General features: G+C 41.4%; 1 protein-coding gene across 2 annotated transcripts; it reads right to left on the bottom strand.

Annotated features, from left to right (window-relative positions):
• Window positions 1–2071: 2071 nt before the first annotated feature.
• Window positions 2072–44135, bottom strand: DSP (desmoplakin). Of its 2 annotated transcripts, none has more exons than XM_054721497.1 (24): window positions 43674–44135; window positions 32167–32269; window positions 29186–29334; window positions 28305–28479; window positions 25049–25177; window positions 23864–23914; window positions 22828–22989; window positions 22227–22331; window positions 21143–21238; window positions 20686–20811; window positions 20000–20152; window positions 18729–18883; window positions 17585–17711; window positions 16620–16821; window positions 16129–16355; window positions 15054–15220; window positions 14468–14606; window positions 13708–13901; window positions 12273–12435; window positions 11710–11793; window positions 11170–11277; window positions 10083–10181; window positions 8792–9289; window positions 2072–5990 (listed from the first exon to the last, which is right to left on the bottom strand). In XM_054721497.1, the coding sequence occupies exons 1-24, from the start codon at window positions 43877–43879 to the stop codon at window positions 2757–2759; spliced, it is 6852 nt and encodes a 2283-aa protein (XP_054577472.1). In that variant the 5' UTR covers window positions 43880–44135; the 3' UTR covers window positions 2072–2756. The 2 variants fall into 2 exon arrangements, with proteins under 2 accessions (XP_054577472.1, XP_054577471.1); XM_054721496.1 differs by having other exon boundaries at window positions 6995–9289; window positions 43674–43958.
• Between the last annotated feature and the right edge of the window lie 10829 nt (window positions 44136–54964).

The following is a 54964-nucleotide window of genomic DNA, read 5'->3' on the forward strand; positions in this document are numbered from 1 at the left end:
CCTTGAGAACTCCCTTACATTGACTAATTCAAGTTTACTTTTTACATTTCCTTCCTACAGAATCAGTTTCTGTAGATGGTTTTAACTCATAGAATCTACTCCTTCTTATATTATTTATTTTATTCAAGCCTGATGCCAAATCTTTGGTTCCCTTGGCATTTGTATGTGCCAGATAAAGAAACAAACATGAAGGAAATTTTTGTGAACAGCTGTTTCCGAAGACAAATAGCACCATTTTCTCACCTACATAAAAATGGTGATGAGTATAAAAAGGCAGTACCAGAAAATACAGAAACAATCCAATAGCTGCAAGCAGATATGGGGTAAGGGATGAGTTCTAGAAGTAGCTTAGTCACTCTGCCCACAGCATCTTTACTTTTTATTCACATTTAGAGTTAGCCCAGCAGCCTATAACAGACTATTTGAATGTGAGATGATTTTCACTGAAAATTTATATATTTCCCTTTTCATTGGGTGCACTGTGTATCTAAAGCAAATGAAAACTTAGTGCAGGTCAAGACTATCCTCTCTCCCAGGACACAGGTCCTATTTCATTTTAGAGCAGCTCGAAGTGGCTACACTGTTTCGGAATTGTTTTACATTGATGCTTCTTAGTCTATTTAATCATCATTTTCCTAGAGCAGTCTCCTGCCCTATTCTAGTTTAGGCCTCTGTAATGGGCTGAATTGTGTCATTCCCCCATCCCCCCCCAAAAAAAATGCTGTCTAATCCCTAACCCCCAATATGACTATATTTGGAGATAGGGCCTTTAAAAGAGGTAATTATGGTTAAATGGGGGGAAAAAAGGTTAAATGAGATTATAGAGTGGGGCCCTAATGTGATAAGACTAGTATCCTTAAAAGATTAGGAAGAGACACCAAAGCTCCCTCCATACCCATCACTGCCTACAAGCCCAAAAGAATTGTCACCGGAAACCAATCCTGTGTTGCAATTTAATCTTGGAATTTTACCTTCCAGAACTATGAGAAAATAAATTTAAGCCACCCCATCTGGGGTATCTTATTATGGCAGCCCAAGATAACACAGCCTTATAAGCTCTAGCATAAGGAATCTCTACTTCCCCCAACATTTATCGTATTTTTTTTTTCTTTTCATATTATAAGGGCTTTTTTTTTTTTTTTTTTTTTTTTTTTTACCATAGATTCCTACCATGGGATCTACAGTTTCTGGCACAATGTGTGGCACACAGAAGAACTCAGTATTTGGTGAATGAAACTAATTACAAATCTTCCAGATTGGGAGGGGGGCAAGGGCAAGAAAAGAGGTAAGACATGAGTGCTGTTTTCACCCTAAGTACCAAAAGCCCCAATAATTTAAGTATTATCTTAAGTATGATCAATTAGCATTTAACTTGCTTTCCTATTTTATCTCTGCACTATAAAATGTTTGATTGTATTTATACTAGTGATATATGCAAAGTATTCCACTGAGTTCTGTGTGCCTTCTGTCCCCAACCAGGCTGCAAAGGCCTGAAATCAGGGGTCTTCTAAAATCTACTGAATCCTCATAGTACCTAGAATACCAGTCACAAAATAGATATTTGGTAAAGCCATGTTAATGACAAATGTCTGAATTTCAAACTTCTCTTGGATCGAAAGAATAAACTTCTCATTGTCCTTCAACAGAGAGCCAAGAACTTTTCAGAAACTATTGTCATAGAATGAAGGACAATTCTTTTATGGGACAAAATGAAATACCCAAATGAGAATCTTGGCCACCTCATGTTTTTTAAATGTTATGATGACTTTTGCCCATGCTACTTGGTATTCATTGTCCAGAATAAAATAGAACTGGGTATTGACCTCTGGCCTGGCTTCTACAAAGGCTTATTTCCGAGGACTCTACCTGGTACACAGCAGGCACTTGAGAAACGCTGAAAAAAACTAACTTCAAAGACCAAATTCTAACACAAATTCAGAATGAAAATAGTTTATAAGTTGTCTTTCTTAATATCTATTTTGAAATCAGATGGTTTTAGATGTATTTTACAATAATCAAAAAGCTGTTGCTAAATGCCCTATAAACATGCTATTAAATCAAAACACAAAAATTTGAAAGTCCAAAAGTTTATTGCCAGAACAGCAAACTTCATAGACATCTTTTTAAAGTACATTGAAAATGACAAGCAAAATAAACAGAAAACTTTGACCAAAGAAAAGCAAAGATTGCTGCTATCATGCACATACAGTCAAATTAATACCAAACCAAACAGATACATAAGAGTATATGGGTCATACAATACACATTCTAAAACTAAAAGGAGACTCATTCCAAAATGCTTAGTTTTGGGTGGGTTTTTCTTGGGGAGGGGTACTGTCTACTAATACAGAAAATGGAAATATTTAGATGAGAAACAAAATGACTAAAATATTAATAATCAATTTAATTTTCATCTCCAACAGAAATCTGTATCATAGGCCAAAAGATATTCAAGAAGAATGGATCAAAAATCTAAACAAAGAAGAAAAGAAACAAATTCTAAATTCAATTTGTGCTATCCTTACAACTGATTACCACTTCATATACACTACATTCAGTGTATTACATTAGTTAAGGTGAGCTGAGAAGATAAAAAGCCAGAACAGCCTTACTACTTGATTTTAACCCTGGCAATGTTTTCTTAAGCACAGAAAATTCCATCACTATATTGCAAGCATTAGATTTTCTTTATTATTTAATAAAGTGAGAATTCATATAAATGAAGTCGAGGTACAGCAACCATTCCTAACTAACTACTAGTGCCCAATAGAGCTGCTGCTAAAGGAGTAGGAGGAGTAAGTGTAGGAAGAATTCCCTGTTGCATCAAAGCTTCCTCTCCTGGACCCACTGCGGGAACCAGAGCGGGAGCCTGAGCGAGATCCAGAGCGGGAGCCGGAGCGGGAGCCTGGAGCAGAAGACATGTTATAAGGGCTAGGCAAGCCCTTGGATGAAACAGAGGCAGCCTCCAGAAGGCGTAGGCCAGTGACATCTTCTACCATGGAGCGATTCATGGCATCCTTATAGGATATTTTTAATTTGGTTTTGGGGCAGGTCAGGATTTTGGCATAGCTGCTGATATCTTGCAGCCTCTGAGCTGCTCGGCCGTCGATAAACCCCTTTCTGATGGCTTCCTCGATGCTTATTCTCCCATGCACTTCGGGGTCAACTAGGCCCCCTGTGAGGTACTGGAACTCCATGAAGCGCTGGCCAGCCTCGTAGGGAAGCCATTTTTCTTTCACTGCCTCTGCTGCTGACATCTTCTTTCCCTTCACACCTTCAAAGCCAATGAAGGCTTTCTGAGCAGGCTTCAGCCTGGTAGCCATCTCTTGATCAACCAGGCCCTGGGAGATCGCATCCTGAAGTGACAGCTTCTGACCGGAGGTTGGATGGATAATGCCGCCTGTGCAGGCCTGAGCCTCCAGAAGCCTCTGACCAGTGATGCTATCCACAATGCCCCGCTCTATGCCTTCTGCAATGGAGATCTTCTCCAGGTTCTCTGTGTCAAAGATAGCTGCAATGGGGCTTGATTCCTCCAGGGGGTCAGAGAGAGAGCTGCTCTTGATAGTCAAGTTCCTGACACTGGATATGGTGGAAATCTTACTGACTGACTCATGTCGGGAGTTGCTAAAAACATCATCGACACCACCACCTATGCCACTGCTGTTGCCAACACCATTTTTCAAGGAGATCATATCAGCAAACTGAGTGAGGCTGAGGCTGCCGGATCGGTACTGATCAAAGAACTTCCTGTCAACAAGGCCCTTGTCAATAGCCTCTTGAATATCATACTGACTGCCTGTCTTTCTATCTACCAAGACCACCCTGGTGGAGCCGTCAGATCCAGTGATGGTTATTTCTTCCCACTCACACTCCTGCTCACATAGTTCCTTATAAGTTTCATAATCAATAAGGCCCTTCTTGTAAGCCTCCTGAACAGACATCTCCTTGTTGGTTTCTGGGTCCACGATGACCACTCTACGCTTCCTCAGGGTATTCTTCTGTGATGTCTGCACCTGCTTCTTCTTTTCTTTCAGAGGCAGTAGACAGAGCCCTGTTTCCTCATCCTTGATGCATCTTTCTTTTAGCTGCAGATAGGTAAGATTTTCTTCAGTGTTGGGGTCAAAAAATCCTTTTGTGTCATCAGTTGGATCTGAGAGAATCTCACTGAGCTCCTCATTAAAGTAGCCCCTCTTGTATGCCATGTCAACTGGTAATCGATGGCTCTCCTTCGGGTCGATGATCCCACCAGTTGCAATCTGTGCTTCTAATAATCGAATGCCATGGCCCTTCTCAATGAGTTCCTTGTTCATCGCTTGGAACAAAGAGATAATGTTTCCCGTTTCAGGATCATTATACCCAGTGACAGCTCGTTCTGCAGACAGGAGCTTCTCTTTGAACTCAATACCCACCAGACCTCTTTTATAGGCTTCCTCCACTGTTAATCTCAAGTTGCCAACAGGATCCACTATAAAGCCAGTAGCTGCTTGGGCTTCCAGCAACTCCAGAGCAGTACCAGGTCGGACCAAGCCAATTTTCATGGCCTCATAAATGCCAAGCTTCTGCTTTGTGGTCTCATTGTAAATGCCTGCTATGCAGCTTGAACCCTGAAGGAAGTCCTTAATTCTCTCACCAACTTCATCGTAAGAAATTTGACCTGATTCCAGTTCATTTACAGTGGATAGTCCCAATATACCAGAATCCACTAGCTCAGAAACGGTCACAGGCTGTCTGATTCCTTGGAAGGACATACTTCTCTTCTGTACTGACAGCAAGAGCAGACCAGTGTGGGGTTCAATTCTGCACCGTTCCCTCAGCTGCATGTAACTGACCTTCTTTTGGGTGACTGGATCCACAAAGTTTTTCTGACTATCTCGGGGATCATTCAGGGACCTATACAAATCTCTGTCAATCAGCCCACGGGCCAAGGCTACATCTTTTGGCAAAAAGACACTGTTCACGGGGTCCACTACACCCCCTGAAGCAATCTGGGCCTCCAGCAGGCGCATTCCGGTTTCTCTATCAATCAAATTTTTCTTTATGGCTTCTGAAAGGGATACTGTCTTGCCTGAAAATGGGTCATCAAAACCAGTGATAGCTTTTTCTGCTGTATATATCTGTTGTCGGTCATCGAAATCAACGAGGTCTCGAGCTATTGCATTGTCAACAGTCAGCTTCTCATTCCTATGGGGATCAATTATACCACCTGTAGCAGCCTGGGCCTCCAGAAGCATGACTGTGGACTCTGGGGTGATTAGATTCTTTCTCTTGGCCTCTACCAAAGAGTACTTTTCCTTAGGGGAAACAGAAGCTCCAGCAATAGCTCCTGCGCCCCGAAGGAAAGGCTGGATTTCAGAAGCAACTTCTTCCACTGACTTTTTCCCCTTCAGCAGTTTGTCCAAGGTTGTTTTGTCAATCAGCTGGCACTCGTAGAGCTGCATCGCCGTCACCTTCTTCCTCAGTCCATCAAACACCAGCTTGGAGGAGTCGACAGTCCATTCATACTCAGTCTGGGTCTCCCGATGGGATCCATACGGGCGCTGTTTGAGTTTATCGATTTCCCTCTGAAGTCGGCAACGTTCTGTTTCCAGCTGTGACTGTGTGTCCCTGGTGGAATCCTCCAACTTTCGCCTGCACCTCTCTTCAATCCTCTTGATCTCAGCCTGGAGTCTTTCGATCTCACTCCTAAGGCTGTTCTTCTCTCTCTCACTCTTTTCTCTTTCTGACTCTATCTTTCTAATAGCCTCTTCTTTGCGGGAATACTGAGTTTTCCACTGGTTCAGGTCGTTCTGGATTTGCTGTTTCTCACACTCCAGGCGCTGTTTCACCCTGCTTTCTGCCTCCAGAGTTGCTTTGGCGCGGTTCAGCTCATCCTCCAGCCTCTGCAGCCTGATCTTGTCTTGCTCCAGAACTTTGATTTTCACCAGCAGGCTCTCTCTTTCCTGCACCACCTGAGTGCACTGACTCTTTGATTCATGAATCCTATTAGATGCCTATAATTTAAAAAGAAAGAAATGGGAAAAACATGTTTGAATCATATCACATGAATACCATAATTTAACCTCTTTTCCTACAATTTTCAAAACAAACAAAAAAAACCCCAAGCAAACAAACAAAAAAAAACTTGCTTATTTTCCCTTTCTTTGTTTCCCTGGGTAAACTGTTATTTTGTTATCTTATAAATTCATGAAAAAAATTCTGAAGATTTATGTTGCCACTTTGTGAAATGGCTTCATACTTACTTTTTTTCCCCTATAAAAGGAACTAAAAGTTGTAGACCTGTCTTGTTCTTAACAGCAATTAAGGTTCAAAAAAAAAATAGCAGTTGTGTTCCAGATAATTAATTACAGCTGCTATACCTACATCTCACCTGTTAACATGTTTTAAAGAGCAATAAAAATCTTTGCAAATATACACATAACCCACACCCAGCCCCACACAAATATTGTCTATAGAAGTCAAATATATTAGAAGCTAAAGAAGTTGTTTTTAAATTAGGGGTTAAAAAAAAAAAAAAAGCCAAACAGGTGGGGCCATGATCAAGAGAGTAGAATAATGCATGCAGAAAAAGCATGCAAGCAAGAGAGAAAAAGTGATTTTAAAATTGCACAGAAAACACCTATGACATGGCTTTTATTTAGGAAATTTTAAATTAAAAATATAGGTCATAGCTCACTAAGAGCTATCTTCTATAAAATAGAGTGAGACACTCAGGAATTGATCTCAGATGTTATACCTATGCTAAAGTTCTAAAAGCAGAGCCAAACACAGGTTACACACAAACTGGCATTGACACAGTGACAGAACAAAAGTGCAAAAAGCACTGAAGCTACTTTAAAGCAGTTGCCTGGATGATGACAGACAGTACAGTAATAAAAAGAAAAAGTAGACTTTCTACAAGCATCCATCTCAGTAACAAGAGCACAGTTCAGGTAAGGTGACAATGAAGTGAATTATTTGAGAGACAGTGGAGCTGGGATCAAATATTTGTGAATACCTCTAAAGCCTGCTTTTGGAATTTCTCAATTTCCTGTCTCAAATTTTCCCTCTCTCTCTGTAAATCATTAATCAGCCCCTGCAGTTCCAGGGTCCGGTTGTTGCTGATCTGCAGTTGGCTTCTTAGTTCAGAGATGGTTGCATTTTTATCACTATCGGCTTCACTTCGGCCCCTCCTGAGCTCATCATATTCCAGCTTCAGGTTCCGTAGTTCTTCCTCCAACATCAAGTGCTCCTTGGTCAAGTTCTCTGTGAGAGACTGCAGCCTCTCGATTTCTATTTTGCTTTCATTTAAGCTTCTGCTTTTATCTTCTATCGCCTTCTGGAAATGCTCGTTCCTCGTGTGAGCCTGTTTGACATTTTCTTGTTCCTGGAGCAACTGGCGCCTCAGGGCCTCTACCTCCACGGCGAGCCTCCTCAGCTCTTCCTGGGTCCTCTGTTTCTCCCTCACGTGGCCGTCCAGCACGTCCCTCTGCTGCCGGAGGTCATCCTCACTCCTTTTCTTAACGATGGACACCTGCTCCAGCTGCTGCGTCAGGCTGGTGATTTTTATCGCTTGCTCCTTCAAAGACCTCCTCATGCCTTCCAGTTCCTCCTCTAGCTGCTTCCTCTTGCAGGAGTCTTCTGAGGCCGTCCTCTTCAGCCGCATCAGCTCCTCCTCCACTTTCTGTTTCTGCAACTGCAAGTCTTTCAGAGAATTCTGGAATCTTGTGATGTCCTGGTCCTTCACGGTCCTCTCCTGGGAAATCCTTTCATAGTCGATTCTCAGGCGTGTTAGTTCTTTCTCGTGAACCTTCAATTTGCTTATCGTCTCTGTTGCACTGTCATTTGCTTTCTGCAGGTCATACTGGGCCCTTTGTAACTTAGCATTTTCATCTTTCAGGAATTGTCGTTCATTTGTCTCTGTTTCTATAAGTTGTTTTAATCTCTCTATCTCTTTGTTTTTATCCTGGATTGTCTTGGCAGCGTCATCAAGAGACTGCTTATATCTCAGGCTCTCTTCTGTTCGCATCTGAGTGACCTGCCTCAGCTCAATCTCCAGCTGCTGCTTTCTCTGAGACACCTCCGAGCCCGTGGCCTTTTGCTGCTGGACGTTTTCTTCAACCCTCCTGAGATTCTCTGTGGTCTGGGCTAACGTGTTCTTCAGCCTCTTTACTTCTTCAGATAGGCTCCTGTTTTCTCTGGTGAGGTTATCTATCTGGGCTCGGTAGCCACTGGTGTCCTCTTCCCTCTTCATGGTGAGCTGGTGGATGGTCGTCTTGGTGATGTTGATCTCTGTCTCAAACTGGTTTTTTAAGCTAATGATTTCCTCGTCGTAATTGTTTCTTACCTTAGCCAGTTCATTTTCATATTCCCAGCGGCGCTTGGCCTCATCCTGAAAGTCAGCTTTGAGTCTTTCAATCTCCTTGTTTTTTTCCTGAATGGTTTTTGCAGCCTCCTCCAGGGAGTGCTTGTGTCTTGCATTGTCCTCTGAGCGCTGCTGGATGATCTGCTTAAGCTCTATCTCCAGCTGCTGCTTCTTTTGCATCGTCTCAGAGCCACAGGCTTTTTGCTGAAGGGCATCTTCCTCAGCCCGCCTTCGCTGCTCAGTGGTCTGCAGGATGCTGTCATTCAGCCTGACGATCTCATCCTTCAGATCTCGATTTTCCCTCGTGAGTCTATCAAGCTGGTTTCTAAGATTTTTGGAATCATCCTCCTTTTGCATGCTTATCTCCTGGATGGTGGTCTTCGTAATGTTAATCTCTGTTTCAAACTTGTTCCTTAAATTACTCATCTCCTCATTATAGTGGTTTCTTACCTTTGCCAGCTCATTTTCATATTCTCTCTTCCGGGCACTCTCCTCCTGCAGAAGAATCCTCAACCTTTCTATCTCGAACTCCTTGTCTTTGATGGCTTTTTCAGACTCTATTTTTTGCCAACCAAGGCTCTCCTTTTCACATTGCCTGGCTTTCTGCAGTTGGTCATAGTCACTCTTCTGTTGGTCAAATCTGTCTTCCACAGCCTTTCTTCTTCTCTTTTCATCTTCAATCTCATAAGTAAGTCTGGTGATCTTCTCATTGAGTTCTTTTATTTGGCCGTAGCACTTGTCTAGATTTTGCTTAGCTGCCTTTCCATCCAGCTCAGCTTGTCTCTTTAGTTCCTCTAGGCTCACAAGCTTTGCTTTGAACTGGGAACACTCTGTCTGATATTTCTGCAGGTTCTGATCCAGGAATTTGTTCTTATTGCAGTTTTCAGAGTTGGCATCTCGGGCCAGTCTAAGCTCCTCTTCTAAAACTTCAATCTTGGTATTTTTCAGCTATAAAAATAAAATCAGAAATATGTTGAAACAAAAACACCTCATATCACAAGAAGGAAGCAATACTTTCCCCCTCCCAGACCAGTGTACATTTTTATTTCTCTTTACATACCTGCATACATGCACACATACTGACATATATATGAGCACACACATGGGCACACATATCACACACATAAGCACACTCAAATAGAGGGATATAAGACAAAAACTACTTGACAAAAATTCAAGAAATCTGTATTTTCCTCATAATTTTTCAATTGCTTGTATGATCTTAGCAAATGATACACCTTTGAGTTTCAGCTTCCTCATCTATAAATGAGGTAATTTCTTCCAAAAGCAAAAGCTTATGATTTTATAAATCACGTTTGCTTTATTTCAAGAAATACAGTAAGTTTCTATATAAACTCAATTCAAGTATTAGAAATGAGGAGTAAATTAAACAATCACTCAATATGAAAAATTCAAATGCAGCTATCATCCAGTATGTTCTTAGTCTTGATTTAACACAAAGAAATAAAGCAAATGCCTTGACCAAACGATAAATGAAATTACTGGTTTGGGGAAAGGTAAATAGTTATAATTTTGTAAATATTACCTAAGGCATTTGAGCAGTGTCCTAGAGCACGGGACTAACCCCAGGCTCATGAGCAAACTATATTATAGTAATTGTGTAGAAAAAATAGTTTTACCGGTAAGTATGCCCAAATCCATGTTATAGTGAGACAGTATTAATAAGGTTCTACTCTATTTAACTTTTTGATGCTTCAAGGAAATAAAATAAATAAATTACCTTCAGGTCTTCCAAACTCTTCAGCATCTCACTTAAGAATCTGTAATAGTCTCCAGATCTTGTAATTAGTTCTATGTACCGAGAATGCATGTCTGCAGCCTTGGAGAAACGGAGTGAAAGAAGATAAAAAAGATTATTACATTCCAAAAAAGCGCTATGCAAGTTGACTAATTTGTTTTATAAAACAATGAAATAGCAAAATTATAATTTAAAGAGTGAATTCCCTTCTTTCATGCATGCTAATGCCAAATTCTAGCAGCACATCAGCATGAAAAGGGCTAAAATCATTGTATTCCATCCTTAGCACTACAGGGAGTTTCCCCTAAACCAGGGGTGGGGAACCTTTTTTCTGCCAAGGGCCATTTGGATATTTATAACATCATTCATGGGCCATACAAAATTACCAACTTAAAAATTAGCCTGCAATATTTGGTCAAACATTTAATAACTCAGACCTAATGCCTTGGCAGGCCCAGACCAATGGTTTCAAGGGCCTTATATGGCCCACAGACCAGACATTTCCAACCCGTGGTCGGCAAACTGTGGCTCGCGAGCTACATGCGGCCCTTTGGCCATTGAGTGTGGCTCTTCCACAAAATACCATGGCCTGGGCGAGTCTATTTTGAAGAAGTGGTATTAGAAGAAGTTTAAGTTTAAAAAATTTGGCTCTCAAAAGAAATTTCAATCGTTGTACTGTTGATATTTGGCTCTGATGACTAATGAGTTTGCCGACCACTGCCCTAAACCATCTGATGGGTGAAGTTCTCTGACATTTTTTAGGGGAAAGTTGTCTTTTAAAAATCCACAAGTATTTTCCACTCTTTAAAAGTCTCCCTCATTAAATCCAGAATTTGAGCCTAATTTCTACAAAAATTCTAATAGACAACAGATTCAGATGTCTACTGATCATTTCCTAAAATGCATCACATATTGATCACTCACACTAGAAGGAACATAACCTTCTATTCAGCCTTTTTGAGTGGATATCCTATAACAAAAGCTGAATTTAGGACTTCAGGGAAGACAGGAAAAAGGGAGGAGGCAGAAGGAAGGGCAGGCCCTAAGAGATATGTAATGACATACATACCTCTTGCAGAATCACCCCAGAAGGAGACTGAACCATGGTTCTCTTAATAGGTATGTTCAGTAGAGTTTCCAGTCCTGAGGTGTATGATGCCAGCTGGAGTTCATAATCCTGCAGAATAATAGAGTTTAAGAAATACATACTCTGTGAACTTATAGTCACTGACAGCTACAATTCCACATTTCAAAATATCAAACTGTAATTCTAATGACCAAATTTAAAGGCTATCATATGTAGCTAGTGCCCATGCAGCTAGTATTACATTATTAAACCAAGCATTACATCTCTATATGCTAACTGGAGAATTTTGCACATGCCACCAGTCTAGAGAATGAGGACCCGCCCAGCCCCACAGATATTGTCAATGTGTAATGAATTCATGTTAATGGATAACAAATTTTTATGGTTTGTTTTTAGGAAAGAATATATAAAATCCATAATTGCTATCCTCAAGAAGTTTATAATCTTGAAACTGAATCAGAAAATAATGTAGTTAGTAATATTCTTGATGAAATACCAACATTCTTTGTAAAAGCAGCATACCTTAATTGAATTTGCACAAAGTTCGGCAATTTTTTGTACTTCTTCTGATTTGTCTCGTTTGCCAGAAATTTCATTATGCAGGTTCTATATAAGAAAATAAAATATTATTTACAAATGTTAAAGTGTATATTTTTAAAAAAATTTTATTTCACTTTTTAACCACTGTTACTTGTTTTTTCTCTCTCAGTTTATTAATACATGTACTGGCCTCCTCTTCTCACAGTTAAACCTTAAGAGATGAGCATATGTTCTATTCAGAAAATAGAATAAAGCTCTTCAACTTATCTACTCAAAAGGTTACTTTCAAGTCAGAATTCTTTTCTGGTCCTTTCACCTCAATTTATAAAAATACTTTAGTATAATATTACATTATTTCTCTAGTCATAACTGCATTTCTTTGTAAATATCTCAATTGCTTTCCTCTGGGCAGCCTTTAAACATTCACAAAATAGGCTATAATATTAATCATTTCAAACCTAGGCACTGCTATGAAAACCAGAGGAAAGTACAGCCTAGACCCAGGTAATTTTAAAATAGCTATGGAACGACAAGTTGACTTTTACCTTCTGCTCATTTAAAAATCGCATGACTGTGTTGGAATCTCCAAACTTCATGGATTCTAAGGAATCCTGGCGGCGTTTGGCATCATAGAGCCACTTGCAGAAAGCCTGGTAGTTGTCACGATAATTCCTCAGTTGCTTGATTTGTTTCTCCAGGTCCCATAATCTAGAGAAAGCACAGATAAAATTACTGAAATTGTTAAAGCACTGCAGTTGTCCCTCAAAGTATTCAACAGAGAGTTCTTATATGACCAAGCCATTCCACTTCGTATTTACCCAAGAGAAATGAAAACATACATCCACACAAAAAGTTATACATGAATGTTCATAGCAGCATTTTTCACAATAGTAAAAAACTGGAAACGACCAAAATATCCATTGACGGATGAAAGGTTAAACAAAATATAATATATCCATACATAAAATATTATTCAGCCATAAAAGAAATGTAGTACTAACACATGCTACACCATGTGCAAACCTTGAAAACACGCTAAGTAAAAAAAGCCAACTGCAAATGACCATATATTGTTTGATTCCATTGATATGAAATGTCCAGAACAGGCAAACCTATACAGACAGGAAGTTGGGAGGTAATGATGGCTGATGGGTAGAGGGATTTTTTGTGAGGATGACAAAAATGTTCTAACTTAGATTGTAGTGATGGTTACACAATTCTGAATATACTAAAAACCGCTGAATTGTATACATTAAATGGGTGATCTGTATGACATGTGAAGTACATAACAATAAAGATTTTTTTTAAAGCACTGATAGCTCTGGCCAGGTGACTTAGTTGGTTAGAGTGTCATTCCATACACCATAAGGTTGCAGATTCGATTCCCAGTCAGGGCATATACCCAGGCTGCAAGTTCGATCCCTGGTCAACGTGTGTACAGCAGGCAGCCAATCAATGTTTCTCTCTCACATAGATGTTCCTCTCTCTCTCTCTCATCAATAAAAACATATCCTCAGTGATGATTTAAAAAATAAAAATAAGTAAAATAAATAAAAAGCACTGCTAGCAAAATAAACTACAAGCAAGATTCAGGAGATATTTTTAAAACCTCATGTGCAATAAGACATTTCTTTGGTTAAGATGTAATTTTCATAAACTTTTAGTGAAAACACATCTGCTTCCTTCAATAGTCATAACAAGAGTTTGTTTATGGGGCACAAAAGAGCTTGATCAATGTCTTCTACTATTTCCCCAAGAACCTGGATGGCACCTGGCTTGGGTGGGTTCAAGCTTGGCTATTGTGATGTACTGTCTTTCTATTTCCAACAAAGCTATCTGCAGGCCGTCCATAAACAGAACACCTGTATTGACTAACTTACACACAAAACAAAACCAAAATCATTATTTTATAGTGGTTATTTCAAGTGCCATTATCTTAATAAACAATTGGGAAGAAAGTGCAGAAGGAGGTTGGCATACCTGTAGTCTATCTGTTTATCTATTCTTTGCCAGCGATCTGTCAGCTGTGTGACTTTTTCACTGAACTTGCCCAGATCCAGGTCGTAAAGTGGATATTGCTGTGAAGTCTGGCAGTGGATCTGCTGGGCTTTCTGTAGTTCTGTCTTCATGGTGGCCAACAATGACTTCTTCAAGTTCAAGTCATTTTTAATTTTCTGTCATCAGAGAAAAAAAGAGTATAAATTCATTTCATCTACTTCATGTCTCAATGCAAATCATCAAATAAAATGTTTTTTTTATAAAACTCTATAGAATATTCATATTTTTTAAGTGATGATCAATTCAGGAAAATATATTTACTGATTGTATTTCCCAATATATGTGCCAGTGATTTAGTTCCTTGTGCTACCCCATTAAAAAAAAAGGATTAAATATGTAAATTAATTTGAGAAATGCTAAATATTACACTCCATTCCCTTCCTGAATAATTATAACATGTATTCATGTATTAATGGCTCTGAGAAACCCCAGAGTAAAGAAACCAGTTTAACTACGTTTAGCTAGGCATTCCACCGACTAATCTCAACACAAATTACTTTCTCACATAGTTCCTACTAAGTCACTCTAAAAAGCAGTGTATTAGAGGTAACAGTTAATATGAACATGTGTGGCCAACAAAATTTGGTCCTCAAATCCATGAAAACTTGGTGAAGCTTTATCACTGGAACTGAGTCCCTGTTACTCCCTATCCCTGGGCCCCTGTGGCGTCCTTGCACATTACCTTCAGTCCACAGCGGTAAGCTTCCACTTTGTCCAGATCCAGGCAGACGGTTTCCTCTTCAGTGAGCCTAGCTTCGTAAACCTTCAACATGTCCTCTGTTTGGAGGATGGCCTGGAGCAGTGCTCGCACTGAGCATAAGCTGTAAAGACCAAAAGAGGCAAACAGCATTGCCCGTGATTTCATTAAACTTTGAACCTCTGGCTCCTGCCACTATTAATGAAAGAGGACAATAGTAGAGCAGATAAATTATTTTGCCTAGTTTATAAGCTGCAGGAGCAATACACCCCCTCCCGCTCCCCCATCATGCTTCAGGGCACCATTCTGCCTTAACTAGAGAATTCCAAGCTCCAGCCCTTAGAGTGTACCTGAGTAGTAAGGTAAGTTAGATCTCAGAGCAGTGAAATTGACACCCTTGGCTAGAGGAGCCTCTCTCAAAAGCACAGAAGAATGTTAACTAAGCCTCTAGTGACAACAGAAACCGTGAGGCAAAGGATTCAGCAAGCCAAGCTTATACAGCAAATAAGTGTGACAAAATGAAGCTTGAGCAAAGCAAAATGTCTGAGATAAAAGCATTAGTTGTGATTACCTATTTAAGTAGCCATCTGTAACGCCATTGATATTTTCCAGTTTCTGAAACAGCCCAAATACCTCATTCTGTAAATAGCAATATTTTTCCGAACCTCTGAAGTTAGCTAGCATGTCTTTAAGCTGGTTGAGGACTTCAGCAATAGCTTGAGAATCATTCTGCACACTCTGTCGGAAAAGAAGGAACACTCTCTTGATTTAATTGTGTGATTCCTGTGATCATGTTTGTCCTTAAAAAGTTCACTAAATGTAAAGGATTCAAGAAAGGGGACTGACTTGACCTTTCCCTTCCTTCTTCAGGGCGGCCTTATGAACACTATGCAACGTGACCCCTTACTTACAATTTCCACCTAGGACATGCCAATGCAGTGCCCAGGTGGGGCTGGGCAGAGAAGGCTGAGCTACGAGCTGAAACACCTGGGCTGTGGTCCCAGCTCCACCAGTGGCTTTGAGTTTTTATTCCACCAACAAAATCTCTCAGTGCCAGTTTCCTGTCTGTAAATAAAGATAATTCCACCTGCCGGGCCAGCATGGCTCAGCGGTTGAGCGTTAACCTGTGATCCAGGAGGTCACAGTTCAATTCCCAATCAGGGCACATGCCCAGGTTGCAGGCTCCATCCCCGGTGGGGGTCGTGCAGGAGGCAGCCGATCAATGATTCTCATCATTGATGTTTCTATCTCCCTCTCTCTCTCCCTTCTTCTCTGAAATCAATAAAAACATTAAAAAAAAAAAAGATAATTCCACCTGTCTAGCCCATATCATAGGCTGTTTTAGGCAGAAGCCAAATTAATGTTTGTGAAACGTTTGAAATGAACAAAGTACTACTTGGCACAAAAGAAAAACACTGTAGCTTGATTCAGCAACCCACAACCTAACAGCAAAAGTGGCTAATCCCCAGCCTGGTAAACGTCTACAAATCTGGGAGCATGGGAAAGAAAAAAAGAAATCATGCCAGAAACCCATTTTCTCGAAAATGAATGTTTCCTTACCTATACATATTCAAAACAGGAGTTTTTTTTAAATAGTTTGCAAATAAATATAAATGTACCGGGAATCAGACAAAATACCAAAATACCTTTAGCTCGTTTATTTTCACTGTGATGTGGTGAGAAGAGCCTTGGTCTGCCAGAAGGATGTTTTTAAGCGCCATCCTGCCCTCGCAGTGCTCCATCTGCCTGCGAATCTTCTGGAGCTCTATCAGCATCCACGTTTCCTGCTTGTCGTTTTCTCTGTTGGCTTCAATTACTTTATTATGGTTGGCATCTTGGCAGGAACCAACATGGGTGATTTCAGTTGTGGTTACTGTAAAAATATGTTAGGACCACAAAAATCAGAGAATTCCTAGTTAGGAGGGTGGTAGGCTCAAAAAAAAAAAAAAAAAGTCGATACTGCATACAAATATAGCTACTTCCTTTGATTTGATTGTGAAAATTCAGCGTATAAATGCATTTTGATATATTATTTTTCAAAGAAATGATCCTGAGACTAGTTTTATGCTAACTGCTCTCTTTTCTTTTTAAATCGGCCTGGATGGTCGCCACAAAGAGAAAGATGCTCCAGACCAACCTGTCTGGTGCTGGGGGTGGCCGGGGAGCTGGATGACCAGCGTCTGGTAGTGCTTCTGGGCGTCTGTGAACTGCGACTGCATTTTCCGTTTGTCGTCATCCCCGAACATCTCCGAGCCTTGGCTGTTTCTGATGAACTCTTGGTAATGTAACTCAAGGTCAGATATTGTCTTCATGTAATCTTCCTGCCGCATCGTTTTCAGCTGGAAGTAAGCCAGGCAAAGTGATTTACGGTTGCCCCCATAGCCCGGCCAAGAAAGAGTCGGCTGAAAAAGGCCCTATGCTAAACGGGGCTTGGGACAATGCTCATCATAGGCCCGTTAAGATACAAAAGGTCTCTGAGGGTGTACAGATTGCTCCGAAGAAACACAGCAATGGGCTGTCAATTTCTTTTTTCCTACAGAATTATATTCTTCAAAGGAAATATTATTCAGAAGCCCCAAATGTAAAGCAGATCACAGCAAAGCTGTTTTGACTAAAAAGAGAAAAGGTTAAAGGGAGCCAAAAACGGCCCATTTCTAGCCCCTCTCCTCACTTTGAGAGGACCCCCTCACCTGGAATTCTTAAACCACAATTTGAAAACCACTGATCTCCAGTAACTAATGCTTTGACGTTCTGCCAATAATTCATTCCACCTTTTACTTCTGTGATACCCAGTCAATAATTTATGACCTAACTTTCCATTACATCTAAGGAGCATAGGATCCAGAATACTATAGGACCTTTTCCGCAGGTACTACTGGCCTGTCAGGTAACTTTAATTAGTCTCTAACCCAGCCACATGTGAATCCCTCCCATTCCACATTGGACACGCCAGAACCTCTATGGCAGGCTGAGCTGATTCTCTCAATGAGATATAACAGCATTAGCTGCACCACTAGAAGGTGTGACTAGCAGAAACACACACACTGTGGGGAGCAGCTTGGTGCCTCTTCCCGGCAGCCTGGGGTCGTCCTGGGGACATACCTTGGCAATAGTCATGGCCCTGATTTTCTCGATGTCGATCATGCAGTAGTGCCAGGACACCAGGCTCTTCATGTTGATGTAGAGTTGGTTCCACAGAGCCAAGATGGCTTCGTAGTATTGCTCGATCCTAGGAAGCCAAGAGGGAAACGTGCTGAGCCTGGCTTTCAAACTTTCCCGTGTCCCATCCGGGAAACCTGGCCATGCTTACATGACCACACAAGAAACTAAAGAACTAACAGTAATGGGTGAAGGTAAAATTTTCACAACATTCAACGTTGCAATACATTTGGACTAATTTACTCCCCAAAGTACATGCTCAGTGATCTATCTATATATATAAAAGGTTAATATGCAAAGCGTCCCCTCAGGAGTTCATCCTGGAGACAGGGAGTTCAATCGCTCGCTATGACGTGCGCTGACCACCAGGGGGCAGCGCGGAATGAATGAAGGCCCTGGACGGCAGCCAGAAGGTCCCCATCAGCCCCGATTGCCAGCCAGGCCTAGGGACCCACTCATGCATGAATTTCATGCACCGGGCCTCTAGTATTAGTATGTTTTCAATCATTTTGATCAAAATATACGGTATGATTTTTTTGGTGTGTGTTGTTTGTTTGCAGAACACACTTTTTAGCGTACAGCGGTCTAACACTGGGCAGGACTTCAGGGAATGCTGATGGCTGCCGAGGCTTAGAAATGAGCACACAGGACTCATGCTTCCCTCCCTGTTCTGAGGGAGCTGAAGACTTCCACAACTAACAATTTAGAAGGATCTGCCATGGACTATCTGTAAGGAATGTTCCACCTATTGAGGAACGAATATTGATATTAACAGCACTTTATATGTGTGGCTACACCCAAAATTATTGGTTGTCTAAAAAGGAAGAACTTTGAAACAATGCCTTTTAAGCAAATGACAATTACACACTCTAGCCCTCTTACAGTCAGACATTCTTTCTGATGCCCTCACAGTAACTATAGTATCTTCAATACAGAATTGTAAGACAACGTAAGGGGGCCTTCATGAGGTTCCTTCGGAGGGGGTAGTTACAGTGACAAACGGGGTGTTTAAGTTTCTTGTATAGCATTTGCCCCATTTCTCCCCGCTCCCATCATGTCATGGGTATGAGGAGCTTGAGCAACTCACTTGCCGGCGAGGTCCACAGCCAGAGGATTCGGAGGCGGAATAATCAGGCCGACAGAGGGCACCAGCATGTCCACGCCTCCCGGGCCCGTCACGTACCACTTGCTGCGCTCATTGTTGTCCTTCAGGATGCACTCGTCCCCCTTGTGCACGATTTTCTGTAAGGCAAGCAGCCCAGGCTTTGGCTTATTCATGAGTACACATTTTTATCTTTTTTCTCAAAGACAGAAACAGAAATGAAAATGTGCAAACTGTTTGAGCTTTCTATCTTAGTAGTTTTTCCTCAAATGAAGCTGATCTTTACACAACCAACAATATCGGTGCTTTACATAATACATGTGAGCCTGTAAGGTGTGTATAAAGGGAGTGAGGTGAGGCAATTTGCCCAAGGTAGCCTGGGGAACCCACTAATTAAGCAAAAACTCACCACATGGCTTTTCTTTGTTTGTGACTTTGTGTTTTATATGTTAGATTTTAATGTGTGGGAGTCACTTGTCTTATTCATTTGCTCTTAACATTTTCAAATAAGAAATTCTGGTATCAGGTCCTCAGAAAAATAACTTTCTAAATTGACTCCAGCATCTAAATAGCTTCCTAAGTTAACACTATATAGCTTCTTAAAATGGGTACTATCTTAACTAGTGAAATGTAACAAGCTTGCTATTCATGTACTTCAATCTCCATTTTAACTTCTTCTCATCTCCACATAAGCTCTTAAAACATTTCTGCATGGTAAAATCACTCCATTGTTTTATAACATTTATCTAACCAACTAAACACATTTTATATTTCTTAAGTCCTCCATAAGTTTTGTAAGAAAAATTATGTGGGAATTACATAAATAATTACTGAAAACAAGTCCTCTTTCCATACAAATACTTGTATTCACCACGGCGCCTGCAGACTTGGTATGCTCAATTACTGCATAAAATCTGCAATGACATGCACTCTATATGCAGCAGGACGCTCACATGTGTTATGATAGAAGTTTAAAGATAAGCGTGATCACAGACTAACAAGTTTTGCATATTAGGGGAAAAAAGCATGAAGACTTAGAAGCGTTTAAAAATAAGCCCTGTCCTAATCATTGACACTATCATGTGGTTGTGAACAAATCTGCTGCGCTTGCTCAGCACTTGCTACTTTGTGTACAAAAAGACATTAACTGTGGCGCTTGCTGGAACCTGCACTAAGTTCTGCTCTCTTGATGGACAAAAGTCTATACCTAAAGGAAGGGGATGCTTTTGTATCGCTCTGCAGATGCCAGTACACACCTGGTCTTGTTTGTAGTCACACAGAGCCCTGAGAATAATGGGCTTGCTGCTTCTGTAGTCTGGGTTCCGCGGCTTCAGCTGCACAATCTTCTTGGACTTGTTCACCAAGTTCTGTACCTGACGCTTGTATTCAAGGATTTTCTCTCGTTCTCTCTGCAATTGCAAATAAAATCATACCTTAACATAGATACTGTGAATTTTGGGTAAGATCTTCAAATGGCATTAGTATAGCTACTGTGACATTACAAATGACATATTGCTGTATTTGCATTAGCCGTAAAAAGCCACAAATTCATCTATCTTCAGGGACTATGGGAACCTTTCATAATAAGCAACTCAAGAAGCTACAGAGCTGTGAATTAAGTGGGCAGGAAAGAATATCATTGGGTAAAAGGACACCGATGTTGATAAAACTTGAAGTATGCTTTTCCAAAGGAATTTTCATGTTATCCTCTCCATTTTCATTTTGAGCAATAGTAATTACTTTAGTAAAAGTAATTTTCAACAGTAGCTGAGGATATAAAGAAATTTAGAGAAAAGCCACTGAGAGATGAAGAAAACGCTTGTCTGAGCTTTAGACACGTGTTCTATACAATAATGCAAATCCGCAGTCTGAACTGCGTCGGTGGCATTTTATCTGCCCTGCTAAGACCGCTGAGGGCCTGGGCCTGGGCCTGAGATGGTACCTCCAGCTCCTTGATCTGGTCCAGCAGGCGCTGCAGGGGCATGTTCTTGTCACAGGGGTACTTCTTCCTGATGGAGTCTTGAAGGCCCTTCAGGTAGGCTTCAGTTGACTGGGCCTCTTCAAAAAACTGTTCAGGGTGAGAGTGATCCCGTGTCCATGAAAAGCAATTCAGTAAGCAATATCATCTACTATTTCTATTTCAAGGACTATCTTCCCTAAGAATCTGTTGCTCGGTGGCTAAAGAGAAGTCATAGCAGAAAGTATTTTGACTCATGTGACAATAGGAGACTATTTGAGTGATGGATGACCAGGTTACCAATCTATGTTCCTCTAAATTAGAAACTAATAAGTAGTATTTACGCAATGCTTTGAACATTGTTTTCAGTACTTTTTAAAACATTCAGAAGATAAGGTATTATGACCTACAAGACAATTAAATTATTACTAAGTATAAAAACCTGAAAGTAGGCAGCATTTTCTTTGAGATGAACATCAATGCATTTGGTGATCTGAAGAATCCAGCTCCACTGTGTCTGAAGAGTATCCATATAGGCCTGAAACCAGAAAACATCGCCGTCTCACCACCACTCAGCCATAGAGGGGCATCTATTCTACCATAGACACGTGAGCCTGAATGAAAGCTATGAAATATTTTTTAAATATATTTTTATTGATTTCAGAGAGGAAGGAAGAGGGAGAGAGAGATAGAAACACCCATGATGAGAAAGAATCATGGATCGGCTGCCTCCTGCAAGTCCCCCCACTGGGGATCGAGCCCACAACCCGGGCATGTGCCCTTGACTGGAATCGAACCTGGGACCTTTCAGTTCACAGGCCAACGCTCTATCCACTGAGCCAAACTGGCTAGGGCATGAAATATTTTTTTATCTAATTCCAAATCAAGGAAACTTCTTTCCAAATATTAAAAACAGAATTTTCCAACTGGGAACTCTTGATATGATAGAAGTTAAATTTTAAAACAAGTTTTAACAAATAGATACCATTAGGAGTATCAGACAAAACACTCACCCAAATGGCATTGCTACTGACCAATGAGAACAGCCCCTGGGGACAGCCCGGGAACAGGGTTCCTCCACCACACAAGCCCTTTTCTTAGACCATGGGAGGCCCAGGCACCCATGTGAGGGCCTGAGGGGCCGAAGGCAGTGACTCTTACCAACTAATATGGAAATACTTAAATTTTTTAAACAACCAATATGACTTTACCAGGGCTACCAGCTAATGTCAGCCTTGAGCACAGCCCACAGATGGCAGTCTAGGGCAGAGGTCAGCAACTACAGCCCCAAGGACCACAGCTGGCCCACTTGCCTGCATTTATTCATACAGTTTTATGGTCATGCTCATTCATTTACATATTGTTACGGTTGTTTTCACAGTACAATGGCAGTTAAAGAAGTTCAACAGACACCAAATGGCTGGCTAGTCTAAAATATTATTTGGTCCTTTCCAGAAAAAGATTGTCAAGCCCTGGTCTAGGTTCCCATTTTATCCTAATAAAAACGTAAATCTCATGACACCTACCTCAATTTTGTCTGAAGCTGGATGCTGATTGAGGACAAGCTGGTCACTTTCTTGCTTCAGCTTATTGAGCTCTTTTTCCTTAACTTCCAGTTGACTCATGCGTATCTGTGAATGAACAAAAAACAAATCCTTCAGGCAAGTCACCAACAGCCTTCCAGCATTTCCACCACAGGATGTTAAATACAAATTGCATCTGGGAAATGGACAACACCAAAGAATCTCGTTACGTTTTCCTCAAGAATCCTGGCATTTTTAAGGCTGGAAAGGGCGTTAGACATCACTCAGTATGTGGCTGAGGCCAGCCTGGTGATACGTCTCTCCAAATTCTCACAGGTAAAGTGACAGAGCTACAACGAACACTGAGACTTTCTAATTCTAGGTTTTAATGCACCCTGCTACTACGCTACACCACCCTAGGATACGTGAGAGAACTAATTCTTACACTATCTACTGTCTGCTGGGAAGTTAATGCGTAAGTCACTGAAAGGAATGGTTTTCATGACCGTTTTGACAGGCTGAATGCCAACGGGCTGGTGAAATTATTGCGAGTCCTTTCACCCCTGCCTCCAGGCGAGCACCTACTACTTAGGGACAAGCTTACGGAGAAGGCCTCCTGTTTCTGGGCGATGTTGGTGTTCTTGTCACTCCAGTCATAGAGCAGCTCCTCCTCCTCGCAGTCGTTGATCCACATGATCTCTCGGGACGTGGCCTGGATGATGTTCTGCAGCTGTCGCAGGTGATCCATTCTCTCAAAGGACCCTTTCTGCACGGGATGTTCAAAAGCAGCATTAGGAAACCTACATGCAGTTAACGGTATTCCCTGAAGATTTCACAGATACACCCGTACGGCCCCTTTTTTAAAAAAACAACAACAACACAAGAATCCGTAAAATATTAACCTCTTGCATGCACTGACCCAGCCAAACTTGCGAGGAGCAAGGGAGCAATTTTAGATTCCCTGAAACAGGCGAATCCAGAAGGATCTTCTTTCAGATACTGATGTTTGGGTTCAATAATTAGTTTTAGACTATAACGGGGAAAATGGGATTCTTCAAGAGATAAATCAAGCTTTTTCTGCCCTTTCCCACACCCCCAAAATTTAGGCTGCCATCAGTCACACCCCGGACCTAACAGAAGCGCCACCATTAGCCACCTTATTTAAGAAGTAGCACTGCCAATAAGAAACTATTGAGAAAGTGAAGATAGGGTGACACAGGCAAAAGAATGGAAATATAACTTCTTCTGAGTCAAGTAATTGATTCAGAGTTTATCATAAAATGGTGACAATGGTCTGGTAACCTCTGTCTAAGAAAAGCAAGCCTTATTCTTGCCTACACCTCATTAAAAGACTGCAATTCGCCAGTAGAAAAGCTTTATTGCTTTAACTGCACGCATGACTGATGTGGCACTTAACTCGCAAACCGAACAGCCCTCAGTACTGTCTTCAGAAAAAAATCTTTTAAAATTCAGTTCTAACGGAAACCATCAGTGGAAATATTAGCATATTCATGCCCCTAAGTGTGCTTGAAGCGTCCTGAGATATAACACCTAGCAGCTGCCTTACTCCAAGGCAGTGCTCCGTGTTTATGGAGCTGCACTGAATTGAACATGAAGACTTCAGAAATAAGTCGGCTTACCAGCAGGTTTTCATACTCCTCCTCCAACTGGTAGATGGCAGATTTCTCACGCTAGAAGGCAACAAACAGCAGGTAATGGTTTCATTCCCCTTGTGGGTTTGTAGAGAAAGAACAGTTCCTCCAAACCTCCGTTTTGTCAGATCCTGACTTCACATCGCTCGACAGGCAGACTGTTTTCTCTAGGAAATCTTTCACTCATAGGGACCCCTCCCCAGCTGGTGTGAAGGCGAACCCTCGCTGGTCTGGCAATGCCATCTCCCCAAGTGAAGGCCTGATCACTGTCACTTAAAGACTCACTGTTACATACTTGTAAAAGTTTGAAAATACGATTTAGGACTCCCTAGATCTTAGGGAAAATTGGTCAGATACTCAAGTGGACAAATGTAAGGCAAAAAAGAAAGCAAGAAAAAAAGGAGGATGAGTAACTGTTCTAAGAAAAAACAGTATGTTGCCCTGGCCTGTGTCGCTCAGTTGGTTGAGCATCTTCCCATGCACCTCCCAGTCAGGGCACATGCCCCGGGTTGCAGGCTCGATCCCCTGTAAGGTGCATGCAGGGGGCAGCGAGTGATGTTTCTCTCTCACATCAATGTTTCTCTCTCCCTCCCTCCTCCTTTCCCTTGTCTAGAAAAATATATATTTTTAATTCTTTGAAAAAAAAACATATAAAAGTCTAGGGGGAAAATGAGCGCTTAAAATCAAATGAATATTTTATGTTGTAATTCTCAACCTAGCTTCGAGTCAGTCCTTTTAGCAAAGGAAAGGTATCAGGATGAGACAGTATTTCCCTCAATAGAGATATGTTTTAATTACCACACGGAAAAGAATTCACCAAGGACATAAAACTGTATGCCTGTTGGATTTTCCCGATGTGAAGAGAGGCTCTGCATTCTGCAGAAAAGAACTGCCACCCCCAAAACACTCCTTTACAAACTGCGCACAATGAGTGTGTGTATACCCTCAGCCTTTTGTTTAACGGCCCTCCCCCAGTGCTAACACAATCTCTGGTTAGCACTGTAGAATCTATCAGATTCTACTTCCCCATTTATGACATGGGATTTTAAAAAATTTCCAGTCATTTGGGAAAGTAATCATAGACTGTTTCAGACAAAACTGGCTGGGATCAAGTAACCGCACAATCCCTCACTGTGCTTTTTGGAGATTCTAAAGTGAAACGTTTCAAAGTACCAGGTCGGCTTTAATTTTGTCCAGTTGCCAGCGGTAGTCTCCGATGGCATTGTGGATGCTCCTGTGGCTGGCGATGTGCTGCTCCACTGAGGCCAGGTCCACGCCCCAGGAGACCATGTCCATCTCCGCCTGCCGAGGGAGAGAGAGTGCCCTTCATTTCTGATCCTGTGCATCGGACACACCTTACCTACAGCATCAGGGGGCAGTATACCAGGGCCACACATAGATTCACTCAGATCAAACTGAATATTCAGTGTTGAAACCAAAAAATCTTTTTTTTAAAGGCTTGGATTTCCAAACAGCTAAGAGGGGTTGCTGAATATTTCCCTCAACTTGTCTGACCTCCAGGCTCAAGATGGGCTGAGAGGTGATTCATAAATGAGCTCCTTGAAGCCTAGATGATGTCCTCTGAAGAAAAGTCTACATGTGCATATGCAAGTGGCATGTGTGTGTGTGTGTGTGTGTGTGTGTGCAATACCTATGTGTCACACCTAACATATAGTATGTCATAAAATACTGATAAGTTTCTACAGTTAGTCATTTTAAAATGGGCATCAAACAATCATATACTACTTCCCAAGCTAAAGAGGTAACCTAAATGTACTTTTGTTGTTTTTCTTTAAATTGTTTTTGGTTAATATAATTTGTTTGACTCTTTAAATCCAGCATTCACTATTACCTTTCAGGATACAAAACTACCTATGGCCCATTTCAAAGAGAAGTTACAACAAACACCCAATGCCTGACCTTCAATTAATTGGTAACATTGAGTTAGCTTTTTAAAAATTAAATCTAACTCCCTATTTTGTCTCTACTGCTTCAAATTTAAGAATGTCCCATAATAAGAATCAAACACATTGTTCCACAAATTTCATACGGTGGCCAGTCTATTTTCTCATCTTTCTTTTGCATGAGCTCATGTACAAATCACCTGTGTCATCTCCAAGACATGCCAAGGGCAAACATTCCAGTCTCTTATTACAGCAAGAACATAACACATGTTGTTCTACGCCACATCCGTGTTCTAACATACTTGGCAAGCTTTCAGAAAAGGGAGCCATTTCAGAGTCGGACAACTGAAATTTACCCCGGACTTTGACCCTTCCCTCCCACAGCTATGTGGGGTTGAACAGAAGCAGGTGAGTGCCCTGGGAAGTTAATAAGATGGCCGGGCTCCCGCTCAAGCCCCTCATTACCAACCTTGTGTGTGGTATCTGATTGGCCCATCAGCACAAACACAAATCAGGGAAACAAAACAAAAACCTGGCACAGGAGAGGTGTGACTGCCTACTCATTGTGCTGCTGGGCACACCGTTCCCTTATCAGCTGGGCCCTGTGGCTCAGTCTCCTGGGACAGAGAGGAAGCATGCAAGCTATGCTTTGGGAAAGAGGGGAGAAGAGAAAAGGGACCCAAAAGAATCCCAGAGCAAACCAGCAACAAAGGATAAAACTGCATATTCTTTTGAAAACACGGGGGCCATCTGATCTAAAAAGCATGGCTCATCCACTGTTAGAAAACGCTCCCTACTCCATGACAACTGAGTCCGTGTAATATGCCATTTTCCAAAATTTTTAAATGTTGAGCCTTTGCTACAAAGAAATTCTTACAAAGGTACACCCAACATGAATACAGAAAGTGACAAATTCTGAGTTGTCATTTTACATAACTGTCATAGTAAAAAGAAATTAGGGAATTGGACGTTTCATAATTTGGTTCAAAGGTTGTCTAACCTAACATCGCAGCTCCTTAAGCCCTATTCAACTAAGCCTTCCTTTGACCTCTCCATTCCCCAAGTACTGAAGTGCCACCCTTTACCCAGTCCTATCTGAGCAGGGTTTTATTACAGTTCAAACACAGTATTTAATGCTACTCTTTTCTGCATAAAAATTTGGCATTTGGATGTGTGTATTTTGTTTTCTTCAATAACATTCATTTTCAGGGCCATGGAACACAATTTTTGAAACCACAATTTCTGGCATGGTGCCAATATATATAAAATGCTCAAGAAATGTGTGTTCAGAGATTAGAAGGGAATTTCACAATGTATACAAATGTTTAATCACTATGTTATACATCTGGAACTTATATAATATTGTATGTCAATTATACCTCAACTAAAAAAATTAGAAGGGAATTTGAAGACATGCAATTAAGCTTGTATTTAGGTATCGGGGATTAATAACTTAACTTTTATTCTACCTCCTGTAATGGTGTTATATAGCCCTTATAATAGGTGAGAGAAAAAGTAATGAATGACTATTTAGTCTCCTAAGCCCTCACCACTTAGGAAAATACACATACAAAAAATTTTAGGTTGTCAAGAAATTTTAGAAACACTGCTAAATTGGTCCAAGAACAAGTAATAAAACCAGTGTTTCTTACCACCACAACCACACTGCATAACAAACAATCTCTCCACAACTTATCATTCTGACATATCCACCTTCTCAAGAGAAGGATGCCTCACTAGTGCAGGTTTTCATTATAAAATTCCCATCGACATGATTATGGCACATTTCTACTGCCACCTGTTCATTACAGCGCATAATTACCACATAAAACAACAAAATAGCAATTAACATTGAAAAATACTTTGTAGAAACTCCGGCTCTCGGGAAGGCTCTGCACACTTGTGTTGCCATGACTTCACTTTACTCCCACACAGTGACCTGCGATTGCACAAGACAGCTGACACTTCAAAATATGAGGTGAGCAGCCAGTGAGTCCAAACCAGAATATCCAGTTTTAGCCAGTTTCCAGCTCCTTCGATTTTGTTAACATTTTAAATGAGCCTCCACAGCATTCTTTTGTTTTTTAAGTACCTATCAGTGACACAGATGAGATCAGCTACCATTCAAGGAGATCAGTGTGGTTTGTTAGCACATTAAGTCCCACAGCAGACGATTTTCCGGTTGTGCACAGAAAGAGCTAGATCGTCAAAATGTACTACTTAAATCATCCCTGTTAAATATTACCTGTGTGATAAAGTTTGGCTATAGAGCAATGAGGCTAATTCTCTAAGCCATACAAGGGGAAAAGAACTGACAAGTTTCATATATTTCAAAACAGAAGCCCACTTTCAGATTGTGTATGAGGAACATTCCAGAACGAGCAAGCCGTTGCTGCCAGCTGAGGGCCAGCACACCCTCTGCGCTCCTGCCTGCCGGGGCTCACCCTGCCCCGGTCCGTCCCTCTGGCCTACAGACTCGGAACGTTTGAGAACAGCCCGTGTCCCTCCGAAAGCTGCTTACTTACCCTCTGCTGCCTCATCCACCCCAGACATTCGCTGGTGAGGCGCTTGGTGAATTCATCCCACCCGGAGCCGCTCTGACAGGTGTACCCTCCACCACCCTTGGAGCTGGCCCTTCGGACTCGAGGGACACTGATGGCTTTGTACAGGGCCCGCATTTGCTCCTGGAGCTGCAGGAGTCTGAAAGGAAAGGAAGACAATTATCCCCGCACAGGAAACAGCCCAGGAAAACACCCCTTTTCTGGGTCTCCTTTGTGTCAGTGTAGAGACCACAAACGTTTTATTTGAAGAATATTTTTCTTTACCACTTGATGTGAATCGTGATCACATACAAAAACGTAAGTATGATGATACTCAAAGCCTGAAATATCATGGAACATGCCTTGGCTTTGCCTAACCTGGCCACACCTTCCGCTTTCTCATGAGTTTCACCGTGGGAATTTTGAGAGCAAAATTCCAGGTACCCCGATAGCAAAACCAGGCTGCACATCTCTGCTTCAAACTGCATTTCCAACTCTAAGACTCTCAATTTTGTTTTCATTAAACTGAGCTTGACTTGATATCAGACTCTTAGAAGACAAATGTGCCAAAGGCCTCTGCCGTCCCCTCAAGAGAGGTACAATGAACATCTAACTCAACTCTTCAAAATACACACACTCTTTTAGGCAGGTCTGCTCAATTCTCACGGCAACTTTGTGATTCCATACAAGATGAAGGTAGTGGTTTTAGTCACTTTGGATTAGAGAGACATAAAGATGCAAAATGCCAAATAAGCGAGCCTGTCCTTGTGAATATTGGTGCTCCTTTCAAGAGAAGACCTGGGTCCTGGGACTGAGGGTAACTGGTTGTGTGACATTCTCCCGCATTCGTGCTCTCTGGGGAATACCTTTTCTGATAAGCATCGCAAGGCTGGCCCATCTGCCGCATCTCTCTGATCAAGCTATCAGTAATTTCCATCTGGTCATTGGCCTGAGCAAAACACTCATCCAGCTCTCTGCTCCGAGCCAGCTGTATTCCATCTCCATATTTCAGTTCCTAAAAAAAAGGATGTGAGAGGTTCTTTAGCCAAAACCTGTGGACTAGATTTTAAATTTTCACTGGGCTTTTAAAAGTGTATTTACAGGTTGCTGATCTTTCCCTTTCTTCTGTATCTTAAATGCCTATCTTTCATATTTACACACAACTCTCATCTAATGGGAATATTTCTGAGGTAAGAACACTGTGCCATTACACTGGCTAAGGTCTTTCAGACACAAACTAAACTTTTGCTGCATCTTATGAGAAAATAATTTTTCAGTTCTTAAGAAGAAAGCTCTCTTATCCACTACATTCAGACAATGGATTTCCTGGTTTTGATGATGCATTAATTATGTGAGATGTCACCTTGGAGGAAACTGAGTGATGGATACCCAAGACTTCTTGTGAATCTAGAATTATTTTGCAATAAAAAGGTGTGTTGTTGTTTTTTTAAAAAAAAGGAAGCTTCCTCTGTTCACATAGAAAGGCTGATGCTTCAGTGCCGTATATGAGCTTTACCTAGAATGTTAGAATTGCTGCTTTCATTCAGCTTCAGCCAAATGACCCTTATTTCTCTGAACAGAAATGTTAGTGGACATGGTACATTTCCCTGACATGACTGCACCTCAGTGGATATAAATATGAAAACATGATGCCATGTGAATCTGTGGAAATACATGTAAAATGTATCCATAGCCGTCGCAAACTGTCCAGGACTGGGTGTGAATGTGTTCAAAGTGAAGTCACTAGAGCCCCTGCTTAGCTTTCTGTAAAGGAATCATGTGAACATTTTTTAAAATATATTTTTTATTGTTAATAGTATTACAGATATCTCCCATTCCCCCTTCCCCCCTTTACCGTTCTCCTCCGAGCCTCTACTCACCCCCAGCTCTTCACTACCCTACTGCCCGTGTCCATGGGCTATGCATATAAGTATTTAAGTTCTTTGCTTTATCTCTTCTCGTCCCCACAACCCCACATCAAGGTATATCACTCTGTTCCGTGCTTCAGATCTTATTTTGTTGACCAATTCATTTTGTTCATTAGATTCCAAAAATAAGTGAGATCATATGATATTTGTCTTTCTCAGATTGGCTTATTTCACTTAGGACAGTATTTTCCAGGTCCATCCACGCTGTCCCAAAGGGTAAGAGATCCCTCTTTTCTACAGCTGCATTATATTCCATTTTGTAAATGTTGCACAGCTTTTTTATCCAATCGTCTACTGATGGGCACTTGGGCTATTTCCAAATCTTAGCTATTGTAAATAACACTACTATGAACATAGTTGGTGCATTCATTCTTTTGATTGGTGTTTTTTGGGTTTTTAGGATATATTCCCAGAAGTAGGATCACTGGATTAAACAGAAGTTCCATTTTTAATTTTTTGAGGAAACTCCATACTTCATGTGAACATTTAGAGGTGTGTATTTCAAATCAGATACTTGAAACAGCCAGAACTAGAACCAAGTTGGTTTGCTGAGCCCCAGATACCTTTTTACATGGATTAAAGTAAAGTTGTCTTTATAACTGGACAAAATAAACTAGAACAAGAACCCATGCATTATTTAAAATTAAGAAATTAGAACATTAAAATCGTCTCCAAAGAGATATATAAATTCATTTGATTAAAATCCCTCTTTTTATTTAACAGGGGTCCTGTGGGATGAGCCAGATTCCAGATATAGCCTGTGCATTAATTAACGTTAGCATCAAGGAGACTGAAGAGATACTATAAATTGGGGAAGGAATGGAAAAAGTGGCTATGGCCCCACCATTTTCTAGCCTGTTTTTAGCAAACTCAGAGTTAATGTGAATGCTACCATCTTTTAAAATAAACACTTTAAACAGGAAGAACATCATGGGACCTGTGATTTCTAAGCTTGTTCCAATGGGATCATAACTTTCTCAGTAACATCAAGGAATATCATAAGGCTTTCATAAATGTTACCATTTTTTCCTCAAATTTCAATAGCTTATTTTAATTATATATATACTAGAGGCCCAGTGCATGATTAAATCATGCGCATGTAGGGTCTACACGCTTTGAGCTGGGTGCCTGTCCGCTGGTGCACCAGGCCTTTCAGAAGCCTCCGCCGCAGCGAAGGCTTCTGAAAGGCCTGGTGCCTGAGCGGACAGGCACCCAGCTCCCCCACTTTTGATGGTCCGCGGCGGGAGGTGAGCTCGCTACCCCAGAGGCCCCTTCTGTGCCGCAGCACAGCCATGGCGCAGTCGCTGAGCTCGCGCCGCCACTGGCGATGCGAGCTCAGCGTCCCACGGGCCCAATAGGCTACCCCAAGTCCCGCCCCCCCCCGCGCTTCCTGGCCAATCGTGGGCATAGCGAAGGTACGGTCAATTTGCATATTTGTCTATTATTAGGTAGGATATATTTGTTTGTGTGTGTGTGTGTGTGTGTGTGTGTGTGTGTGTGTGTGTATGTATGTATGTATTTTCTCAAATAGAATTGTTCTTACAATATGGTTATTTTTCCCCAAAAAAACCTTATTAAATTGATGGTGTACATCACAATCCAGTGACATACAGCATTTCTAGGAAAAGAAAGTATTAAAAAATAAATGACAACAGGTTGCTGCAATTCTAACAGGTTGTTGCAATCTGCAGTGTAAACATTTGTTGGAAAAAAAAAAGTGTAAAAACTGGTTTCCATTGTTAAACCAACATTACAAGCAGGTTAAGAAGATATACATCGCTATCTCATCTGTTTTGAAAAGATAATCTCCAAAGTGAAGGAGGGCAGTGAATAAGGACGCACGGGTGAGGGCGAGGAGAGCCTAAGCCAACCGGGAACAAAGCGGGGCGTGGGTGATACCTGAGAAAGAGAAAGCTTACCGGCTGCACAATCAGCTCGGCCCGCATCAAGCAATCGGAGCAGTTCTGCAGCAGCTCCTGGATGGTGTTCTGGTTCTGGTGCCTGGATATCGTTCCGGTCTGACTGATGAGACAAACACAGTGACCGGGCATGAATGACGTTTTTCAATTCTGAAATCATTTCCAACGTTCAGAAAAGTGGCAAAATGAGACGAAACACTCCTGCAGTCCCTCAGCCCAGAGTCCCCATTGTTAACATTTGCTGAGTAACCTTTCCCCCTCTCTGTATGTAAGTGCATTTATACATTTTTCTGAACCATTTGAGAACAGTCCTGTCTCTCTAACCCAAAATATTTCCGCATGAAATTCCTAAGAATAAAGATATTCAACTATATAACCACAGTATAATTCTCAAATCAGAACATTAAAAATGGATTGAATACTAGTTTCTACTCTACAGAACTTTTTCATATTTTTCTAATTAGTTCAATAATGACCTTAACACCAAGTTATTTGTGTGTGTGGTTTTTTTTTCCAGGTCCAAGGTCCAACCCAGAAATACTCCTTCGAGTTGTAAAAACATTTCTGGCAGCTTCTCTATCACACCTCTTGCTTCCCTTCCACCACCACCCCCGTTTCCACCCCCCACCCCCCCCCCACCCCCGCCAATATCCATAAAGCCCAGCCCCCAAGTCCCTGGGGGAAGACCTCAGAGCATAAAGGTGTTACTGGCAAGTCTGGCTACAGGAAATAGTAGGAGACAAGAGAAAAGCTTATTCAACGAAAATACTTTCTGTAATCACAGGGAAAGAAAGCATCAGTAAAGAAATAATGGTGTGAAGAAAGTGATGGAAAGTTAAGCATCTTTAATGCAAAAAAGAAGCCACTTTTCCTTTCAAGATGATCCTAGAATATTTTTCTCTACAATGATGCTCATGTACATGTCAAATGAAGCACTTTTCTGGAAGAGACGTGATAGAAACCTTAAACTAACAGTGGTGCTTAAGAAGAAAGGTTGTAGATGTTCCATATTTTAAAGAAAGACATTACAGGAATTTAATTTGCACCAGATGTAAGTAAAAAGAGCAAGGTATAATAGCACAGTCTTACTTTTAATTTGCCTGGATACATTATGCCGCAGCACAGCCTACTGTAGTTTAGTTTAAGACAGATGTAAAGCATATTAAATTATTGTTTAATGATCGGGAAAAGGCCTCATGAATGGGCTACAAGAAGCCTGTGTCCCTCGTGAGACTTCACAGCCACCCAGGCTTTTGGCCAGGGCCGCCTGTAGATAAAACTGATTGACGCCTGTTTGATGTACGGATTTTCTCTTATGTGCGTCTGTGTCTGTGTCTGGGGTGGGTGTGTCTGTAAAAGTTTTAAAGAAAGAATTTCACTGTTTGAAAAAAAGGGTTTGAAAAATGGCCCAAATGAATTGCAGGCTGTGCTATGCATACATGGGGTAAAATCACAAGAACATGAGGAACTTCTCCCACCAGGCCTCATTCTGTGTCATTTCACATCAGGAAGCACTCACCGACTTTCTCTCTCCGCCACCCAGGTGGTCCCTCCCTGCAAGCAAGGCTCCCCAACAAGCCTGCACTAGCTGAATCTGTGTGGGTGAGGACCCAAGCTTTCCCTGCGAACCACTCCCAGGTGATGACATGGCTCCTCCAGGCAGGCCCAGGCGATGTGCCGCCTGCACTGCCCACCTATCAAAACCAGGTCACCACACCCCCCATGAATGCAGTCAGTCTTTCTTCCACTCAGACTTACACAGGAAATCTGGCACACTTCTCGTCCTGCTGAGGTATAAACAGGGCTGCCTCCGTTGTCTAAACTTGCACAAAATTCCAATTGACTTAGAATCAGAACACTTTCCAAAATATACTTATTATAAAATAGAGGAAAGAAATTCAAGAGACAGAAGGAAAACTTCAGAAATACAGACACCTCAGTTAGAACCTTAGGATGGATAAGGAATTAGGAAGGTCCTGTGTAATTACATTTGTTTTCTTTTATTGAAGGGAGATGAGAGTAACCTTTCTTCTGAAACATTTAGTAACTCTGTTCAGCGATGTGGTTTACAGGGCAATTCCCACAAAGATTGCCAGTCCCTAGGATATAAGGGAAAGGGCTATCCCTTAGCACAATGGAAAGGCCAAGCTTCTTAAATGATTTAATAATATGCACTCCTGTCAACTATCATAAACCCAGCTATTAGGCAGAGGCAGATGGAGGAAACTGAGTGAGGAGTATGTGAGAACTCTCCAGGATCTTTGCAACTCTCCTACAAATCTAAAATCATTCCAAAATAAAAATGTATTTTAAAAAAGAGAGACCAACTCAGCTGTGAATGAATATACCAAAGTGTACATATGTCTTTTTAAAGCCAGTTTATGACTAAATTCATTTGACAACAAAATATAAAGGAAAAAGAAAGGTGAGGCAATTAAATGTTGGCTTAAAATAGTGAACTTTCCACATTTTTCTTTTTTTGGTCCCCTCCTACTTTTAGAAGACATTCCTACTTCTAGAGAGAGCAGTTGACATGTCTACTAAGATAATGTCTGCTTCCCCTCACTTTCATGCATCTGAACTTAAAAAACAAACAAACTTCATATGCTGTTAATAATGCTAAAAAGAATTATTCATGCTTACTGAAGGACTTGGTAAGTTTATCACACATGCCCTTGATATCCACTAAAACCCTATGGGTTTTGCTTGACATTTTAGTAAATATATTAAAAATTACGTAGAAAAGAGGAATGAATGCACAAAAATCTAATCCCTGAAAGGGTCAAAAATGAAAAGCTAAAGTGTTAGACCAATGTAAGGAAGAATCTTTGGTATTGCTATTTGTCTATGGGAAACTATGATCTGATTAACCGAATTTCACCTTACACACAACTCCTGAAGACTGTCTGGTCCTTAAAGCAAGCCCTACCTCTCCCGTCTTCCATCTGTCAGAATCTCACTGCAGTCTGAGTGGCTATGGACACCCTCTGGAAGCTGACCTAGGTGAGAAAGGGGACCTTCTGAAGAGCTGTCATCACAATGAAATGGAGGAAGGGAGACACGGGCCTGAGGTTTAATGACTGGGGGAAGACAACCCACCTTCACATTTCAGTTTGCTGCTTCAGCCCACTGAAGAACCCACACAGAACTGGCTGCACTCAAATCAAGGAGGAAGTGCGGATAGAGAGAATGTTGACCTATGGGGTCAGTCGGGTGTCAGACATTCAACACTGTGCAGAGCTGGATTCTTCAGCATGACAGCCTGGAGAGCTTGCTTCAGGGGACATGTGCGTTTTGTTAAGTTGTGTGTCTTTCAAAAATTTTTCATCCTATTTTTATTGACCTCATTACATTTTAGATCTTTTTTTTTTTAATCTCAGAAATTTTCTAGACCTCAGTTTTTCATCTGTTAGGCTACACAGTATCTACGAATTCTCTAGCTCATGCTTTCTCTAACTCTATTTTATAAAACTCATTCCTTCTTTGAAAATAATCCAAAAGTCTATGTTCTGTCTAATGGTAGTAAGTTTCCACTTCAATTCATATACTGAGCGTACTTTGGGAAAATGCAAAATTCTATCAAATGTGAAAAAAAATAGTCTTTAAATAAATGAACTTATTGAACAAGGGTGTAAGGATTTAAAAATCTCTTGCTTTGAAGAAATTTTCAATGTTGGTACATATAGGTGTTAGGGGTGCAGAGATTTTTAATCCATGTTAGGATTGAACTAACATGCTCGAAGTTCAATATTTAAATCCCATTTCAGTGGCATGAAGATGAAAGATGGCATGAAAAGAAAAGAAGAGAAAAAAGAGAAAAGGAAAGAAAGAAGAGGGAAGAGAAGAGAAGAGAAGAGAAGAGAAGAGAAGAGAAGAGAAGAGAAGAGAAGAGAAGAGAAGAGAGAAGAAAAAATAAAAATTCATTTGGGTCAAATCAATAAAAAAATTGACTTCTTAAACTAAAATTAATAGCTGTCCTTAAAAAAATAACATTTGCTCTTAAAAGTTTTTAACTTTCTGAAATTCTGTTTTATCTTCAAACTCACAAAGACAAATGACTCATGTTTCTTAAGTTCCTTCTAAAACTTGTTTAAACAAGTAGTGGTTCCAACAGATTGCCTTAAAGATCCCTTGTCAGTGGCTAAAAGAAAAACACGTTCTGGATTTTAATCCAAGGATAGAGCACATGAACATGTGAACAATACTATAGAGCTTTGTGTGTTTTATTTTACCACCTCTAAGTAACACTCTTTTCTTTAAAAATGACTCCAAAATTAGCTATCTGAAGGCATTAGTTTAACACTTGTTACCAAGAATAGTATAAAAGAACAAGGACAATTATTTTGAAGAGAGGCATGCAGCATTACAAAGTAAAAATATTTTTAAATAATAATAAATATTTTGTTTTATAAAAGTAATTTTATAACAATCTATTCTGTTTAGTAGACCCTTGGCCCATACCACCTAACTCTGTATTTCTTTTGTATATATACTTTCTCAACCATTGGATTCCTTCTTTCCCTTCCTTCATCTCTATCTTTGTACCCCTCTTCTTCCCTCTATCATCTCTACCTCTATCTCCAGTCTTTCTTTTGTCCATTCATCAATGTAGGGTCCTGTACAAATGCCAGAAATGGTATCATGTCTTTTTGCATTTGGGTTCATGAAATAATGGCCTCAGAAAAGCTCAATAACTGTTGGAAATATAATGCACTAATATTGATCTTAAACCCAATTTGCTCAGCTCTTTATACTTTTCAAACCATTTTCACATATACTATTTTGAGTTTTTTAAAGAATCTTAAGTAAAAAAAAAAATGTGGTGTCTGTAAAAAAGTATTTTCACTTCTTCATTTAAGGACAATGCCCTAGCTCCATGACTCACTGAACACTACCATCCGCCAGAAGTTGCAGAGCAAATGCTGCCTCCTCTATTGAGCTTTCCCACACACCTCTGCCCTCATTCCACTATTTACACACCTGTCTTCCCCACTCCTGGAGATCAAAGTGCCACATACAGTCCCACACCTTCGACTCCTGCGTGCACCTAACAACACAGAGTTTGCACACAGAAGGTGCTTAATGTATGTTTGTTTGGTTTAGTAAAATAGAAGAAAAACAAAGTCAAATAAAAGACTGATATGAGGATGTTACCACCTATCTCATTTCCCCAATTTCTAAAGCTCAATCAGGTAGCACATCTCTCCCCACCCATTCCCACCCAAACAGTGAGCAGAAAGGGGTGTTTTTTTCCTACAAATTTTTAAAAGAGGGCTTCCCTCTGATCCTTCATTTTTGTCCTCACCCAGGAGCTTTGGAATCAGTACTCTAATAAGAGTTCCATTTCCTTTCCATGTTTATTCTTTTCACACTGTTTGGGGTGGGTTGGGGGTGGGGGAAGACAGATCACATATCCTAAACTTCAAAAAGACTTTGAAGTGGGGCAGACTTGGAGTCCACTCCCTGCCCAGCCACTTCCAGTTGTACAGTCTGTGATACTGAGCAAGTCAGACTCACTGTGCCTGGAGTTCCTGCATCTGCAATGTGGAGGCACACCCACCTCCTGCGGTTGCCAGATGCTTGAGCCACTAATGTCTGCAAGGCCCCGCAAAAACTAAATCCTCACTGCAAGCTAGCTCTTGTGTGGTGGCTGCTGCTGCTATGACATGGTTCTTAAATTTCATTTTTGATTTTTCACTTTGAAATTTTTGCCCCAGTTCATAATTTTAAAGATATCCTACAGCAAATTAAGAGTGGGATGAGAAGCCAAAAAAGGAAAGGAAAGGAAAGGAAAGGAAAGGAAAGGAAAGGAAAGGAAAGGAAAGGAAAGGAAAGGAAAGGAAAGGAAAGGAAAGGAAAGGAAAGGAAAGGAAAGGAAAGGATTGAGTATTAAGTGTGAGACATTGCAGAGGTTCCTAAAATTATCTACAAGATCCCCAAATAATAGTTTAAGACAATTCCAAGAGAGTGATACATTTTAACAGCATGAAAGAAAGGCATTGAAGGGATAAGGAAATTCAGAAAAAAAAATGTGTTCCTTTCCTCTATTAAGCAGAGATGACAAATGAATACTTGGTCCTTACAAATTCAATGTCAAAATAGGGATTTCTATTTTGAACTATTTCTCTATATGAAAACTTCCATTTAGTCTGAAGCCTAAAAGAATCACTTACTGATTCTTTTAGGCTTCAGAATAGTTATCTGATTATCCATCAAGAAGTCAACTCCTTTTTAAATTTTCTTCAGGTACCAGATAAAGCAAGGGACATGATGTTTGCGTGTCAAAACTTTTAATTCCAAGCAAAAACTTAGACCTCTTACTAACATGTTGTCATTTTCATGAAATGCAGATGTCACATTCATGAGGTTTTTGAAGACCCTGGACCCTTCCAGCCCAAGGTGTAAATGACTGGGCTGCACTAGCATTTTACAGGACGTTGCTTCCAAGGAGTGGCTCACTGAGTCTTGAGGTCCGAGGGCCAGTGGCTTCCACATCAGAACCACACCTAACCACTTGCCCGTGAGCGCAAGAGGGAGAAAGAGAAAGACAAAGGGTGGGGCAGTGCTCCGACGCCGAAGCCTCCAGACTGAGGCAGCTCTCTCCTAGAACCACACCTTCTGGAAAGACTGGTTAGCGGAGAACTGAGTTAGACTCTCCAAGTCACACCCAAGTCCTCCTTTGCTCCACCCTAAGAAGTCAGCATTGAGGCATCAGGGGCATCAGCAGTTTTTCTTCTTTCCCAGGACATCTCAATCACCTGAGCAACAATGAGTTACGCCCATATTTAGAGAAAAAAAAATTAACTACTGTTGAAAGCTGTTTTGTAGATCTGACCAACCATTAGTTGGCTGAGTGTAGCATCAGACTGTTTTCCTAAGCAGATGGAAACGCCACAGGAGTATTCATGAAAGAACACAATGATTATGAAATAAATATTTCACAGGAATGCAACAAATTAATGACTAAAAACTCGTATTAGATGGAAGAGTTTATAAGTAGAAGAGATAAATCCTAATCACTACAGTTCGATAGTTTGTTTTTTTTCTTGAGTCATTGTGGTAGGCTGGATTTAAATGTAGCTCAATCACTGTGTGACCAGGGCCAAGTCCATTAACTGCTTTAACCACAGTTTTCCATCTGTAAAATGGGAAGTTTGTCATGAGGCTTGAAATAAATACATAACATACCTGGCACATCATAGAAGTGTTTGCCAGGTGATGGTAACTATTACTAACCACTGATCTGATATTTTTTTAATAAAATATATAACTTTTTCAAATTTAATAACCATGTAAATGTTATCTGCACATATTAAGCTCAACTGAATCTTACTTTGCAATCATTTCCCAGAAAAATTTTTAGAAAATCTATTCTATGAGTCACCCAACTCTCAGCCTGTTTTCTCAGACTCTCCCTTGCCTCTCCCATCCAAATCTTAGCTGAGGGTGCCACTCCACCGCGCAATATCTACTTTCCTGACATACTGCCACCAAACTCGATATGACTTTTGTCACCTCCCTCCTTCACTGGTGTAATTACTGCCTTATGCCAACCCACTCCTGTAGGCTCTCCCCACTTCATGCCACCCTGCACACTGAGGCCACAGAAACAGTGCAAAAGCCCTCAATGCAGGAGACCTTCACCGGCTTCAATGAAAATCTGCAATGGCTCCCCTCTGCCTATCCAAAATCCTCCTCCCCGCCATGAAGTCAAGGTCTCTCGGGCACTAGTCCCAACCAATCCTTCCTCCTTAGGTCTTACTGCTTCCCCAGGTACAGTGAATGCTCAGAAAGGACATCACTCTATAGGCCTTGAATTTGCTCCTGGTTTTCCACCTCTCCTACTCTTCTCATGCTCTCTCTCCCCCTGGAATGCTCTCTGCCCACCCTCCTTTACCAGCTGAAATAAATACTCATAGTCTAATTCAACACCACTTCCTTTATAAAGTCTTACTTGCTCAAGTCTTACTGGAGATGTTATCTTGTCTCCTTTTGAAGCCTCTCGGTCATTTATACCCTTCTTGTCCATAATCCCTTTGTATTATAGTACTGTGTACTTATTTTCCTTTAAAGAGCACGTGCTCCTTTAAAGAAGCCTTTTATTTTCACATTTGAAACACCTAACACACAGCAGATGCCTAGTAAATATTGGCTAAGTGAATGAAGAAATGGAATTGAGATACTTTCCTTGTGTAAGTACAGAACTAGTACACACGGAACACTCTTTAAAGGCAGAAAATGACAGCAGGACGGACGGGAGGGGCCTGGGCTTCTCACTCAACTCAGCCAAGAGTGGACTGGGGTTTGGGGCGAGTCTTAATCTCCTTGTCTCTAAAGTGGAAAAGTGAGGTGTTGGCACGCCTTACATTCCCTCTGACTCTAATTCAGTGCAAATGGACCTATTTGTTTCATGCAAATATATAGGCTTCTTTTAAAAAGTAGTTTAAAACAAAATATTAAGGGTGTCCCAGAAAATGTATACACACTTTAACAGCTGACAGTTCAGCTTTGAAAGTGAAATGTAGTTTAATAAACACTACCTTTATAATTATCCAAAGTGTGTATACAACTTTTGGGGACAACCTATATATCAAATAGTGATCACATGCACTTTGGTTTTGAAATCATGAGTTCTGGAGAAAACTAATAGTATTATGACCACATTTCTGAAGCTTAATAACTGTATTTGGCTTTTAATCTTATAAAATCCACACTTTAATCAGTGAAAGATTTAGCTGTGGGACTCTTGTCACTGGCCACCAAATTTTACTACAAATTTGTAATTTATTTGAACTATCGGAATAAAATGAATAATTCTGCCTTAATCAAAACAATAGTAATATAACAACTATACAAGAAAAACCCAAAGTTTATATTTTTAAAAGCATACCTATTATGTTATCAAGCATATAACATTTACCAAACTTTAAAATATTAAGTAGAACAGAGAAATTAAAGAAAATAGATTCAAATTCCACCCAGCCTAAAATAAAGAAGACGCAAAAGACAGGTCAGGGACGAAGGAGAATTAGAAGTTAGATATAATACGGTCCTAAAAATTGACAATTGTTAATAACGGAAAGGACAAAGCGAAGATGTTTTAAAGTCACTTTTTAAAAAATAAGAATTGAGCTCTCTACACACTCAAATCAGTTTCTTAGGGAAGGGCTAAATACAAACACTGAGCACGTGAAAAACCACCAATCTAATTCAGCTATTAAAATACCAATTTTTAAAAATAAAGTCTGAATTTAAACTCAACCAGTAGTTTTCATGCTGGTTTTGTGCTTTAAAAACAAAACACCTTCGCGGAGGGCATGACAAACCCCTCCGCAGAAACCAGAAAGCCTCCCGGAAAGCAGGTGCTGGTGCATGCCCTCCCTGCCATGCAGAACTCTGCATTTGCGGGTAATTTTGTATTAAGTTAATCCTTCGGTTCTACTAGTGTCAGAAGCGCTGAGGCAGGCCCCACAGGCTTGGGGAAACTCCAGGGCGCCCAATGCCTCCAGGCCCTCGGCCAGACGCTCTGCAGACCCGGCTGATCAGCATCCACGCGCAGAGAGACCCCCCTTCTCATTTTTCACTTGGGTCTGTTTGCCCTGCTCAGAGGTGTAAACCTTGACAGGTTTATAACCCGCCTTTCGGTTGGAATAACCAAACACAAGGAATGATGCTATACTATGAGGAAACATCGACACTCCCCAAAATGTACTGTTTCAGGAAAGAATCCTTATAAACCATGTATCTTTATGAAGTGCATTAAGCAATGAATTAAACTACAAATTCCTCCTACAAGAAGCCACGTAAGCTTAATTTCAATGAACAGTAATGTTTACTGTCAATTTTAGAAACAGAGACTCTAGGATAACAGAAGCATATTAAACACACACTCACACACACACACACACACCCCAAAAACAATCTTGGTTCCTAAAATGCCACCAAAAAAGAGCTGCTCAAGAATCCTTGAAAATTCTGACTTGGATTTAAAACTGTGGATATTGAAAATGTGCTTTCCGAATACTGGAAGACTGGGAGGGGAACGCAAAGTTTCAGATTTAAATGGTTGGCCGAGCTTTAAAACAAATTTAAACATTTAACTTTCTCCCCATTCTCCCTTTTGCTTGGCACTTTTTTTTTTTCCCCCTGGAAATCCCCAGGTGCATTTTGTTTAGGAAAAAAAAAAAAAAAGAAAGCTCAAGATGGAGACAATTCTTTGCCAACTCACAGTTAGCAAAGTTACCAAGGTGCTCCGGGAAATAAGTCTAAATCTAAGCAGAAAACACGCAGCAACTCGAACAGTCCCTGCCTTCCCAGCTGCCGGCCGTCCAAAACTCCCCCGGAGTGTATTCCGGTTGCTCCTCCCCAGCCTGAGGCCACAAAGCAGGGAAAACATTTGTTCTGGAAACCAGGCGTCTTTCCTCCCCATATAGGGCTGGTGCGGGAAGGGTTTGCAGGAGTTGGGGAGGGTGAGGAATGCAAATTCTCACGGCTCACGTGGGCATCCCGCGCCCGGCACCCGGGACCTGGTACCGGCAGGTTCGCTATCTCCCTCCGCCCACTCAAATGGCTCCCTCGGTCGGTTTCCTCGATAATCCCGAGAAAGAGACCAACTCTTCCCAGGGGGCCTTTCTGGGGTCCCTCAGGCGGGGCCGGCCCCCAACATTGCGGGTGGGCTCGGGTGGGACGCGGCGCCCTCCCGTCACAGCCCCCTCCCCGTCCTGCTCCAGGTGCAGGGCACTCGGCCGCGACCGAGAACAGGAGACGGTCCCCGGGGGCTTTGCGGAAAGAGGGAAACAAAGGGCGCCGCCGCGGGGCCACAGGGGCGCGCGCCGTGCGTCTCCCCGCGGGACGGGAGCAGGGCCAGGCCGCCGCCCCCGTCGGAGTAACAGCAGAGGGCGAGGCGGGGATGTCCCAGGACGCCACCCCGCGCCTCCGGGACTCGCAACCGCCACCAAAGACCGTGGGTTGCCGACGTGGTCTCGGGGTGACCAGGCGTTTGGGGTGAGCCAGTAGCCACGGTGGAGCGCTGAGTCCGACCCTGGCCCGTGGAGAGGCCCCGGCCCCGCTCCTTGGCCGTTTTACTTTTGGTTACAATTAGGAGTCGGGTTTAGCCGCAGCCCCGCCTGCCTGACCCCCCACCTGCCGGCCGGGACAAAGGGGGTGCCCGCCCGCGCAGGCCGGGCGCGGGGCTGTCCTGGAAGCAGCCGCGACCCCCGCGGCCCGGCCCGGCCCCCCGCAGGCTGGCCTCCGGCCCCGGAAAGCGACCCAGGCGGGATGAAGTCGCCGCTCGCACCCGCCCACCGGCCGGCGCAGCGCAGTGGGCGTCAGGCCCCCTGGGTCCTGCCCCCGCGGGAACAGGAAATGCTTTCGTGACCTCGGGCAAACAGACGTTTCTCTTTCTGAACCTCGGCGCCCCGGGCGTCGGGGGAGGACGGTCCCTCTCCTTCCCAACTGGCTGGGAGCCCCGCGCACGCTGCGCGCTCGGGTGCCGGCCGGGTACCCACCAGTAGCCGTCCGAGTTCTGGTCGTTGACCGTGTAGCGCCGGGAGTAGTACATCCTGCTGGTGCCACCGCCGCCGCCGCCGCCACCGCCGCCGCCACCGCCGCCGCCGCCGTAGGTCACCTCGTAGCGCAGGTCGGGGCCGGACTCGGCGCGGGTCATGCGGCCCAGCGTGTTGATCCGCGGGTGGGACCCTCCGTTGCAGCTCATGTCGGCGGGCACTCAGAGAGCACTCAGCGCCAAGGCATAAGCGAGGAGGCGACCGGCTCGGGGAGGGCAGGGGGCTCCGAAGGCCAAAACCCCGGGACCAGAGCGGGAAGCGGAAGGGTCGCGGGGACGCTCCTCTCCGCCGGGGCGCGGCGGGGGTGGGTCGGGCGCTGGCGGCGGCGAGGGGCCGGGAGCCGGAGCGGGAGGAAGAGCTGTGGACCCGAGGGCGGCGAGAGCGCACAGGAGCCGGGTCGCGGCGGGGTGTCGGTGTTGGTCGGTGGGGCGCGCGAGTCTCCTCCCCGCTGGCAGCCGGCGCCGAGCCACACCTGGCCCGTTTCTTTCCAGGGCGGGGTGCGGCCGCCGCTCCTCCTCCGGCCCCCGCGGGTGTCACCGACGCGCTCCGGCCGCCCCTCCCCACCTGCCCGCCCGCCCGCGGCTCCGCCCTGCGTTCCCCGGGCCTGAGTAACGCGCGGAGGGGCGGGGTCCCCGAGACCCGAACGCCCCTTGCGCGCCGCCCGGGGAAGGACGTGCGGTCTCAGCGCTCCGGCTGCAGGGGCCAGAGAGCGCGGCCCTGCTTCCGATGATCGATGATCCCCCAAAGCGGAAATAGGCTGAAAAATAAGGGCCATTCAATTAGTTATTAAACATTTACTTTTGCTCATCCCTGCAAACGGTGCTAACCAAGCTTGGACTAGAAACAACTGAGAGAATGTTTAGATGATGAGGTTTTGTTTGGGGGCTTTTTTGAATTTTCTTTTATTCCAGGATTCCAGAAAATGGCCTCAGAGGTCCGATTTCCGACATGTAAAACGATTTCTACACAGAACCGCCACTTTCCGGAGAACTCTGCATCATAAATAAAAAATTTCTCTGGCATGAAGATAAAAACACTACACCCCATGTTTCACGGGTTAACATGAAAATATAAATTGCATTTCTTTTTATTTTTGCCTGTTCGTGGTCATTTAAAACTAGAAATTGCAAAGACTTTCACCCTTAGACCCAGTTTCCAAATTTCGTGAAACAACCTTGGGAAAGCTTGTCTGTCGCGCCCGCAGCACCTACTCGCTAGACGCAGAGACCCAGCCCTTTGGGAACTCAGCGGTCCTGGGGCTTCAGTCCCCGAGAGCAGCAAAGAACCCTGGACAGAGATCACCCACTGGTACTGGTGAGTAACTCGGAGCCAGAACATTCCAGCGACTTGCTCCAGGGCCCCTCCCAGTTAGTGGCTGAGTGTGAACTATACCATAGTCTCTATGTCCAGGTGTAGATACAGTCCCTTCACAGCACCCATAAAAAGCTGTTTCTATCATTCGGAAAACTGTTAAATTACTCTTTAATAAACATTTAGAGATCTTTATAATGAATATTTGTCATCTTCCCAAACAGTGCCGGTTAACGTACTTTCTTAAACAGTATATTTTTGAAGTGTTTATGAACTAAAAAGAACAAAAATGGAACTACATTTGCATGTGGTAAAGGCATAGGGGGTGTTTTCTAAACATGCCCATATTATAGCACCACTAATTACCCCTCATTTTTTAGGCACAAATCTTTGGCAAAGTGTCCGATTCTTTTTCTTCAGGATTGACCACAGAGTTGACCAGCTTAATCCAAGAAGTCAAATGTGCAATAAACGTTGACCACTGTTAGCACACCCTGTCTCACTTCCCTGTCATTTTTAATAAAGGCAAATGCAATAAAGTGCTCAAATGATTACATGAACACTGGTGTATAGACATGGACAGTGTTTCTTCTGAAATGAATCAATGGCTGTAAGTCAGCCCCAGCACAAATGGCCCAGGATGTCCATTGGTTGGAACGGATAAAAGCTATTTGAGGGTGTCAGTGCAAAAGGTACAAAGTTTGATTTAGGATGTCTCCCCTCTCTGTACCTCATTTGCTCAGCAAATAATTGGGATTTACAATATGGAAGGGCCAGTGCTACTCTTTGGAAAATACAAAGATGAATAAGGCATAGTCACTGTCCTTAAAAATATTACAGTAAAACTTATATTTTAAAAATACAGGGATTCTTTTATTCCAGTAATATGTAATAAAAAGATCATGCACCCAGCCCCAGCATGGCTCAGTGATTGAGCATCAACCTATGGACCAGGAGGTCACAGTTCAATTCCGGGTCAGGGCACATGCCGGGGTTGCAGGCTTGGTCCCCAGTGGGGGACATGCAGGACGTAGCCAATCAATGATTCTCTCTCATCATTGATGTTTCTATCTCTCTCTCCCTCTCCTTTCCTCTCTGAAATCAATAAAAATATTTTTTAAGTTTTTTTTGGTGTGTGTTTTTTTAAAGAAGATCATGCAGTTGCACAGTAGAATTCTCCTTAAAAACAGCACACACCTATGAACCTCCTGCAACGGATGAGGAAAGCTCCACTCAACCCAGCGGTCCCTTTGAGAGCTCACACAGGCTAATCACAGACCCAAACACCACCCAGACTCACAGAGCTGTTCAGTCCGTTTACAAAAGGGGAAGAAGATAGGAAAAGCACAGCCCACCTATGACACACCTCCATTGCCATGGCTTCATAGCAGACTTCACTGCTCCCTGCGCTTCTTCAGGGATTCACAGCTAACCAAGCATGCCAGGTCTGGCAAGACAATGCCTTTCATCTACTGTCTTTGTCTAGGGGTGATAAAGGAAGGTAAGAGAATGAAATAAATAGGTTGACATGAGAGATGGAATCCAGACATTCACGCATGAATCTAAGCTGGCCCCTCTCCTAAAAGGGCACACAGGGATCAGAAGGCCACAGTTCTGATCTTAGTGCCACAATGTACTTGGGCAAGAGCTCAATTTCCTCATGTACAAAGTGGAAATAATAATACTTGTCCTGCCAACTTTCCAGCCCTACAATGAGGATCAAATGAGATGAAATATGTGAACATTCTTGAAAACTGAAACATTATATATAGCCAAGGTACCACTCATTAAAACAAAAACTCTTAGCTGGACGTGAAATTTTAACCTTCAGTGTTTTTGTCTTATCCCACATGTGAATCGGGAAGACTCCCTTCTGTAGACATTTAACATTCATTCACTTAAAAAGCAGTTGCTAAACACCTGCTATGTGACACACATTAGGCTCAGTACTTGTCACTCAAACATGAATAAGACATTGCTCCTGGTCTGTGGGATATCAGGTCTGAAACAGGAAGACAAATCATTACAATACGATGTTAGGTGTGCTATCATAAAGGTATAGTTATAGAAATGCAGGAGAAAATCAGTAGAGGGTTTTTAAAGTGGCTCATTTCTTAAAATTAGGTTTTAAAAGTTCAGAATCCTAACTCTGGCAAAGTCCTCGCTAGCCGACCTAAGGTCAGCTATTTTTTCCCTGCCACTTATAGATACCTCCCCTTGTACTGTCAGAGACAGATCACTGACATGTAACTTTCTCTCTGTCTGACCTTATAAACAACCTTGCGGTTAGGAAAGAGGCATCAATCATATCCTGAGCATATTCTGTAGACTAAACAGAGCACCTTAACTTCAATGAGCTGAAGAGCAATCATTTACTTGCTCAAAATCCCATGGGAACACTCATATCTCTTTGTTGGTAAATGATATCCCTTTGCAGCAGGAAGGGGTATCATTTGCAGCCTGTCAGTTGAATGAGCTGTTCTGCCTGCCAGGGGAGTTGTATTTTAACAGATCAGAACTACAGAAGCTAGGATTGGAACTGTAATGTGAGATAACGAAAATGCCTAATGGTTAAAATTGGTCATGCTTAAGATGACCGACAATTTAATTTTTAGTAATTATATATCATTGCTCTTTCTTACTTGCTCTATCTTCTGTGTGAATAAATTTGAATCCTACAGAATTAATGAAATCTGAGTTCTCACTATCATAAAAATCAGATTGATCTCTCCCAGTTAAAGTTGAAACTATTCAAAGCTTTCATTGAAGAAAGCAGTTTGATAAACCACATAAATTCCATCTTGGGGCGGGGGGAGGGGGGGGAACTGTTGGTGAAATTTATACATTAGGCCAGAACTATCTCTATTTTCCTTGGTGCAATTATCTTCCAGGAACAAGAGAATTTTTCTGTTTGTAGTGGTTTTCCATGTCTGCCCGGGGAAGGTGGTTAACTTTTAAGAAGTTAAATAGAAGGGAGAAACATTCCAATATATTTTCTGTCACTGAATTTTTTATGTTGTTGTCAATTGTTTTAGTTTCTGCACAGGTAATAGCTAACAAAATGTTCTGTTTTGTTGTGGCTTAAGAGTTTGTTTTTTGGCTGCCTTCATGGATATAGGGGATTTACTCATACATTTCTGCCTGATCCTCTTTTACATTAAGAGCCCAAGTTTGCAAGATGGGAGAGGTTGGAGATTAAGGTTACAGATGACGGTGAGCACAGTGATGCACCACACAGGGGCCAGATGAGGTCAAATGACCTCTCTCCCACCAAGTTAAAAAAAACTTGCATTCATTTTGGTGGGCAAGCCACACAGTCAATAAATAAAATACAGAAGCCAAGTAAGTTAGCCTTTTTAGTATAGTCTCCAAGTAATTTTGTAAGCTTATGACTGTGGGGGACTGTAATGCTGGGACTGCAACACTCAAACTTCTATAAATATAAAGTCAAGATACAGGTTATTGCTGGTAAACCCAGTTATCAGCAAACACCACAAGGATATGTAATGTGCTAATCTATGTGAAGAAAATTATGAATAGCTACTCAGCCTTTATTGAAGGACTTCAAAATTTATATTCCATAGAGAATTTCAGAAATGAAAGCTACTTAAAGAACTTTTATACCAGCTGTTTTCAAAACGTGTATAGTCTCTGAACTCTTTCTACAAATGCAACCCTATGCAGACAGCCAGTAACTGAAACAGATTTATGATGGTGTCAAACTGGTTTTAACCTGGTGGGAGCCCATTCCCCACCCACTGTACCTAGACCACAACTTCCCATGCTCACCCCCCAGTATTTCCCCAACCAAATTGCCAAATACACCCAAACCCACATTTTAATTTTAAAAAAAATAGTGAATCCCACAGAAATTAAGAAACTTCCCTGATTTACTTAATATCTAAAATATCAGAATTCTGGCAGGTGAGAATTCTACTACTGAACAACCAGTGCAGAGTGAAATTAGCCAGTCAGAACAAGAAAATTACCATATGATTTCACTTATATGTGGAATCTAATGAACAAAATAAACTAAAAGACAAAGTAGAGACAGACTTATGGATACAGAGATACAGACTGACAGCTGTCAGAGGGGAAGGGAATGGGGGCTGGGTGAGAAGGGTGAAGGGATTGAGCAAATTAAAAAAAAAGGAAGACTCATCGACACAGACTACAGAATGGCGATTGCCAGAGGGAAGAGGGAAGGAAGAAGTAGAAAAAGGTAAAGGGGGGATAAGTGGTGATGAAAGGAGACTTGACTTGGGGTGGTAATACACAATACAATATACAAATGACATACTGTAGAATTGTATACCTGAAACCTGTATAATTTTATTAACTGGTGTCTCTCCAATAAATCCAGTAAAATATAAATAAAATGTCACAATTCTGTCTGTTTCTAGCTTCATGCCTTCTCTACTATGTCAAAATTCCTGTCCAATCAGGCATGAGTGAACACCTTTCTAAGCAGTGACTTGGTATCAATTTGAAACCCAGAAACTATCCTATCAACTATTATTTTCATACACTAAACACATAACATGTCTGGAAATGCAGTAAGTATGAAGTAATCAGCCTGTTTTGCAAAAGTCATGTAAAAAAATTATTCATTAATTTTAATCATATTCCTTTAAGTGAGGTGATTGTTTTTTTGACATCCTCAAATCATAATGCATGTTTTTGTTTTGGTTTGGTTGTGTGCTTTTTTAATATATAGGTTTGATCACTTAGAAAAAGTGGAATTATATTCATATACAAACAACATAAAATCAGAATGTAAACAACACCATAAATGATTTGATATCTAACTTTGGGTAGAGTATAATGCAAACAAAGTGCAACCTAGTCTTTGAAGTGGCCATCTTTCAAAATGTAGACATTCATAGGCAGTAACAAGTTCCCACAGCCATTACCATTTTATCATCATGAAGGATTTATTGCACATTCCCCCTTGCCCTGCTGCAGAGAGAAGTGTTGGCATAAGGGAGTTCAAATTAGTTCCTATCTTCAATTATCTTAACAGCTAAAGCGGAAAACAAAATATGAAACATAAACCAACAAAAACACAAAAAGTGAGCATCTAAATATAGCAAAAGCCAGGAAAAACAAAAACCATCCCCAGCTTCAACTGGCTCTTCTAATCTAGGGTTGCTGCAATAGTTTAATTTTGTTAGACATGTAAGATCACAGATCACAGGAAGAAACTCTATTCAAACTCCTCATTGTACACAGAGAAAACTGCGGTCATGAACATTTGCATTACTTGCCAAGTTAGCCTGTGAGAGACAAGACCCAGGCTAGAGCTGAGAGTTTACTAGCAAATCAAGTAAGAGGCTTGCTGAGAAGGATGAATGTAAAGTTAAGATCCACCCCCCCCCCCCATACAAATATGTATGTTTGCTGTAGAATACTCAGAAAGGTAGAAGGGAATGTAGAGAAGCTAAGAACATTTTACCTATAATTATAGCATCCAAACAAGGCAATCACACTAAGGGTTTTGAGTAGATTTCCTTCTAGTTTATGGTTTTTAATGATTTTTTTTTTACCTAACTGATTAATATTAGTGATATATAAAGTTGTGTCCAGCTTCTTAATTTAGCATTATATCAGAAGTGTTTTCCAACCTTATTTGTTAGCATTGCTTTAAAAAGATGCATACTTTTTTTTTTTTAAGGCTCTTTTCAAAGTCACAAAGTACAGATCCCATGCAAGCGATCCACTCCTGTTCTAGAACTTGTCACATCAGTGACAAACAGCAGACAAGGTGGATGGGGAATGAGAGAGGGTGAGGCAGAGCAGAAGCAGTGAGCAACCATTTTATGGAAGCAGTTACAACAACCAGCAAACCGTGTTGAGGAAACAATCCTGCCCTGGGGATGCAGGCATGTCCCCATAGGCTCTTCCCAGCAACCTTATGAAAGCATGCAACCCAGGGGCCATTCGCACTTCTTTACCCAGCTCCTCGGGATTTAGTGAACTGACTGCTCACCGCTGAGTGAGAAGGCTTCCCTTTAGCAACAGTTGGATTCAAGAAAGAGTCATGCAAATCAGAAGGAGAGCCGAAAGGATTTGATTTGTGCATTTTTTACTGATTTGCAGAGTTTTAACCTGAAAAATTTAAATCATACTGAACATCAGACAGAAACATTTCAAATTTAGGAAGAAGTTTAGCACAGTCCACAGCAGTTTCAACAAGCCGGTGAAGCAGTTCTGTCTTGCAGAGGTGGGTGTGGAGAGCCACAATGCTTGTTAAACCTGCCTGACTGCTCTTGTTCACTCAAGTTTTAAGTGCTTAGCAGTTTGGCTTACTAGTAGAGTGGAATCAAGCAAAGCATCTGGAGTCTTCCCATCAAGGTGCTCAGAAGAAATGTTATCTATTGTCTCTAAACAGCCTTTTATTTTGCTTCACTAAATAAAGAAAAAATAATTTTAGGATTTAAAATTGGAATTACTGTGTTCTTAAAACCAAAATCAATATTCATATTTAATGTATCTCTGAGAAAATATGCAATATAAAAAGGAGGGTTTTTAACCTTTTGCACTCGGATGTCGAGTGCAAATTACTCTTTGAATGTATCAATAATTTGAAATATAAAAAAATCCAAATAAATAAGTTTGTATGAGAAGAAACTCCAGTTTTTTATTCTACTGCCACACTTTGTAAAATCTGGGGTATTTAAAAAATTAAATCCCAAGTAGAATAAAGGAATCGAGAAAAAAGCAAGCAAGTGCAAAGGGTTAAACTTATGTTTTAACTACAGAGGGACTTGTCATTATAGGAGGGCTTTAAAATAATATGATATCCATCTTGATCCCAGAGTTATTAAAAATAAATGTTAAGAAAATAGGTATGTTTATATAGACATGAATGTAGAAAGAAGGCAAAATGTATTGTAAAGTTATTTTTAAAAGCAATTATTAAGTCATATATATAGTGTGGTCAGATGTTCTACATTAAAAATTTTGTGTTAAAAGAGATATATTAGTGATCTTAAGGCATAGAGGCTATCTTTGGAAGATAGATGTATAGAAGATTTATTTGTTAGAGCATACATTTCTAATAATAAATCTTTTTGGTAAAGGTAAGCAATTTTTTTCAAGTAAAAGGTGGCTGTATATCTGATTTTGAAAATGAAATAGAGATTCCTAACACTTGAATCTTCAAGATCTGATATTTATCAATATGAGAAACATAGTAATTATTCCATTCATTTGCACAGCACCTTACAGAGTTCTTTCTTAATTCATTTCTAAAATTGTGATAAAATATATATAACATACAATTCAGCCTTTCAACTGTTTTTAAGTGCGCAATTCAGTGGCATTAAGAATGTTCACAATGTTGTGCAACCATCACCACCATCCATCTCCAGAACTTGCTCATCATCTCAAACTGAAACTCTGCACCCATTAAGCAATAACACCCTCTCCCCTGCCCCAACCCCTGGGACCCTCTATTCTACTTTCTGTCTCTATAAATTTGACTATTCCAGATACCACATTATACAATTTTTGTTATTTTGTGTCTGACTTACTTCATTTAACACAATGTCTTCATGGTTCATCATGTTATAGCACATGACAAAAGTTTCCTCTTTTTAAAAGGTTGTCTAAGCACATTTTGTTTATCCACTCATCAATTGATAGACATTTGGGTTGCTTCCATCTTTCGGTTATTGTGAACAATACTGCTATATTGTTTTTTAAGTAGTAAAATTATTATAACCTTTCCCCTACAACTTCCTCTCCTCCTAGAGTAATAACTGTCTTTTCTTTTGCTCAGTTGTCTGTTGTTATCATTAATTGGTCCCCAAACTCTCCCCTAGTTGACTAAATATTTTCTCAACATAAACATTCACATCAGGTCTTCTATTTCACCTGCTTGAAGAAATCCTTTACTGTTGTGGATTAGGGAGTGGGCAAATGGGTGAAGGGGTCAAAAGGTACAAATTTCCAGCTGTAAAATAAGTCATGGGGATGTAATGTATAGCATGCTGACTACAGTTAATAATACTGTATTGCATATTTAAAAGTTGCTAAGAGAGTAGATCCTAAAAGTATCTATCACAAGAAAAAAAAAGTTTAGTTAACTATGCATGGTGATGGATGTTAACTAGGACTTATTGTGGTGATTATTTCACACTATACACAAATATAAAAGCATTATGTTATACACCTGAAACTAATATAATATTATATGTCAATTGTACCTCAATAAAAAAAAATAAAACATTTTAAAAAGGCAATGCAGGCTCACAAAGGGAGGAAGAAAGGAAGAAAGGAAGGAAGGAAGGAAGGAAGGAAGGAAGGGAGGAAGGAAGGAAGGAAGGGAGGAAGGAAGGAAGAAAGGAAGGGAGGGAGGGAGGAAAGAAGGGAGGAAGGGAGAGAACACCATCCTGGAATATTCTGATTTGCTCTAATCTGAATTCATTGCTCTCCAGACCTGCTTCTTCATTGTATATGTGTGAACTTTCACCTTCACCCTGTTAAACAAAAACCTTCAAGGTCAAAAGTTATCCTGAAAAGGTTTATTAAGCCACTAGTGGCCTAGGGCATGAATTTGTGCACATTGAAAGGAAATTAATTAGCCCTAACTGGTTTGGCTCAGTGGCTAGAGTGTTGGCCTGCAGACTGAAGGGTCCCAGGTTCGATTCCGGTCAAGGGCATGTACCTTGGTTGCAGGCACATCCCCAGTAATGGGTGTGCAGGAGGCAGCTGAATCGATGTTTCTCTCTCATCGATGTTTCTAACTCTCTATCCCTCTCCCTTCCTCTCTATTAAAAAATCAATAAAATATATTTAAAAAAAAAAAAAAAGAAAGGAAATTAATTAGAAGAAATATTTTAATATTGCTATTTGCCCTTTCTCTATAATAGAAGTGTCAACCAAATTTACAATCAACAATGACAGATAGAAACACACACGTGCAATTGGAGCCAGCGGGAGCTTTATATGTATCATGTATGCATGAGTCAACTTAGCCTTTTATATATATAGATAAACTTGTTTAATTAGACCTGCTTTCTGATTTAGCTAAACTTTTTCCAGCCCAGTGAAACACCCCAACTTCTCTTTCAGGTAATTGTCAGCAACACTGAAATAAATATCAACATGAAGCAGATTATTATTGTAGATCACGCAGGGAGAGCAAAGGGTAAAATATTTAACTGCAGCAGTGTTTGACTATATTCTGCCCAGTAAGAAAACCTGAAGTCATTTTCAAGGTCCACCATTTCTTACTTCTTTTCAGTCGGGTCAAGTTTCTAAGCTTTCTAAATCTCCTTTTTCCAGCTAATGAAAACAGTATTCCACCAAGTCTCCTATCTACCTACTCCAGGACTTCTGTGAGGATCAAATGAGATGAGGCATGGGAAAACGCTTCACAGACATTTGGTTATAGTGTGAAATGTTTCCACCTGGCTATAAAGCAAGTCATGTTCCTGGGCTGAAGAAACTGCAAGGAGGCTAGTTGCTAGGGAGAGGAAACCTGGTGTTGCTATGTGACATCATTACCCAGATGGTCACTTATTGTATTAGTCTTTTATATATATAGATATGCTAGTCAGAAAAAGGACCAGGTCCTGAGGCTTACAGTCTAAACCCCCAGCAGCAGTGCTAGAGGGAGAAGATATTGTCTTGGGGTTGAAGGGATTCTTTTATAAAATGAGTGTGGAGAAGAAATGTAAGTTGTTTTAAAAGAATTTACATTGCCCTAACCAGTTTGGCTCAGTGGATAGAGCATCGGCCTTCGGACTCAAGGGTCCCAGGTTCGATCCCAGTCAAGGGCACGTACCTTGGTTGCTGGCACATACCCAGTAGGGAGTGTGCAGGAGGCAGCTGGTCGATGTTTCTCTCTCATTGATGTTTCTAACTCTCTATCCCTCTCCCTTCCTCCTGCAAAAAATCAATAAAATATATTTTTT

This window comes from Eptesicus fuscus, chromosome 9 (assembly GCF_027574615.1).
Source record: "Eptesicus fuscus isolate TK198812 chromosome 9, DD_ASM_mEF_20220401, whole genome shotgun sequence".
In the NCBI taxonomy this organism is placed as follows: Eukaryota; Metazoa; Chordata; class Mammalia; order Chiroptera; family Vespertilionidae; genus Eptesicus; species Eptesicus fuscus.

Coding starts and splice junctions, on each gene's coding strand:
- DSP (XM_054721496.1), bottom strand. CDS start 43,879: ATGAGCTGCAACGGAGGGTCCCACCCGCGGATCAACACGCTGGGCCGC. Junction 28,480..29,185: donor TGCGATGCTTATCAGAAAAG/GTATTCCCCAGA, acceptor CTTTCCTTTCAG/ACTCCTGCAGCTCCAGGAGC. Junction 25,178..28,304: donor GGTGGATGAGGCAGCAGAGG/GTAAGTAAGCAG, acceptor CTCCCTCGGCAG/GCGGAGATGGACATGGTCTC.